The sequence below is a fragment of the Sciurus carolinensis genome, chromosome 8 (genome assembly GCF_902686445.1).
Source record: "Sciurus carolinensis chromosome 8, mSciCar1.2, whole genome shotgun sequence".
NCBI lineage: Eukaryota > Metazoa > Chordata > Mammalia > Rodentia > Sciuridae > Sciurus > Sciurus carolinensis.
In genome coordinates this window covers 112,107,208-112,179,296 of record NC_062220.1, presented here as the reverse complement: position 1 = coordinate 112,179,296, position 72,089 = coordinate 112,107,208, and the positions used below count along the sequence as shown (strand labels likewise).

Sequence of the window (72,089 nt, the reverse complement as noted above, 5' to 3'; positions counted from 1 at the left end):
AAGTGTGACCTTTTCCTATTATATCAGCTAAGCAGTTGAATGAACAGGGATGTGGTAGGTGATCTAGGCATTTGCCTCTGTATCGAGGTGGTATTTAATTTTGGTTTACTCTCTTAGTGAAATTAGTGTTCAGGGATTTCCATCTGGCCTTTTCTGCTATGATAGTCATTATTCCACTAGCCAAGAAATACATAATGAAATTCTTTCAGAGACTGAGTACAGTTAACTTCATTTTCTGGGACTGGAGAACCATCATATGATGGATTCACAACTCTAATAACTTGTGAGAGGAACTCAGATCACAACTTCTTTGGTTTCCTGGTCTTCACTTGGCCATTCTGGCTAGCAACACTCTGTATTTTGATCTTGGAAAACAAAACCACAAAAAAACAAAACCAAGTAAACCAATCTAGAAATAGGCTAAGGAACTGAACAGACACTTCATGGAAGAAGAAATACAATCCATCAACAAATATATGAAAAAAATGTTCAACATCTCTAGCAATTAAATAAATGAAAATCAAAACTACTCTAAGATTTCATCTCACTCCAGTAAGAATGGCAATTATCAAGAATACAAGCAACAAACAGAGAAACAACATGTATCCCATTTGTTTACAATAAAAAAAAGAATACAAGCAACATTAGTGTTGGTGAGGATGTGGGGGAAAATGTATACTCATACATTGCTGATGGAACTGCAAATTGGTGCAACCATTATGGAAAGTGGTATGGAAATTCCTCAGAAAACTTGGAATAGAATTACCATTTGACCCAGTGATCCCACTCCTTGGTTTATACCTAAAGGACTTAAAATCAGCATACTACAGGGATGCAGTCACATCAATGTTTATAGCAGCTCAACTCACAATAACTAAACTATGGAACCAAACTAGGTGTCCTTCAACAGATGAATGGATAAAGAAAATATATGTATGCACAATAGAATATTACTCGTACTCAAGAATGAAATTACGGCATTTGCAGGTAAGTGGATGGAGCTGGAGACTATCATGCCAAGTGAAATAAGCCAAACCCAAAAAGTCAAAGACCAAATGTTTTCTCTGATTTGTGGGTGCTAATTAACAATAATGTGGGAAGCTAGGGAAGAATAGATTTACTTTGAATTAGGCCGAAGGGAGTAGAGGGTGGGGAGGGGGTTTGGGGATAGGAAGGATAGTAGGATGAATCGGACATTATTACCCTATGTGCATTTATGACTATATGACTTGTGTGATTCTACATCATGTACAACCAGAAGAATGAAAAATGATACTCAATTTATGTATGATGTATCAAAGTGCATTTTACTATCATGTATGACTAATTAGAACAAATTAAAAAAAAAAAAACACATACTAAAAGCTCCGGTGACTAGTGCCACCCCTAGAAATTCTGATTTAATTAGTTTGGGATGTGACCTAGGCTTTGTTAAATTTAAATCTCCCCAAGTGTGTCTGATGTGATGTTTGAGGAACACTGCTATAGACCAGTGTGGTAGGTATTAGCAGAGTAGGCTTTTGTATTTTTAGCAACCTCCCTGGTGATTCTGAGAGAGAGATCAGGGAATCTCTGCTAGAAAGTTGCAGTGTTTACACTTCACATACCTAAACCACTGTGAGTTCTAGCTCCACTGGCCAACCTAGCAGATGATTTACACTATCCTCAGGGGCTCCAGGCATCACATGAAATCCAAATTATGCAATGAATACTTTTGGATCTAGTCTCCTTATATCTTGTGCTTAATCCTCCTGAGTGTGATACAGTCTCCTGCTAATAGAGCTTAACTTGATTCCTTAATTTTTTGGGGGTGTTTGTTTTATTTCCAGAGCAGACATGCTATATTTTTGCTCTGGTTATGTTGAGATCTATTGACATAGAGTAGAGGGTGTGTTCTGAGGAGAACTAGCATTAGCTTGTAGGATGTCTGATTTAAATGAAGTCATTTATAAACTTTTATAAACTGTTTCTACTTGCAAGAGTTTTAAAAAGATTTGTGAGTTTGACACTCTGATCTTTTGTCTTTTTTTGGCTCAAATATCTCAGGGCCTTATGCCTCTTCACAGAACCCCTTACACTGGCATGAGTGAGACCTGTCAAGGTTAAGTATCTGTCTGCAATATTTAGGTTTAGATCACTGGCTTGGTTTATAGATCTACTTGACCCATGACTCCAGGAGATGAGGAACTCTTTTAAATCTATTGCTAGGACTTTCTGATTTCTACTTATGTTTTCGATTTTATATTTACTGCTTTCTAGGACAGGGATTCTTAACTTCATTACTGTCAACATGTTGGACTGGATAATTGTGGGGATTTTATAGCGTTGAACTGCCTCCTTGGCATGTATCCATTAGATGCCAATAGTAACCTCCCATCCTCAAGTGGTGACTACTTAAAAGTGAGTTCAGATGTTTCTAAAAGTCTCCTAGAGGCAAAAGTTGCCACCAGTTGAGAACCACTACTCTAAAGTTGTCAGAAAAAGCCATTCTGTGCTGTAATCTCTGAATCCACAGTATCATTATGGGGGCTTATTGCTATAGCAAAATGACTTTCCAACAACTTGCCCTGGACTTGCCCTTCTTTCTATTCCACTTTAATTTGAATAATCTTGATCTCCTACTTGAGTTAGCTGCTCAAGTCTCCTTTGCCTGTGGCAAGGAGAGGATTCTCTTCCAGATGCTCATGTATAGAGGGGTCTGTTTCCTAGAGCTATTTCTAGTTCCACAACGTCTTCATCAGTTAACATCCCAGTAGGAAACAGATGTTACCCTTAACGTGTGCATTTTGACAACAGTTTAATCAAGGGATTGGTTACATAGATGTGGATGGAATGTAGGAAACCCAGAAAGAATAGCACAGTACTCCTGAATTAGTAATGGGAGAGTCCATTCCCACCTCCAGACCTAAGAATAAGTGGGGGAAGAAGGAGAGGGAGAATTTCCAGAACCCCAGAACCAACACAGGGCGACAGAACAAGAGAGTGAATTTACATATTGACTGAGGCTCCTGGCCAGTAGCTGTAGTGAGGGAGGCAGATAACCATTGCAACTTTGCTGTCTCCTCTCCTTTCCTCTGATGGTCCCCACAGACAGGGCCCAACTACAAGGTAGGGTAAAAGGAAGGCCCTTGACCAAGGAATGATAAATTGATCAGCCCTCTGGGACATATAAAGGGTGAAGAAAGGGAAAGACTAGATCAAGCGGAGTGCAAGAAGGACATCCTGCCCAGGAGTTCTGTTTCCCACACTGGGAGGATATTACAAGGGGAGATTATAAAAAGTATTTCAACACACATCATATATAACATATATATATGCATATAGATAGCACTGTATATAAATATTACATATATGTACATGTGCACTCACATGTATGTACTTCTCTTTCCTTTCTTATAGACTAAGTCATCAGTGCAAAATTTCCACTTTGGTCAAGGTATAATTTTAGGGGCTGGGGAGATAGCTCAGTCGGTAGAATGCTTGCCTTGTAAGCACAAGGCCCTGGGTTCGATCCCCAGAACCCCCCCCCCCCCAAAAAAAAAGATATAATTTTAGGGCTTAAGTTTCCCTTAGTATTAAAATTTACTCACCATCCAATTGATTCTGCCTCTGAAATGGTCCTTGAATCCATTCCCTTTATTTCATATGACTTCGTTCACCAAGTTCTTTCTTCTAGATAATTATGAAGACCTGATACTTCATGTTCAGATTTTCCTCTTTTTTAAAAAGTTAATTTTTATTAATTATTACCATAATCATATGTATTTTGGGGTAAAGTGTGATCATTTAATATGTGCATATAATGTGTAATGAGCAAATCCAGGTAGTTAGCATTTTCATCTCCTTAAACTCAACAATTTTTTTAATCAATATGTAATAATTGTACATATTTATGGGATATTTCAATAATGTATACAATATGTCCTGATAAAATCAGGGTAATTTACTTTTTCATCTCTTATCATTACTATGTGTTTAGAGCTTTGAGCTTTTCTCTTCTCGTTATTCATAAAATATGGAATATGTAATTGTGGACCATAGTCACCCAATTGTGCTGTAGAGCACTAGGACTTACTAATTCTATTGTGTTTGGGTACTTATTATCCAGCCTTCTGTCTACCTCACCCCCATCCTTCCCAGCTAAACTTCCTTCTTTCTAACTTATTCTCTTTATCACCAACAGTTTTTATTCTAAAACAAAATCCGATAATACAAATTAGTTGGATAAATGATTTTTGGTGGTCTCTGTTACCTATAAACCAAGGTTATAACACCTACTACAGCTTTGAAAAGATTCTGCTTTCAATCTGTTTAGCTCTTATGATCTCCTGAAATTTTGCCCAGAAATCCCTTGGGGTACATTTAACAGATCATCATCTTCCTGATCATTTCACACTTTATACTTGTGTGTGCATGTCATTTTATCTAGAATAAACTCTGCCCCACTCCACAACTACTTCTTGTGCTTCTCATGAAAAAATAAGTACAATTTACTTTTCAGAAGTCAACTCAAATCAATCTTCAGTGAAAGCCTTACCAAGGCATTTGGGCAGATTTAGTGCTAGGAAATAAAGTTCTTACAAGCACTAAAAGGACTCAGTGCTGTTTTTAAGATATTTTATTGTAGTAACAGCACTTAGCATGAAATCTACCCTATTAACAAATCATTAAGCATTTTTTTACTATGGGTAAATCCTGCTACCATACAAAAGAATTAAAACAATGTGATTTTATTGCTTATTAGATGGTCACAGCAGATGTGCCATGCTGGCAGGGATGTGACACGAAGGTCATTCTCATAAATTCATGGTTAAATATTAAATGAATAAAACATTTGTAGAAGGGAAAACAGAAGACAAAGAATCCAAACTGTTGACTCTGTAAATTTGGTTTTCAGAATTTATAGGACCCAATGATATATGATTACTACTCCTGATGTTACCATTGTTCCTACTGCAGCTTTGCTTTTGTTAGGCAATAGCTCTTGATAGGTACTGTTCTAAGTACTTTATGTGTATTACATTGCTCAGTTCTTGCAAGGATTTCATATGAAGAATGTTAATACTTGCATTTTACGGATGAGGAAACTGAAACTCTAAGAGGTGAATTAGCATGCAGAAATCTATGGCACTGACTAAATGGCACCTCTTAGAGTCACACCCAGCTCTTTCTGCCCACAAGGACTTCACTTAGAATGATGACAAAGAGCTATAATAAAATTTGTTGCAACAATAATTATCCTTTCAAAAAATTAGGAAAAATATTGATATTAGCGCATTTTACTAAATCATACTACCACTATATCATGAAATAGTAAGAGTGTTTTGGAAGATATTTCAATAATATGAGAAATACTCATTATACAAATTTGAATGAAAACATTTAAAAAGTTTTTACCAGAAGTGAAATAAACCAGGCATAGAAAGATAAATACCATATGATTTTGCTCTGATTTAGAATATATGCTGTCTCATAGAAGAAGGTTAGGGAGTGGTCAGTCAGCAGGTACAAGTTGTAGTTCAATAGGAGGTATTTTGTCACACAGCAGGGTGACTATGGTTAATAATATTGTACTGAATATTTTTAAAAAGCAAGAAGATTTTGAATATCCTTATCCAAAGAGATGATAAATATATGAGGCAATGGATATATAAAGTGCCCTGTTTTGAGTATTACATATAGTGTATATGTATCAAAACATCACACTATACTCCATAAATATCTACAATTATTATATGTATTACACATAGTGTATATGTATCAAAACATTACACTATACTCCATAAATATCTACAATTATTATGTGTGAATTAAAAAATAAAGTATATACCACGTTGTCTATATATCTATCTTAAATAAGCATATATATAGTACTTTTTTTTCTGGATTGTGGAATCATGGAGAATTTTTCATTCTTATTTATTCTTTTCTATATTTTACAAGACACCAATAAAGGTCATGTGTTATTTAAATAATAAGAATAAAATTCATTAAAAAGTAAAGATTGAAGTCTGAAACCTATATTAGAATGTAGGGAAACAGTTATGACATAAAAGACAGCTATTAGGGCACACCAGTGGTCCTCACCCTTGCATTGCATCAGAAGCACTAAAGGCTAAATAAAAGACAGATTGCTGGATTCCCAAATGCAGATTTTGATATAGTAGTTCTTAGAAAAAATCCGGAGAATTAACATTTCTTTTTTTTTTTTTTCATACCAGGGATTGAATCTAGGAATGCCTAACTACTAAGCCACAGGCCTAGCCCTTTGAAATTAAAAAATTTTTTTTTTTTTTTTTTGTCTTGAGGCACAGTCTTGCTAAGTTGCTTAGGGCCTCACTAAGTTGCTGAGGCTGGCAGGGAACTTGCAATCCTCCTGCCTCAGCCTCCTGAACTGCTGGGATTACAGGTTTGTGCCATACTGCCCAACTAAGAATTTCCTTTTTTTTTTTTTTTTTTTTTTTTAACAAGTTCCCTTGTGAATTCGGGGATACTCTTTAAGAGCTATTATTAATTTAGACAAAATGCTTTCTTGGCAGCAAAACTTATGGTACATACCATAGGTGCCTTCCTAAGATTTTCATTCGTTTCTTTCCACACAAATCCCATAGCTTTAAATTTCTTGGTCTATTTCCTACTTTTCTCCAATGAAATACAGTCTCTTCTAACTTTCTAAGAAGGAGTAGATAGGAGGGTTAGAATGTCTTCTTTTTCCTCTCTTCTAGACTTTTTCTTTTCTCCTGTTTGTATTTTTTAGTTATATTTGTATTTATTTACTTTTTTGCAATTTTTAACTTTGAACTGCATTGGCTTTTGGATTCCGAAATGATGCTGAAAAGTCAAATGTCCTACCGATTTCCAGTACTTTGCAAGGCAATATCATTTCCTTTCTGGAAGCTTTAAGATTTATACTTTAAACTTCATGTTCTGATATTCTACAACCATGATCTTTCATGTGGGTCTGTTTTCATTCTTTATTCTATCTGGTGAAATTCTTGAATAATTCTTGAGTTTTTAAATGATACTTATATTGAATTTATAAATTAATCTGGGAAGTATTGTCATCTTTACAATATTTAGTTTAATAATAATAAACATGAAATAATTCTCTTCAGTGTTTAGATCTTACTTTAGGTTTTGCAATAAAATATTTCATAGTTTCCTCTTGAACAGCTTTAGCACATATTCCTGAGTGTTTACCTTTTTTTCCCTCTATTGGAAATGTAGCTTAAGAGTAAATATTAGAATTATTTATTGCTGATTCATAAATAAATTTTTAAATTTTGTGTATTGATCTTTATATTGCCTGTTATTGGTTACTGGTCAGTTCTATTATTTTTTTTTCCTTTGGAATCTCTTGGACCTTATTTGGAATCAACCATATTATCAGTTATTATCTATGAAGAGGAATTTTGTTTCTTCCTTTAAAATTATAAACTTGTTTGTATTCATTTTCATACATTTTTTATCCATAACTAAGTTCTGATAGCAGGTGTCCTAGTTTTGTTCTTGACTGTAAGCAAATGCTTCAACCATGGGAATATTTACTACTTAATTGCCAGGAGTCTTTGCTAGATTCATTGTCAGATTCAAAACATTCCCTTTATTTCTAGTTTGCTAAGGATTTTATTTTTTATCACATATGAGTGTATCACATCATGTAATTGTCATATTATTCAATGCTTTTGCCGCATCTGTTATACTGAAATATAGTTTTTCCTTATAGCATCTGTTAACGTGATGGGTTGTTGTTTTTCTAATGTAGACTCTCCTGGCAATGTTGGGATCAATCCTCGTTGGTCAGTGTGCCTTAAATGTTCTTTGTCCACCATCCCCTTGAGGACTCAGCTTTTATATCATTTGGATCAACCCTTAATGGGCTTCCATGGCTTTTGACAAAACCTCTTCCTTTTTCCCTGTCAGCATTTGACACTTACAGAATTCTGATCTTCCCTATGTGTTTGAATATACCTGTGGCCAGAGAAGTCTAAATCTTCTATACTCCATCATCACCCATACTCTTCCATACTCTTCCATGGTCTAGAGTAAACAAAATCCTCCACAGCCTCACCTTCCTCTTCCAACTTCTTGATGTAACTGCATGTTATTCTCCCCCCAAACCCTCTTAAATGATAGATGTTTTCTTTCTATACTCCTACAGTCGATCCTGTAGTTAAGGGAGTTGACTGTGGCAGATTGTGTTTTCTGGAGATGACCACATGGTGATGCATCCCATCCATATGCTCTTCTTACAATAAGACATCGGTATTCCTTCATTGGAAGTATGGGTTCTGTGTTTCTTTCCCTTAAAATTAGATGGAACATTGTAACTGCTCAATCACCACAGTGTGGCACTGGTATTGCCACATGACTTGCAAGGTTGGGCAATAAAAGGCAACACAACTTTCACCTAACTTTCTTTAATTTAGGTTTCTTTCCCTTGGAACCCAGCTATCATATTGTGAGGCAGCTCAGGCCACATGTGGGTACTGAATTTGGCTCATTGCTGATCTCACATAATAGCCAGTGCCCGAAAGTGAATGTAACTTTGGATTGTTCCTGTCCTGTGGGGTTTGTGTTTTCTAGATAGGGCTCCAACCCTAGGGATAAGCTGTCCCTGCTGTGCCTTATATGAATTCCTGATGCACAGAAACTGTGAGAGAAAATGAATGATTATTGCTGTTTTATGTTTTGAGTTCATTTGTTATGCAACAATAAATAACTAATAGAAGTCTTTATGCCCTTCAGTTGATGAATGGATAAAGAAACTGTGGCATATATATACAATGGAATATTACTCAGCCATAAAGAATGATAAAATTATGGCATTTGCAAGCAAATGGACGAAATTGGAGAATATCATGCTAAGTGAGATAAGCCAATCTCAAAAAACCAAAGGAAGAATGATCTCGCTGATAAGTGGATGATGATACATAATGGGGTGTGGGAGGGGTTAGTTTTAGGGTTAGAGTGAGGGTTAGGGAGGGGGGCAAGAATGGGGGAAGGAAGGACTGTATAGAGGGAAAAGAGGGATGGGAGGGGTGGGGGGAAGGGGAAAAAAATAACAGAATGAATCAACCAACATCACCCTATGTAAACGTATGATTACACAAATGGTATGCCTTTACTCTATGTACAAACAGAGAAAGAACATGTATCCCATTTGTTCACAATAAAAAAAAAAAAAAGTCTTTGATGTTTCCCATTACTGTTTCCAAATCATTATCCCTACCTCCTCCAACACCAAGTTCTTTGCAACTCATATTCTGAGACTGTGTCATGCGTTACTTTTCATTCTTGCTTCTCCTCATTGTTTGGATATTTTAGCTCTGTATTTGTCACTTTCTGTTTTAACACTTCATGATGCATACATTTTGGAAATGTCAATATAAATTAATAGGAAATGTTTCCAATACCCTGATGACTCCTCTTTTCTCAGACTTGCCACATCCAATGATCATGCCCACCATGACTTTCAGCCACCTAGGTTTTTACCCTCAGTGTTGTCTTTGAAACCTCTTTGTAATCTCAATTTCAAATATTCCATTCTCTGGCCACTGCTTAAAGTCATCCCAATTTGCTGTCTATATTCCAAGTTCATTCATTCCATAGACCGTTGATAAATTGCCCTGCAACCCTGTCTTTGTCCTTCAAACCCAGTTCAAACCTCACTCCTTTTTTTTTGCCTGGATTATAGTTCCTGGTCCTTCCCTGCACCCACTGTCATATTCCTTGCCACTTTTTTTCTTTATTCCAGGCAGAGTGCTTCACTTGGTTAATTCCAGTTCTCCATGTACTTTCCACCTGTACTCAAGAACAGAACAACCCACCGTGATACTTCAATATTTAGAAGAGTTTGGGTGACAGTAATGTCACATGTTCCTAATTTTTTTCAGACTCCCAAAGTCCTGAAGTCTCCTTCTTATCTCCAAAAACTTCATCTTGTTTTTCATTTTTAAGTAATGCCTTTTAAAATGTCCATTTCTATGAGAAAATGTAAATATTAAATGAAAATTTTCACAGCTCTCACCATTCTACCTGTGCGTGCCCACATGTGCTGCCTTGCCTTCTTTATGTTGATTATCTTTGGCCCTAAAGTCAGCTTCTCTACTCATATAGAGATTTATTCTCTTGCTGACTCAAGTACACACCTGAATCATCTCTTTTTTGTATCACTACATTTCCTTTTCTATTCAACCATTTCCATCATCATATATTTGTATGTAAAAAAGAAAACCTTAAAAAAGCCTCTCTTGACTCTATATTCCCCTCCAGGTGCTCTATTTTTCAGTCCATGCTTTAGAAAAATTTCCTGAAAATGTTTCCTGTACTTCTCTCTATTTTCCATCCTCTCATTTCTTCTTGAGCCCACAGTGGTAAGCAATCACTGCTGTCACTCTCCCGTGACCTCTCTCAGCAAGGTCATCTGTGATCTCCATGTGGCTAAGTCCAGTAAAGTTATGCACATGTGTGACAACTCATTCTCCTGACCTTGTTTAAACAAGTTTCTTTCTTTGGCTTCTGGGAATTATTTAATTCCAGATAATCATCCACGTCAAGGTATTTCTGCTACTGTAGAATCTCATGGAAGAAAGGGATGTCAGTACCTCTAGGCAATTATTGATGAGAAGTCATTCTTCATGAATAAAATTTACCTTTATTCATGTAAATGGAAGAGGTGAAGAGGTATCACTTATTTTTCCTGCCTCTAATGATACTTTTCTCCCATTTTCCCATTTTCTTTAGGAATTCTTCATTTGTATTTAAATTCTCCCATTTATTTTAGTACTAAGGAATTCTGTGGTCAGCAAGGTTTCTTTTTGCTTTATCTATGCAATTTTTGTTTTGTTTAATAAGAATTTAAAGTGTGTAAGTGACAGATGGTGGTTTCTATTTGGATAGATGGATGTGACCTTAAAGTGTGGTGGACAGGGTGATCTTTTGGACAGCAGTAACTTGGCCCTGGCCTTTATTTACACATGCCACATCTCTTTTCATGAAAGATTTATGGCAGTTTATAGAGAAAACTAAAATTCAAGAAGATAATAAATGTTAAAAGTGAAAGTGACATAAAAGATAACATACCAAAGATAGGGACATAAAATGGCACCAGAAATGAGCCAAGGTTGAATGAACTGGGTCAGCCACTAACTTTTTAGCAGACAAAGCAAAATGAAAAACCTGTCTTATGTAATTCAGAGTCCATGAGCGAAAAGTAAACTGAATTTTCAGAAGGTGTACAACTAATTTTTTAAGAGCACCAAAGAGGACTTCCTCTCTGGAGTAATCACTGCATGCTGAATATAAAATTATTGTTGACAGCATCATTTACGTAAGCTCCATTAATGTGTTCACAACATCTTTATTTTTTTCATACTGATTAAATGTATGTGCTGCACACTAAAGTGAACTAGGATAAGCATAAGAATTCTTGTGGGCAGTGTGACATGGCCCAGGAACCCAGTTCTCTGATTTTCTGTTACTTGAAGATGAAAAGTTATCTTCAGGGGAAGTTATCAATCCTTCCTCTGATGTGTAGGTTATCCCCACAAAGTTTTTGATGAGTATTAGGCATCAATGAGCTCAAGATAGTGTGTCCTGAGTTATGACTGGGAAGGACCTAGTCTGTGTCTCTCAATGTTCCAGTCTATGTGATACAGCAGATAATGGCTTGTAAGTAGAGTTGACATCCTTTTTGGAAAACTTGAGATTTTAAGGTTTCTGCCTAAAAGGTAATATATACCTTAAAGCATTTCAAAATGTCTGCCCTGTACAGGTGTATGTAGTGCTTAGCAAGGTCATCTGTGATCTCCAGGTGGTCAACTCCAGTGAGGACTATTTCACAAGGAGCCTGGCTCATTGAGTAAGAGCAGAAAATTACAGGTGTGTTAAGATACTGGGCTTATGGCAAGGAATCTAATATCCAGTAATGTTCATATAGAATATTAGGTTCATAGCAAGTTAAATATTTACTAAACAAGTGCAATATTCTAATATTGTGAAAGCTTAGGATGTTTTAGGGCATTCAAGATGACTCCAAATTAAAACTGGGTGCCTTTTTTGTTTGTGAGCTTATAAGTACCCCAAATGTTTCCATCATCTCATGTTCCATTTCTATTTTCAGATACATGTAAAGCAATTGTTGCTGATGTGTATTTGTAATACTTGAGTCTTTTAGATCCTTGTTCAATTAAACAAATCACCAGTGCATAACAAACAGCCTCCAATCACATAAAATCACTCCTGCCTTGTTAAAATCTCATTTGTTATAGGAACTCTTAAAAACATAAGGTGCCTCCAAGGAAAAATTATTACTACTCATATTGCAACAGGAAATAATGCTCCCTATAAATCAATACTAGGAGGGATGGTTCTTATTAAAAAGGGATTCACAGGTCAATTGCTAATTTCCAGTTGACATCATAATTTAGTAAGACATACCATGCTTTTATTGTGGCTAGTGATCACATTTAGAAAGAGTAGGGGTTATTTTTGTCAGGGTCTGTTAGAAGTCATTTGCAATAGAAATAAAATAGAAAAAGCTTTCAGATGGGAACGTGTGTGCAATTGGATTTGAAATGGAACTATGGGAGAATTAGTGACAGGTCAGAAAGCATATTTCTGTAAAGAAAACTGGGCCTTCTGAGCTCAGTAAAATCTAGTGAGGAATGCAAAGAGGGCTGAAGCATGTGGTTCAAGTTTCTGACCTTAGGAACTTAGGATGAGTGACATAATAGCCCACCACTTTTGTGCTCTAGACCGTTGTTTCACAGACTAATGCATAGTCAATATTCTGGGAGGTCTGGTTAAAATGCAGATTTTAATTCAGGGATGTTGTGATTCTGCTTTTCTAACAAACTCCCAGATGACAAATATGCTACTAATCTAAGGAACACATTTGGAGTAGAAAGGTTCTTGTCTGTTCATCTCATTTTCATTCAAGACAGCTATATTCTTTGTCCACAGGAGTTACCACTGTGTAAAAGAACATCATTAGGAGGGTATGGTGCTGCTTATTTTTTTTTTTTTTCTTATTGTCTCCTGCTTTATTTCCTAAATGAGAACACTAGTTAACAACTCTGGAAAACTTACTATATAACAAGTGCTATTCTAATAACTTCACACCAACATTACATTTTATTTAAAAAATATTTTCTTAATTCTTCACAACAATCCTATGATGCATGTCCTATTATATCCCCAGTTTATGGAAAAAGAAACTATAAAACTTCCTTAGTCCAGATGGTCAATGGTGGGATCTGGGCTGATTCCAAAGTATGGCTGCCTGGGTCTATATAGGCTCATGGCATGTGTTCTCGGTGAAAACTGCCTCAGAGATGGGTAATCCAGACTCACATTCATTGCATGATCTTGAAAGCATCATGTGTTGTTTATGGTCTTGCAGGGTTGAATATCTGTCCTACTTATCTTAATTATTGCTTGTTTACCTTTTTACCACTGTCTACTATTAGCTCCCTGATATTTAAACACGTCTAAATATATATATTTATATTAGGCAATTTAGAAAATGCAACTAAAGGAACACAGAAGGCCTCAATAAAAATAATGCATATGTGTTGGGTTGTTAATATGATAAAATCATTGATAAGTGTCTACTTCATATGTTTATGAGAATCAGATGAATTTATATATGTAAATATCTAGTAAATGTGCCTGAGACATTGCATTTAACAGTAGCTATCATTATCATATTTTACTTACAATTTTATGTCTTAATAATTTTCCAAATGTTTTTCTATGATGTTACAAATTCAGTCCTCTTATACATCTAAATAATGTTTTGATTATATAACCATTAAACTGAACTGTGGGTTGTGTTCTCCATTTTTGGATTTGGTTGTCTTGAAGTAGACTACCAGAAGTGGTCACAAATTATTTTTGTCTTTATATATTATTAAACTTATTTTAAAAGTACCAATGACATATATATCTAATTGATTTTTATGAACCACATGAACCTTCTTTATTAAATTCCACTATTTTTGGTTCATTTATTTTTTATTTTATGCATGAGTTTTTTTTTTTTTTTCTCAAAATCTGAACTAATAGAGATGTATTAAGACTGACTATTTGCTATCAGGATATATGAATTGGTTTTTGCCCTTTTAACATTCACTCTGGACTTCAGTGAATTCCCATCTCCAAATCTACAATCTGTAGCTGCTGTACAAGCAAAACCTCTAATGTCCACAGGTTAATCTGTGAGGTTCTGCTGAATTGAAATGCGATCATCTCTCAATGCCATCTGGCTTGTTTATCAACACTGAAAAGGTGGTGGCATAGACCTCTTCCTGTATTTACTGACCTAGACTCTGATTGAAGTGTATATTTCTCTGCTACTTCACAAGCAGCCACAACTCAGGGAAGGCCTGGTTTCTCTTTCCTGGAAAACACAACTGTTATAATCTATGAGCTGCAACTGAGAGGACTGGAGGGTTGCTCTGTTCAGAGTGTGGGAGACCGCAGAGAACAATTCTAAATCCAGCTTCTCTGAGGTTGTAATTAACATAAAATCCTTGCAAATTCTGGCAATACACTAGCTGTCAATCTTAGCTTTTAAAACAGGCAGAAATTCTATCATTCTTCATAGGTGTTATTTTGGAATTTTCTAATGAGACTTCAGTTTAATCTAGGCTCTCACTCAAAACCCTAGGCATTGTACTTTTAGGAAAAACATTCCTAAGAATTCTTAAATACTCTAATCATTTGCAAATTTGCTACTTTTTTGGGTGTCAAAAAGACTATTTTAATTGGAAATTGAGTAGGCTTAAATTAGCATCGGTTTAACACAAACCTTGACTAGGTCTCTTAGGGACTGTGTGATCATGTTGTTCATAGTTTGGGAAAACATTAGGTCTCAAAGAACTTTCATTATTTGCCATGGTAACACAGGTAGTAAGAGGTTAAATTTGATATTTCTCATCCTAGTGCTTTTTAGCTGTCTTCCATGTGAAGATAATAAAATGACACATTTAATTTTTTATTAGACTTCTGAAACTTCTTTACATACATTACCTTATTTGCTTCTTATAGTCACCACACGGGATAGGCAAGGCAGCACTATGATTTCCACTGACAGACGAGGAAGTTGGGGGCCAGGGAGGTTAAGTGGCTCATTGCAGCCATGCTCCTGTGGTGCAAGGTGTCATTTTTGTGGAAAGAAGCATGGGATAGGGGAATGACACCTGCTTAGGAAGCAGCATCTTAGTCCTGTCTTCTCCTATCTTCTCTACTGTCTTGGCCATGTCAGTTAAATTCCCTGAGGTCTGTGTCATTAAATGAGACACCTAAAATGAAACACACCAAGTCACAGTAATCCCACAAGTACAAACTCATAAGAATCATGTGAAGCTTAAGATAATGAATGGAATGAGAGGAGAGTGGGTAAGGCAGATGAGGGTTGTACCAGGTCAACAAAGAATGATCAAAGTGAAACAGAAAGGCTACTTTCATTATTATTTGTATTTATTTGCTTTGTTGAAATATTTATCTGCATATATAATTGCTCAAAGACCTAAGACACCTATTGGTGAAGAACATGTGGAACTTATTGTCTTGGGCATGATGACCTTTTCCCATAGTATCCGCCACTTCTTTGAAAAGATTTGGCTAAGCAGAGGGCAGGGAAAAGACACTAAAAATAGACTGAGGGGTGAGCCCTGAGGTTTGAGTGATGTGTTTCTGGGTTGTATCACTGATGGCAACTTGTAGTATATTGGGGTGTGATCACTAGAGTCTTATTTAGACCAGAGGATATTTGGGAAGAAGCAGTGTGGGATGGAGCTGAGATAATAGTGTGGGGCCAGGAATGGGAGACTACCTGTTTATGTAATTTATACTCCTTAGATAAATGAGAGACACTGAAAAGTGCTGAGCAGAATTATTCTTTGCATTCATTGTGTGCATTCACAGGTTTTCAAATAGATTCAACAAGCTAAGTGACTTTTTAAAAACTGAAACTTCTTGTATTATGTGGTTGTAAGTGGTTATAATTGTGTACATACCACTTAATAGGTGCTTATAGTAACTGTAGATATTACAAAGGACATGTAGGCTAATACCTTGTGACTGTAGTTCATGAAACTTTTCAGTCCCATATTCTCTGCTGTGTATTCTGGGGAGAAATGCACTCGATCTGAAATAAGTAGAATCATTTCCAATTCTGATTTTTCTGAGAATTTAGCAGTGACATCAATAATGTTATCTCCTTCTCTTACTAGCAACATAATTAGCATTAGAGATTAAATTAGTAGTTAAAGATTTTTGAAAGAATTCTTTCCTGTAGTGCTTTATGATTGGTCTCTCACAGCTGACTGTTGCTGTCCATAGCCAAGAGCACATGCCTATCCTTGCCATTTTCTTTTTTTCCCAATGTCATTGCACACATTCTTCTCAAATTTATGAAAGTCTCATATTTTCACCCTTCCACTCCCTGAAAGAGGATGAAAGAGGAAGAAAAAGGATGATCAAATTAATATGTAACAAAATGATGAATCACTGCTTCTATAGTTAGGTATAATTTTTGAAACTTGTATAAATCATTTTCATTCGCTACCCCAATCACAGATAATAAAATGCAAGGATGCAGCACAATAGACATATAAAATGATGTGACAATGCTGTCTATTCCAACTATGCTGTTCTTATGAAAAAGGGAACAGGTATGTGTTAGTGCTGAGGATTATGCACAGCTGCTGCCAATTTAAAAATGAACTAAGGTTCTTATTAAAATTTTTAGGCGTTCTTGTCTTAGTACATTGAAATATGCTAGGCATAGTAGTCTAACCTGTAAGTATCATTGAAGCAAATGCATATATGAAATAGATTCCTTAAGGAAAACCTGTATGAGGTACTAGAAAAACAATGAACTGAGTTTCAAGACAACTCATGTTGCATCTAAAATTTTCTGATTTTTTTCGAAAATTTAAAATCAGATAAGAGGAGTCAGACTATATTCATGATTTCACAAAGACTGTAGGATGACAAAAGGTTGATGATGTGTGCAAACAATCAGAATACTGAGAAATCCCTCCAAACTTAGATGTTAAGTTTAGGTATTTTCACACATGCAATCAATAAATCTTAATTCTTTCTTCTTATTTCCTTCTTCACTTTTATTTTCTCTTTCTTTATTTACATGCAAGCATTATGTTTCTACTTCAGCCAAGATCCTATATTGCTAGAGATGCATAGCTATACCTTATAGGGTCTTATGAAAGATAATACTGGTTTCTACCCACAAGCCTATGATTCATATTTTCAAACTTTGAATTTGAGATACAAGTAGAGCAAAATCTTGTAGCAAACGAAATCCTAAGTATGCATGGGGTAGAAAATACCTACAATGTTGGGTTTTAAAGGCTTGTTGATTCCATTATAATTTATTTGTATAGTCATCATAATTATAACATTTTAATAGTATAGGTTTTAATATATTTTTTGCACCTTGGTGTGTGAACACTTAATTATTGTTTGTCTTGAATTTTAGTCATTATATTGATCTTTTGACAACTTTGTAACATTGACATTTGATATTAAAGACATGCTGATAGCAAAGTGATTGCTATAGCCCTACCCACACCTGGACCATAATCAAGCTAAGTGGTTAGTTTCTCAAATTTTTTCTTAAAGCACAGAGAATTGTGTTGATGTATTTAAAAGCATTTGAGTCATCTTTAAAAATTCATACTTTATTCTTTAGAGCAGTTTAGTTTACAGAGTATTGAGCATACAATACAGTGAGCTGATACACCTTTTTCTCCTACTTAGCTTTCTCCTGTAGTGTACAATTGCAACAATTGATGAATATGTTTTACATTGCTCTGTCTTGTACAGCTCTGTGTATTTTGCAATATGCACAATGTCCTGTATTCTACTGTTACAATGTCATACAGCATAGTTACACTGCATTAACATTCTACTGTATTTTCACCCGTTCTTCTTTTTCCCATTCTCATGAATCCCTGGCAACCACAAAGCCTTCTATTGTCTCTATGGTTTTATTTTTCCAGAATATCTTATGGTTGAAATTATAAAGTTTGTATCCTGTTTGCACTTACTTCTTTTACTGAGCAATATGCATTTTTAAGTTTCCTCAATCTTTTTGTGTGTTGATAACTCATTTCTTTTTAAAATAGGTTTTATCTTTTAGAGAAGTTTAGGTGTACAGAAAATATGAGCCAGAGTACAGAGTTTCCATACATTCATTGCCTGAACACATGCCTAGCCTCCCCTACTATCAACATCCCCCACTGAAGTAGTACATGTGTCATTATCACCCAAAGTTCCTACTTTACATTTGGGTTCCTTCTTGGTGCTGTAAATTTTTTTGGGTTTTGCAAACATATAATGATATGTACTCACCAGTATAGAGTCTTTTAGAGTAGTTCTACTATGCTAATCCTGTGTGTTCCACTTATTTATCCCTCTCTTATCCTTGGTAAGTTCTGACCCTTTCTTTTCTTTTCTTTTTTTCCTGGAGTACTGGGGAATGAACCCAGGGGTGCTCCTCTATTGAGTTACACCCCAATCATTTTACATTTTATTTTGGATAGGGTCTTGCTAAGTTGCCCATGCTGTCCTTGAACTTGTGGTTCTCCTGCCTCAGCCTCCTGAGTCACTGTGACTATAGGCATGTGGCAAGAAGCATTGGAATTACTGATCTTTTTATTGTCTCCATAGTTCTGCTTTTTTCAGAATGCCATGCAGTTTGAATTATACATTATGTGGTATTTTCAAATTGGTATCCTTAATTTAGTAATATGTATTTAAATTTCTTCCATAGTTTCTTATGGTTTGATAGCTCATTTCTTTTTAGTGCTGCATAATATTCCATTGTCTGAATGTATTATCTATGCACCTGCTGTTTATTTCTTCACCTATTAATGGATGTCATGTTTCCAATTTCAACAATTATGAGTAAAACTGCTATGAACATCTCTGTGCATGGTTTTGAGTGAATGAAGATTTTTAGCACATCATACCAGAGGACACTATTACTAGATCATATGAGTACACTTATCTTTGTAAAATTTTATATTAATAAACTTTCTTCCGAAGGGATGTCATACCATTTTGCTTTCCACCAGCAATGAATGAGAGTTCCTGTTGCTCCACATCCTCCTAAACACTAGGTGCTATTGGTATTTTCAGTTTAGATATTCTTATAGGTGTGTGGTGGTTTCAATTTGGAATTAACTAAATGGTGAATTTCTGTCATGCAGCAATGTGAGAAAAAATGTCTGAATATGGTTTGAATTTATCTCTGGATTGGTCAGTTGTTTTGTTTTTGTTTTGTAGAATTTTTGGGAATTTAAAAAAGTTCCTTAAAGTTAAAAATAGTGAAGATATCTTTCACTTGAATTATCTGTTCAATTATTGTCTAAATATTAGCATACTCTGCCAATTTTTTTGTTGTGATATACAATGGTACTTTTGTAACCTTTTGGCAATGCTGTAGTTTGAAAGCATTCCCAAATTTCATGAAGTCATGAAGTTCCTGCCCTCAGGAATGGAATAATCCACTCAGGGATTAATGTTTCTATGGGTTATCAAGGAAACGTGTTGCTGTGTTATAAGTGAGTGCTTTGCTAAAATTAATAACAAAGGCAATTATTGTGTTTGGAAATGCATGATTTGGGGAAGGATTGTTATCTTTATAAAGACTCTGGAACACAGAATGGTTTTCCAATTTTTTCAAAGACTAATCTTTTCTTTCAGTAGATTTTGTTTGTTTTCTTCGTTCAGATCTAGTATATATCTTGATATTGTTATTGTTATTTAAATTTTGTGTGTGGAATCTTATTGTGAATGAATTGTCATTTACATTACACTTTTCTAATTAACATTGAGAAAAGTGTTGCTTTTATATGTTATTTTACCTTTCACCTTCTAGTGAATTAATAGTCCTAAAATACATCAGTTTATCTTGTTATGCTTTTCACAACTATATTACTTTGAAATTATGATAATAAAATATTCTTTCTAGTTTTTGTTTATTTCTGTCTTTTATACTGGCTAGATGATCAGATAAGTATTAAATAACAATAACTGAGATTGTGGACCTATTTCTAACCATCATAAAAGTGTTTAAGGGTTTAACTATTAACAGTGTGGTTTGTTGTTAGTTTATGATGGATTTCATTTGCCTTATTGAGAAATTATTTTTCAAATTCAGGTTTACAAAGGTGTGAGTCCTTAAAAAATTATAAACTTTATCAAATAGCATTTGTTATCTACAGAATTGGTCACTATTGTTTAGCTATATAACAACTTTGAATTATCTTATTTCATCTTTTCTTAAAATAATACATAGGCTTGAGCTCAGCATTGGGGGCTTTGTTTCCTAGGGAGGTATGCCTTCTCCAAGTGAAAAAAAAGTTTCATTGAATTGGAATTTGAGATTTTTATCTGCCATTTTGAGGTTTTCATGCCACTGAGTCTATTGTAGATTATTAAGACACATACATTATATTCCTTTTATGTTATAACTTACAAAATTGTTTTCTTCTACTTACTTTTTGAGTCCATCAGTCAGAGCTTTGTCTATTTTATTTTTAGTTTTTCAAACTACTTTCTCTTATCTTTGCTTTTTAAAGTTTTTCTACTATATAATTTATTATTTTGTCTTTATAATTTCTTCTTATCTTCTAAAAGCTAATTTTTACTTTTTTGGGTTAAAATGTGTTTTTATGATTCCTTTCATTTGCTATTAAGACACTTCAGAAAATCCATTTTTCTAAAATTTAGATATAGATATATGCAAAGCATTAATTTTTGTCTTGTCCAATAAACTTCTAAACATACCACAGACTTAATGACTCAATAAATAAGCATTGATTTCTCACAGTTTTGTATGGCTGGGATGTCCCATATTTGTGAGGACTTGCTTCCTGATTTACAGATGGTGGTCTCGTTGTGTCCTCAAATGTTGAAAATGGAAGAAAAAGTTCTCTGAAGTCTTCTGAATAAGGTCAGTCATCCAATTGATGAGGGTTCCACCCTCATATCTAGTCACTACCAATTGTATCACCTTTAAATACTATCACATTGGAGTTAGAATGTCAACATATGAGTTTGGGGGTAACAGAATTATGCAATCCACCATGGTCTGGTTGTAATTGCTCTTATTTTTAGTGAGGTTGAATATTTTCATGTTGGCTATTATATTTCTTCTTTTAAAACTATATTTTCTCAGTGTTTATATAACCAATATTGTTTTTTGCCTACTAAGTTTTTTATAAATATGTTAGATACCCATTTTAGACTATCACATATGCTAAAATTATTGTTTCTCTTTGGTTTATCTTTTGATATTGAATATTTACCTACATAAAATTTAAGCTCTGTATTCTCCTTTACTCTTTTCTCATGGAGATTTTACTTTGCTTGATTCCCACCCCCATATAGTCAATAAGTTATCCCAAGGATGTTTATAGAACAATTTTTCCCAGACATTTAAAATAATGTTCATTTTCTACCATCTATATACATGTATGTAGAATGAATGTGTTTATATACAATTTTGATTTTTGAGGGCCTATTAACTATTTCAGGTCACATTTTGTATGTCCTCTACATATCTTAAAAAAAGGAATTTTTTGGCTGCACTATGATTCATAGGTCAATTTAAAACACATTTCTTATAAAGAACATATTGCCGATGATACTAAGGGGACTGACTGAAGACTGACTGTACCAGGAATAGGAAATCAGAGTGTGATCTGTTTGTGGAAATATTTGTACCTTCAGAGTCATCTTAACTACTTTTTGGCTTGTACTTGAGAGAGGACTGTTGTAGCATACCTGAATTTATGGATTACACTAAGTCTCAACAGGTTGCATGATTGCCTATTGTCCCATCTTTATTTACATTACACCAAGGGGCAATGGTAAGCTGCTTATTAAATCATATGACTTACTTTCTGAAAGGCATAGTTTTCCTACAAAGTTCAGATAACTTCATAGCAAATTTCCTATCAAGATTTTCAATAGACCCCATCGAAAATTCTTAAATGAGCAAGATATTCTGAACTCTTTTGGAACTGCAAGGTTATGCTGGTCAAAATGAAAAACTACTTTTATCATGGCTTGGGCCAGATAAAAGGTCTCTTTCCCCCTGGTCTGCACTGAAGCTTAGCAAACTTTCAGACCATCAATAAATAAATCAGAAAGCATACCTGAAAGCATACCTGACTATGGTACATGTTGTTTCCAGAATAAAGACAGGTCCATAAAACAAGTGTCTCTTTTAAAGGTAAATGGGATAAGGTATCACATTTTAACCCTTTTAGAAGGACTCTTCTAGCATACTTCAGACACTGATTCAATTTTTATCTTTATTGAATTTTCTTATAAAGGGAATCCTGTATGCATTCCCTAATGGATTTCATCAATCAGGACTTTAAGATTCACCCATAATGCTGTAAATAGCCCCAGATTGTTATTTTTATTGCTTTCCATTCTTCTCATTTGTGAATACACCATTTGCTTATATATTCTCCTATAAATGATTAATTGTTCTTTCTAATTATGAATTATGAAATGCTTATAAGAACATTTTTATGTGGGAAATAGATATTGGTATCATTGTCCTGTTCCTCACTTCTCATTATAAAAGGAAAATATCTAATCATAGGTAGATATTGAATTTCATCAATGTCTGTCTTTCATCCACTGAGACGTATGTATACTTTTCTTCTCTGTAAACAGTTATTTCATCAGGAACTATCCCAGCCCATATCTACCTTAACACTTCAATATGTTCAAGCACATTTCCAGCTGTCAACATCTGCAGTATTTTCCCTGAAGACTGTCTTGGAAGCTGCGGAAGGCAACTCTGTACTTGTACAAGGCAGACTTAAAGTACCCAGGAATGAAACTCCAAAGGTCAGATACTCTCAACCAATGACTGACAGGAACTTGTATTTCAATATTCCAGATTCTCCTTCAGTTGGGGATAAGTCTGATGTGTCTGTTTTATACTATTTGCAGGCAGTATATCATAATTTTCTTTTTCACTGACAGTTTGTAGAAGATTGGAATTAGTATACCTTGAATGTATAAATACATGTTTGAAGTCATCAGAGGCCCATATCTATAGTTTTTCTTCTGTCCCATAGAATTTGAGACCCCAAAGTGATATTTTTTTTCTGATCTCTAGCTTCTGTTAGTAGGTTTTTCTGGGATTTGGCCAGACCTATGGAGTCACTGCCTTGTGGCTCAGACCTACGGAATCACTGCAAATTTGAAGTAAGATGATAAAGAGGTACTTTTATCCCTGCCATGTGTAGAAAAAAAAATCCTCTTTAAAAATTCTAATTGCAATAAGTATAAAGTTACCCAATTATTATCTGCATGACAGGTGCTGGGAACTCAGATAATTTGCTCCAATAAGTAACCCACATCTGGACCAGCAGCTACAAATGTACACAGCACATAATTATGCTTATGATTTTCAACCTCAAAACTCAGCTGCCTTCTGTACCATCAAAGGAAGAGGTAAATGACTCATCCATGTCTCTGATAATATCATTATTTCTCCATTTCCTCCAGGGATAAGGCATTGCTTTTTATTGACTATTTTTGTGAAGAGGAGAAAATTCAAGGCCCTTCACAGAACTATAGCTATTACCTCACAGGGCAGAGAATCAACAGTGAATTCCTTCCATCTCTAAAGTTGTACATTTCAACTTTTTTAAGAGTTGGAGAATAATTGAAAGTGTGTATGGTGGTTTCATTGGACCTACTCCTAAACAATCCACTGGTCACCTGTCACCTAGGCTGGGCATTTCTCTTTCTCTGATATTCTCTAAAAGGCTTCATTTATGGGGAGAATAAGAGTAATATTCCTAGTATGCCTGTGAAATACAGTTGTTGGGACCAGTTAACTCCTCCATGAGGAGTTCTAAGCCCATGAATTGGTTCAGCTGCTAGGCATGAATGAGATGTGCAACTTTATTAGGGTGGCTCAAAACTCTGCTTTCAAGCAATGGAGGATTTTTCTTATAAGATTATACAAATCAAATGTAAATTCAAGATTGCCCTTCTATTTCCTTCCTAAAGACTCCATGATCAATCCATCATTAATCTGGGTCAGAGAAGTGATTAAACACAATGAGTTCAATGAATTCTGGTACTTCTCTGGGTACTGGGGACAGCTGTGGAAGTGGACTTACATGCTGGTGTTCCACTTACTCTCCAATGTATTTCTCAAAGTTTTGAAGAAGAAAATGCTGCCTCATCAGTTGTAACTAAGAGTTGGAGATTTCACAAAACAGGAAGGAGGTTCAGATAAGGATAAACCAGAAAAGAAAGATACAAACCTAAAACAAATCACAAAGACCACAGACATAAAAAATAGCTTCATTGTTTCCTCAAACCCCACAATGAATTGGAGCCCACTTTAGTAAAGGACAAAGGATACATTTTTTTTCTTCTTTGGTTCACCCTTGACTTTCATTTCTAATAACACAGAGTTTACAACTGACATTATTGTGTGATGTTACATATTTTCTTTTAATTATGTTTCTCATTTGTTTTATACTTTGGAATAAAATACACCTGTAATATTTTCTTCAAACTATGTGTTGTAAAATTATTTTACTGTTTTGTGACATGCATGAACAGAAAAATAAAAGAAAAACAAAAAACAATGAAATTGAAAATAATCGAATGCATTGCATGCAAAATATAAGTATTTCTTGTGATGTTTTTGTTTCTTTTCATATACAGTAAACTACAATAAAGCACTCCACCATTCTTTAGATTTAGCACAATTTCAAATCTTATTTGGTAGTTTATAGTATGTACATTTACTAATAACCTCATACTTGATTTATGTCTCAGTTGGGTCATATAGGTAAATATAATTTTTAAGAAGAGTACATACATGCTATTTTTTTTCTGAATTTGTCCACCTCAGAATGATTTTAGTTCTTTAACAATGGAAATGTAACTTTTGTCACAACCTTTACCCTTGAAGACACAATGCCCTTTCATCCATTGACTTCTGGGATTTGTACTGTGGCTAACTCTAAGCTCATATTTTCTGATTTTAAAAATAATGTGTGTGTGTGTGTGTGTTCATGCTGTAGACTTTTTCCTTTTCTTTCTTTTAAAATATTTAATTATTTTATTTTATTTTTTATTTTTAATATTTTAATATTAATCTTTTTGATTAATTTTTAAAAGATGTTTAGGAGTGAGCATTTTTTTCTTTTACTCTGCCAGCCTTTTTTTGTTTATATAAAGAGGGATTTTTTTCCAAGAACTCCAATGGATGCTTGAAACAATGGATAGTACCAAACCTATATATGATGCTTTTTCCCAGCACATACATTCCTATGATAATGTTGAAAATGCTCATCTTCTTACTTAAAGAAGTATTTTTATGCTGGCCAAGGTGATGCATGCCTGTAATGCCAGCCACTCAGGAGGCTGAGGCCTGAGGACTGCACTTCAAAGCCAACCTCAGCAATTTTAGTGACCTAAGTCACTTTAGCAAGACCCTGTTTCAAAACAGAAACTTAAAAGATCTGGCAATGTGGCTCAGTGGTTTAGCACCCCTGGCTTCAATTCCCAGTCAAAAAAAAAAAAAAAAAAAAAAACACAGAAAACTAAAACAAAAACAAAAAACCCAAACAAGCATTTTATGTATGTGCATTTCCAGCATGATTTTTCATTCTTGTGGCTTTGGGGGAACTATTAAGTAAAATACAGATTATTTGAGCACAGTACTGTGATACCATGGCAGTTCACCTGATAACAGATTGCTGCTAAGTGACTAATAGGAAAGCAGCATACACAGAGTGGATACATTAGAAAAAGGGATGATTTACATTCCAGGGGAGGGTAAAGCAGGACCTTGTACGATTCATCATACTAATCTCAACTAATCTCAACACCCTTCAATGTAAAATTTATGAATTATTTTTGGAATTTTCCATTTAATATTTTAGATGGTAGTTGAAACCAGAGGAAAGCAGAACCATGAATAAGGGGGAACTACTGTACTCATGCTTTTATTTCAAATTACATTTGCAATTAGTTCATTACCACACTCAAATTATCCATCCATCCTTTCAATTTCTCCCTTTGTTCCTCAACATATCGATTGTAAATTAGCATTAAGACGTTTAATTGGTCTCTCATGCCTCCTGTGTCCATGCAGTATCAATTCAACAGTATGACCTATCAGTAAGACTCAGTGCTATTTGCAAAGGAGTCTGGTTAACAAGTTGAACTACATGAGAGGTCAAATTCCAGAAAGAGGCAGTGAACTGATTTCAGAATAGTAGTTCACACTATAAGTTCACAAACTCTTCCTGGATCCTCTTTGCTCTCCTTGGCTCAGTATTGACTGGTGTTTTCTTGCCCAAACTTATCTCAGGTCACTCTTCCCTGACTTTTATGCTCTTGTCCTCAGTCCAGTCCCAGAACAAGTCTGGGTGGACTCTGCTTCAAGGAGTTTGACCCAAGCTGCTCTCTCTTCCTGAAACCTCTTCTTCCAGATTCTCTCTGGACTGGATTTTTATTAAAATATGCTTAAATGCCACCTCTACAGAGAAATCTCTGACCTCCTAGTCACACACCTTTACACCATCCTCAGATGCTTTCTTAGATTTTCTTGCTTTTGAGTGTTTTCTGTATGACTCTCCCTAGATACAGGAAAGACCTGTATGCAATGACTGAAGCCCTTAAGCATCCATGCTTCCTGAATGACTGAATGTCCCCTTAATTATGAGCAGGTCTAAAACTAAAATTATTTGGACTTAACACTTGGAATTATGTGTACATATATTTTATAGTTATATAGTCTTAATTCTAAGATATAATCATCAGAGTTTGCATATTATCTCAGAAAGATTATATTTATCTCCTGCAATATTATTTTCTTACACAAACTAAAACTAAGCTATATTTAATATTTCATTTTTTATACAGGGTCAATACTAGGACCACTTATTTGAATAGTATCTGTGAAACTTTTGCAAAATTACATTAGCATCTGTTACAAAAATTCAACAAATATCACCACATATCTTTTACTCCATCTGTAACAAATCTAAAGAATTTTTTTTGGATTTAAAAATATATGTTTTCTTTGCCAAATGTGTGTGTGTGTGTGTGTGTGTGTGTGTGCACGCATGTGTGTCCTAATATATCTCCCTGAACATGTCTTGCTTCCAAGAGTTTTAAGGCAAACCAATTAAAACATATTGAACCAGGTCCCCTTCTGTTCTTAAAATCATCTAATTATTAAGTTTTAGGCCAGCAAATAATAACTAAATTACTTTCAGAATCAATGAATGTGAAGGACCATCTCCATAAAACAAAAATATGTGCAAAAATATACATATATAGCCATCCCTAGCATCTGCAGGGGATCAATTCTATGAACTCGCTGGAATACTAAAATCTGCAGATATTCAATTCTTTTATATAAAATGACATAGTATTTACATATAAAATAAACATATCCTCCTTTATACTCTAAATCATCTTTAGACTACTCAATATGCCTAATACAAAGTAAACATCATGTATATATTTGTTACACCATATAGTTTAAGTGTGGGTGGGGCAACTAATTTCAATAGATTCATAGATTCCAAGTTTATTTACCAACTGAGATTCAGAGCATCTGCTTTAAAGAATTTTGTTATTTTATCTTCAAGTGTTTTCATTTGTATAATTTGTAAGCAGTCTGTAAGTTTTTAAGTAATAAAGGTTCTGATGTGAATTCAAGTAAGTGATTTCCGCTTTCTATGATTCTGTCTTATGAAAGATATCACATAACCTTGGAAACAAGGTTGAGAAGGACAGATAACTTGTTTTTCAATCTTTATTCATTTTTAGAGTCATGGTTACACACAAAGTTATAGCCCCAAATGCATATAAAATAAGATGAAAACCACTAGAAGTTATCTGCCGTGTACTGCAGTTTCTTTCCTAATATTTAAGATTCCACACTAATTTTCTTAGTTTGGAGCAGATAATATGCTATGCTCTTTCTCAAAGTGACCAGTGAATTGGACTATTGCTAACCCAAAGACAAGTAGGTTTTCTCTAATTTGGACACTGGTATTAGAGTCTCATGAGTATTCTAATCCCAAACTAGCACATGCCCTTTATTATGAACATGGTCAACATTGTTGATATAAGTGCAAATCTGTCTTTCTTTAGAATTGACTAATCTCATTACCTGCATTTTGAGAAAACAAATATTACATTGTGGATTTTCCCAGCGTGACTAAATTTGAATCTGTATACAAACTTACACTTTTCTGTATGCAGTCCTTAAGCCTCAGATAAACTTAACAGATGATATTTACCATTATTTTATGCATTTTAAAATATTAAACTTGAAATAAAATACATTTCTAAGTTAATAAAATAGTGCAATCAAAACCTTTATTTTTCTTATTAGACTGAAATAATAAACCAAATGAACAAGAAGAATGTCAAGAAAAGATTTAGAATGAAACATTATTTTTCAGAAGATAAGGTCTAGAATGTTATGAAAATATGCACCTTGCTTAAAACTAAATAGCAGAGTCAATGCATTTACCTTTGAAAAGCAGAGATATTCATTGTCTTCAGCCTTCCACTTAGGACCTTAGACTGGGAGTGCATGGTCCCCACATGGATGATCTTCTGGTTTTGTAATGAAAGAAAATGGAAGAATCTCTCTGGAAGGAAAACTTAGGTCATTTCTTTCTCAAGCCATATTGATTCCACAGTGTATGTAAGAGCACATTAAGAGTTCTATCTTTTTTTTTTTTTTTGCAAAAGTTTAAACAAGTTCCAAGTAAATAGTTTGAATTATCATAAAACCAAAAATAAGAATGGAATATTTAAAATCATAACTCACTTGAACAGTGAAAACTGAACACATATCTTCTTTAGTCAGGGATTTGCAGCCATCGTTTGCATATTGTATTTAGCCAACAACCAAATTTTAATTTTTTAAGTAGGAGACATTAAAATATAATTAGCAGCAAATAACAGAATGACAAGAGCTCAAGGGAAGCAGCATCCTTTAGCCATACCAAGAAGTGCTCTCCCAAGAACACAGGGAAGGAAGAGGGGTCTGTTTCATGAAACTTCCCCATGCTCACCTCCAAGGCAGAATTTCTAGAAACAACATTCCTTTCTGATGATAGAATAATGATGACAGGGATAGATGTTAAAACCAAAGTGTGCATTCTTCAGAGTCAAGAGACTCTCAAACCTCAATAAACACCATATTTAAAGGAACATAGCAAATTCCAACATAGCATACACACAACAAAGCTCATTTATCAGAGACAGATACAATTTTGAATATGCATTTTCCAGAAGGAAGCAGAGGACAACAGAGACCATCTGCAGCTGTCAAACTTGTGGAAGTGAAACAATGTACTGTGGAATTTATACAATATATGAATTATAAATGAAAAACAAACACTATCAAAAGAAGTTGATTGGTGGCTCAACATATAGACATTCATATGTATATATTTATATATAGCATGATAAAAATCAGCTTGCATGAAGGTTGTAGTATATCTATTTTGAAGTTATATCACACATACTATAAGCAATTTACAGAATTTGTTGGGTTTGCATATACAGGAATTGCAAAATGAATTAAAATACATTGAAATATTGAACACTGAAAATGTATTTATATAAACCTCCCAGGATTGACAGGGATTGGCCATTATCAGCACTTGCCACCATTGAACAAGAACTATACTCAAGAAAAAGAAGAAAAAAATCCAAGAAAAAAGAAGTTTAAAAAAAAACTTTCTTTAATTATTCCTTATTTAAAATAATGTTCTCCTTGTTGCCTCGAAGTGTTGATAGTTTTGACCATGAAAGGGGTTTTTGTTTGGTGATAGTTTATGTTTTGTAGACTTCTGATCTCTGTTTGCTTCCTGCAGATAGTGGGTCCTTTATTAGGAAATCAGTGGTATCCATAGTAAATATTTACCATACCGATGACTTTCAGGCCAACCCCTGAGCAGTCAGTGAGATGATGATTTTTTTATTTTATGTTTTTTGCCGAAAGAAAAGGAAAAAAATAGATCTTGCTATTAGAAAATGTTCTATCACTTCACACTAATTGTCTTGAAAGAAAAGATCAGTGATTTGCCAAAGAAAATATTATCAACAAAGCGTGTGATAGCCTCTTCATTTATGGTTCCGGAAGCAGGCGCTCCTTGTGTAGGTAATTAGAGTACAGAGGGTGCGGAATGATGCTTGGAGTTTAGGGTCAACTTTGCTGTCCGCTCCGTAGATTTTACAGGCGATTTGCTCTTTGCTTTAAGAAGAGAAAGTGATATTGGAAAAAAGTCAGCACTTTAGATTAAAGCAAAGCACCCTTCACAAAGCCACAAACAAGAAGCAGGACAGAAAGTCCATGGCTTGTAGCTATCCTCGCACCTGCGGAAGAAGTTATAAGATATTCGCTCATCTTGAAGATTTCCAATGCTCCTTATTAGGCTGTTTTAAACACATACATATATATATTTAATTAGCTCGCCAGCTTGGCTCTGGTGCTCATGAATGTCTTGGCATGCACTGCAAATAACAACACATACAAAGTATTTCAGTCCCGGGCGTTTGTTTTGTCTGTTTTCAAACAATGCCATCTCATGGTTGGGAAGTCTGAGAGGAATCCAAATACTTTTCCCTCAAGGAATTCCTTGAGGATCATTCCCTATAGTCATTTACTTGTTCCTATCTTGGTATCTAAAAACACATCCCCCTTTGTCCTAGAATTAGCATAAAACCACAGGAGAAACAGAAACACTGACAGAAGCAGGCTTCTCAACTGGGAGAGGGGGATGCATTGGAGGCTGTGCGTCTGAACTTTACTTTTAGGGTAAGATCTTTAAGTTACCTATCCTTTAAATTGGAGGAGGTGTTAGTGCTGTCAAGAACTAAAAATTCTTAAAAGAGTTCCATGACTATCAAAGGGGAAGAATTAAATTTACTTTTGCATTTTTCTTCACATATTCTCTCCAATGAACTACTAGTTATGAATGATATATGGAACAAAATATTTTATTAGTGAAAACCAGAAATGCAATGGGGCACAGAGCTTTTCTTTTCTGTCTTGTTGGGAAATGGTTATTAAAAATTTGAAGGGGGAATAAGAATGGGGAAGTTCAATTTTTTAAATATTTCAGTTAAATCATCTTTGACTTCACAGTGGCAGTGATAAAAACTGTGGCACAGTCCTTTGCCACTCAAAATGTCACAGTAGAATTAGCATTTGGTGCTTTAAAATGGACATTTAGTGACTCACATTACTGTTTTTCTGTTAGGTTACTTAAGTGTTGTCATTGATTTACTTTTGGGGAGGTGGGCTGTGTATGTAACATATCTCCTCCAGAAACCTAACAACTGAAGACCCAGAAGTTGGTGGTGGGACTCTGGAGAGTACTCCCATATTCAAGCTGGGTGACAAGGTTCAGAAATACAAAAGTGATAGTTCAGTCCATATGTAGTTCTAAATACAAAGACCATTCAAAGAAAATATACACAATCTGTGTAGAATCACTAGCATCAGAGCTTTCCAAAATTAAGCATGTATTCCTGTGAGCTTTGGATGAAATTCTTTGAGGATTCATTTGATGAAAAAGAAAAGAAAGAAAAAAGACAAAGAAATTATTACATGGCTTTCTAAATAGCCATTGGCACTTGATTTTACACAAAATACGTCTGGTACTGAAGGAAAGGTTTAAAACAGTTGAAAAGAATGTAACTGGGTAAAATGACACACTCTTTAAAAAAATATTTTGTCAAATAGTAGTTTCCTCTTCAACTTGTACATTGCAGATTAGCTCAAATTTGCTAAAATTGCACCATGTTTTATGTTGCTTCTTTCTTAACTCATCAACTTTTCATAGAACATGCCTGACCCCATGTCTGAGAAGCTGCTTCATTTTGACCCAACATTTCCTATCATGTGTCCAGCAAGTGCAAGTTAAAGCATTGTTTACATGAGCATTTTGATGGGAAAGAAATCCTGTTTTTTACTGTAAAGAATTTAAGGCTACTAAAATTCTGAATTGCCTTCAGCTATGCAATCAACCATTGCAACATAGTTCCTTTTTTTTTTAAGATTGTGTATAGTCACTCTGGGCATATTTTTAAGTGGATAATTTATTTCTGTTATGACATTATAAAATGTTTTTCTGACATAGTAGATTCTAAGGCAAATCTGTATTATCATCAAATCACTGATTAGTTTTTTTCTTTTTCTCTGATTTTACATTTGTGTCTTGAATGAAGAGAGATGTACTTCTTTCCCTTTGCAATCCCCACGACTTTTAGATAGTGAAATCTGAGAACCTAAAATTCTGATGTTGGTCCTGTGTAATTTTTTAAATTAATCATTATAATTTTCATTTATGTGTATACTATTTGCATTTAAAACTATTGTTTATCAAACATACTATGGTCTAAATCTATTGAAATATGAAATATAAGATTTTGTCAGGAATCAACTTTGGCCACTCATCATGCTCTAATCTCATTTTTACATATAGAAACATTTCATTTTTGTGAAATAATGAGAGCCAGGCTTGCTGTCAGAAGCCCTGAGTTCTACCTTCTTTTGGCTGCCAGCCACTTCTGAGATCTCAAATAAGATACTTACTTCTATGTTTTCTGAAATGAGCATAACAATTGTGTATTACTGGATTTTGTTTCATATTGGGAAGCCAGAACATTGTATCAAAATAGGTTCACCTATTTTGTTTTATTTGGTTTCTTTTGTTCTATGCCAAGGCCAGGTAGATAATCTATTATCTCCTTAAGATCATACATTTGAACAACTATTGACCTCAGATAACCTGACCTCCATTGTATCTATTCTCACCAGCTTGTGGGATCTCTCTTTCCTTCACATCTCAGCAGTATTTTGGGTTTTCCTCTCCTGTGACCTTCACCTGGACTATGTTGCTTGTAATTCATTATAGTCATGTCTTATCCCTTGGATCACACACACAAAGCTCATTAAAAGAAAGGACTGAAATGTTTAACAATTTTTCAAATTATTCTTTGTATCTACAAGACTTTGAGAGTTTTTAAACTTGTGCCCCCAACATAAAATACCCTGAGAAAAAGAAGAGAAGATACTACTATCTAAATTATGTGAAAAAAAAATGTTCATAGAGCACACTGGGCCTAGAGATTTCTCTTGGACGCCTAATACCATTTCATTATGCTCCTCAACTAGATGCTCTATTCTGTTTTTATGCCTAAAGATTTTCACGGTGTGCTCTGAGGTGTGATTCCCCATGTCTTTATAAGAGGGAAGAGAAGTTTTCTTTCAAAGAAGTCGTAGTGCAGATACATAGCTTCCACCCCTCATAACTAGTATTATCACTGCCTTCACTGAGATGTACACAAGCTCTTCTCAAGAGTGAGATCAATATAGAAACAGCCTCAAAGATGCTATTTTCACTCTAATTGTTATTTCACAGAATAACAGAAATTTCTTCTATTTCCTTGGGAGAAAAAAAAAAAAAAGCAAAATTAAAAACAATCAAAGCACAGTAGTCAGGAGTTTGGATATCCTCAGCAAGCAAGCCAGAAATGGTGTTGCAGTTGAATGACCTCTGGATATTGCCTCTTGCAACAGCAGTTCTACTCTCCTCCAGTGTTGTCAGAGAGGATCATTTCATGGAGAGCTTAGTGCCCCATCTTCTCCACCTCATTCAACTGAGTGAGACTCCCCAGACTGGGTAGTCTGCAGCAGCATGCAACTGTTCTCCCTCTATCCCACTTGCTGCCCCTTTCATCTATCTGTCAGATGGAGAACTTAGTTCCCTTTCAGCACCTTCCTTTTTAGACTTCCATCTGTACTGCTATTTCTTCCTGTGTCTATGATCCACAGGCTGGAAGACACTGGACATATTCAACAATGCTGCTCCCTCATCTAGCTCATTTTAATCTCCACAGTGATTAAAATGTATTGGGGATTTGATGTGTATCAAGTAATATGCTATAGGCACTTTACATACATTGTTCTGGTTAATCCTCTCAATATTCCTGCACAGTAAATATACAGATCAGGAAAATGTATCTCAGCAACATGAAATAATTCACCCTTGGCTACCCAGACAATAGGGAGTAAAGCACAGACACAGAAATAAGACAACAGTGCAGTAGGGTCAGCACAGAGCTTGGATATGCTTCTTTCTGTAACTCCCTGAGGCAAGCAATGCTATGTCAATGTCCTTAAAAACCGGCTAAATCATTGTTATTGAAATGTACACCAATCTTTTCAGAAATAAATGTGTTAAACACAACACATTTTAGAGAAAACCTTTTTGCTCATAAAATATAACTTGTCCTTACCTCTGAACTGACAAATATTGGATATGAATACATTTTCAGTGTCTTAGTTTTCCAACTGTTAATAACAAGTAAGGTTTGTTTTGCTCTTTATCATGTACCAAATGTCTGATAACAATATTTTAAAATTTTCCAACTACAGACTTTTAGAACCTGGAGATTGCTCTGAATTCACTTGAATGGTTGAGTGAGATGTGATTTCCCCATTAATGTGACATGTCCCTCTTCTTTCTAAGAACCCCCCCACACACACTCACACACTTTTGACTCAAGTTTAATAGCCTGGGACCCAGAAAGCCTAAGCTAATTGTTCAAAATACTACCACTAGTTAGTGAGAGGAAGAGAATGAAACACAGAGCTCTTGGTTCCAGGAAAAATTACCACAAAAGGAATATTTACTTCAAATAATCAAGCAGAGGGTTTAGACAACTACTTAAACAATTTGTCTCATAAATTTCACCAGCTCTTCAAACATCCACTTTCTCTTGGTTTTGAATATTTTCTGAAGCATTAGTTTTCTATGTGAACAGAACTTTTAGTTGGCTTCGACATAGGGAACACTCCCCATTCAGAGCATCTGCCTGCAACTTCAGGCATGATCCTCGAAAAACTTTTCTCTTCTTTTTTCTTGATTATCTAGTGGAATCAAAAGAAGCAAGAAGAAAGAAAGAACACAAATTCTGTCCACCTGTGGCTCCGTAGTCTGACTCCAGAATCTTTATTTCATAAAAGTGAATATTAGAGATGCTCATATGGTCAAACCTAAAGATGAAATCCCTCCAATGCAAAAGGAGCGATAGTCTAATTTTTTTGTCTGAGAAGAGGTTCAGCTTAAAAAGAACTGAGTGTCCATTACAGCTCCCAGAACAGGCAGGCCCTTTTGACACACTTTTCTTTTATTACAGATGTCAGCCTTAAGAAATGAAAATAGCTGTGTGAGAAAATTTGAGCTAACTTTTAATGCAATTTTTATTCGGGTTTGCACATACTAAATTACTATTGAAGGGGAAAGGTCAAATAATAGGATGATTTTATCCTATAATTTTTTGAGAAGAATATCTTTTTATTAGAATTCTTAAAGGTCCAGTGCCAATTTCTTCCAGAAATCCATTTTTTAAAAGAAATGTGCTTCTTTCTGACCTAATACATAAATCGCTGATTTTATTGTGCCCCGGCTTGTTGGCAGGAGCTGCTTAAATTTCCTTTCTTGCTTTCCTTTAGTCAGCAAATTTACAGCTCCATTCTAGTTATAAGGCCTCTTAGTGTAGCCGAGGGAAAAAGAGCGGTTAGTTGCCCATGAACACAAGGTCTACATGGCAAGGCACAGGGGTAATACCCCATTCACCACAGAATTTTCCAGATTTTCCTCTTGCCTACAACCAGTCACTGCAACCTTTCAGGATGTCTATCTTCCCTGGTTACTGAAGAATGGACACATAAAAGTAATTCTGCCATCCTCTGTCAAATACTACAGTGCATCTTAAAATAGCATGTTTTCATGGTAACTCCCCCATCGGAGTAAAAACTGATTTTGTGCAGATAGGATGATCATTGTGATAGAAGCAGCTAATATTTTTTGATCACTTATTATCTTTACCTTTGACTATGAACCCACAGGTTGTAATAATCATTTTCTGGTAGGGAATTGAGGTTAAGAGAGTTTATGCATTTTGTTTGAGTTTACTCAGAAAGTAGGGAGTATAGCTGAGGTTCCAATTCAGTTTGTTTGATGCTAGAACTAAGATATTACAAATTAATTTGGGTCTCAATATTTCATGTGGCAATTCTTCATACCCCAAACTCTATACTTTCTCAATGCTGCTTGATTAAAATACAGGAAAATATAAGAAGTTTTGACAAAATGGAAAACAATATGATTTGGTGGGAAAACAAAATGTTTTCAAATAAGGAAGTTTTAGTACCACATATATTTAATAACTGCTTTAGAGCATAAATATTAATGATTTATAATTAGCATTACAAATAAATGCTGGTGACTTGCTTGAAATTATTTATTCATAGGGTTTAAATATGCTTTCTGCTTGTAAGCTTTCATTGTTAATTAACAAACTTGTTTATAATGTAAAGGTAGATATTAATCCAGACTTTGAATAATCACACAATATATATTAGGGATTTCACACATGTGATTTTTGCACTGATAATGTTCAATAATGTTGAGTTTGATTAAGGGCTTACATATGTGCATTTAATATGGGGAATGAAATAGAGAAAATTAGGAAGACAATTGACATCTATGTGGGATGACCTCCTTACAAAGATTATGAACCCAGTCCACTCACCCAAAGCAGTAAGGATACTTGCTTGCATGAGGAAACTGATAGAAAGTATACCACAGCTAATATCATTGAACACCAAGAGGCTGGAGATGTTATTAAATGTATTTTAATAATTTCTGCCTTGAGGAAATAGGGGTCAGTCTGGCTGAATATATAAGCAATTGCTTACTAATTGGTGAAATAAAGAATATCTTCTCTTAACCACACTCCTTTTCCATATTATAGACCCCTATCTTCAATGCCATCAGAAGGAAAACTATTTCATATTCTTAAAGAATTATTAACTGAGGAATTCAGAGTGAAAAAAATAGAATGAAAAGAGAAGAAAGTAAACTTAGCTGTGAATATGAGATTTTAATTTCCATGATTTATATAAATCAAAAAGTAAAGTTAGTAATTTGCCTAAATAAAATAGTTAGCTTTGTTGTTCAGCAATGTTTGATTTCAAGGAAGAAATTATTTGAGGACTAAATGTCTACAGGACACACAATCAGGAAAAATCTGCATATGTATTTTTCAAGTTCGAACTACTGGCTTTACCCTTTTCCTTAAAATAGTTACTTAGAGATATTCCGAGTTATAATGTTAAGCAAGTCATCTTCACATCAGAAATTCTCTTCTCAGCTTTGAGGATTTAATAATCAGAGATATTTGAAGCAGTTTTACTTTTCAAACACATAATAATCAAGACATGCAAATCAAAGGACAGAAGTGAACAGCTGCCAAGGACTTTTCATCCACCCTCCTAGACATAATTGACTGTTAAATGTCATTTTAAATAAATTTATATTATTGTTATCATTCAGTATGTAAGGAAGAATGATCCAAGAAATTTTTTCCAATCTCCTTTGATCATTCCTACATTAATGGTCCACGGTTGTTTTCGTGAAGATGGACCAAATTTATATGTATTCTTAGCTTTATCCTCATAAGTGTTTTCACTACATGTAAACCAAAACATAAATTTTTCAACATTTACTTAACCCTCATTACAGATTAAGCACAATTCTAGGAGCTGAAATAACACCAAAAGCATTGAGAAACAATTCATATCTCCAGATCTCTAATGATATTTTCATATAGTTTGAAATAGAATCAGTTTTTAAATTCTGAAGGGTTTTTTTTTATTTAGTGGTTGTGATTCTGTTGCTTGCTCTCTAAACATAGCATTTTCCAAATTAATTATTTACAATGCTTATAGTGAGAGAACTGTCTTCTTAGCATATGATGTTGTTTCATCAAAAAATTAAAAAGAAAGTATGGTACAAATGGCTAAAGAAGACATTGCAAAGGATGTCTGTAATGTAGAACATTTAAGTAAAGCTAGAAACACATTGATTTCATAATAGTTCCCATCATTGCACAGTGGTTGATACTTTTTATTTTGAAATTTGGAGTATCTGAATGCATTATTTAATCATTATTAAAATGTTTGTAACTGTGAAGTTAAAGTTGTTTAATTTAATTTCATCTTTATTTTTCTCAATAGCTCTATAGTTGTCAGCTTCACATAATGAGAAATCATAACTTCTAGCTTTTGCGATTTGCTTTAGTTCAAACACTGAGTTACACCTATAATCGAGTCGGTTTTATACATAAAGGATTCTTAACTCATGCAAAAGTGTTCTCTCATACTTTTTTGAAGCAACCACATTAAATAAAGATACTTGTTATTTATAACTCTTCCCATGTATTGATTTCCCTTGACATTCCCAATGATGATGCATTGCTCATCACTTTAATCTCCTTTTGAATTGGGGGCTGAATGAATCATGACAAATAATTGCAAGATATTTTATTTATAGATGGTATGTGTGCTTTGCTTATTTAACCAATATAAATGCATCGTGATCACACCTGTTTAGAAAAACAAAAAGAATAACTTAATGGTGTGATTCTCTGCCCAGCACCCAGAAAAATATGATATCATATATGTGCAAATATGCATGTATATGAAATTCCTTATGTTAATACTACAAGCAATTTCTGAATATACCACTTTCATACCAGTGCTTTAGCTACACACATTGGTACATTTACGTGAACATGAATATTCATGTTATATTATGTATTGGGTATTTTCTAACATCAGTAAACATTCTTTCAAAACATGATTCTAGCAACTGCATAATATTCATTTTATGTTTTAATGCATGAATTAGGTGATTTCTCTACTCTTGGTCATTTGCAAATTTCCACATATATAAAAAATTCTGTGACAAATGTCAGTGTTCAGAAGTTCACATCTGATACACTACTGATCTGCTTGCAATGTCCTTCTAGAGTATAATTTCAGGAACATGGGGGCTATACACTAGAAAACCATGTGGCTGATCCTTCTTACCAAATTTTCCTTGAGAAGGGAAGTTTCAACTCAGTATTGGGGTTGTGGATTACATAATCATAGCATATGTAACTACTGATAGGTAAACAAAACATTTGCTTAACACAATTGTTTTGAATTATATTAAAATGTTATTTTCTTTTGTAAATTGTTTTGTAACTTTAAATTTTCAAAGCCTTAGGCCTTTGATTTTATGCTAATTTTCTTGTATTGAATTTTTCTTTTCCGCTTAGGTCTTTAATCAGAGTTCACTTGGTTGTATACACATATATGTTGTGGTAACATTTTCCCTTGACTTCTTTTAAATGAATAAATTGTTCTCTAATTGTAATATTTTAAATCCATCAACTGTTATTTTATATACTTTTAGAACTTTCTAATCCTTTTTATTTTCATATTTATTTTTATTATTCTCTTAAATCATAGTATTTAATAATATATTTTCATATTTAATAGGTAAAGAGGAAGATAATGAAGAATTGCTAAGCTCCTTCACATGCTAGGTTTATTTACTCTGCTAGATGTTTAAAATTCATGATTTCACTTAAGACTGAAAATGACCTTGGGAGATAAATATTACCATATCAGTTTTGTAAATAAAGACTTTCTTAAGGGTCAGAGGGATTTTGTTGACAGCACAAAGTAACAAAGGTTTGTAGTCAAACTGGGAATCAAATATGTGTATATACATGGTATCACAAACTGAATTTTTATGTTTGGTTTCTGCATTCATTTTATTTTCTTTTTTAAAGGCTTTGAAAAATATTCTCACTGCAGTGTTTTCAGGTGTATTTCTAATTACTTTGTGACTTAAATAATTCACAGGGTCTCTTTTGGAAGTTTATATTTAAGTAATCAAGCAGAGAATTCACATAATTATAGCATTCAAATACATGTCGTTTAATCTGGTCAAGTTCATAAAAATCCTTTGGAATTTTTTTGTGCTCTTCCATAAGGATCTAGTTACAGTCTTGGGCAAGACAGCTGGTGAGTAATATGTTATGGTTGTATAGAGGAAAATTTCTCATCAATTAATGATATGACAGAAGGAAAAAAGGAATAACTGAAATAATAAACAAGACATAGCCATGAATAAAGACTCAGTCTTACTTCTATAGCTCCTCACCTCTCCACACCAACAAGAAAATACTTGCTGAGTGGAATAGATCACTTAACAGTGTTTGCCTCCTTATGTACAGTTACTGAGAACAACTTCTGTCCAAAAAATTAATCTTTGTCTTGACTCTCAGGAGAGAAAGATCATGTTCACCTAACTTTTATTAAGTATAATTTTTCTAATCTTCTTACTAGTTTTTGTTGTTAACTTCTTCTGTACCCAATTCATAGAGTAAGCCTTATTATACAATGTGTGCTCAGAGGGAAAAAAAATAGCATCTGTAGGATTCAGACTATTTAGACACCCACTAGGGGTCTTGGAATGAATCACCTGAAGATTACGATAGATATCTTCACTCTCATCCTTTCATTGCTGATAGTCATAATAATATACAAGCATGCGCAATGATAGTCATATTAATACTCTAATTAGTTGTCTTTTGTTAAGAGATTATTAAGTGCCAAGTCTTAAATGTATAACATTCCATATGTAATTTTCATAGCTCTGATTGTACTATATTTTTCTTTAAAGAAATGAGGAAATAGACATACACAGTGATGAGTGAGGGAGCAGAGATGTGAACCGTCTGCCTCCCTAATTGCTGTGCACTATGGCTTCTACTGGTGCAGAGGCGGGAGGTCTGAGAAGCACCTCCTTGTTTATTTATGCCCTTTCATAGCTGTGATCAATGCACAGATACATGTTATCCAACTATCAGTGGCAGAAATGGTCCTCTAGAGTAGCCCCTGCCCTATCTTGCTCTTTTAGCATGTATGTTACTTTGATCCAAAGAGTGAAGTCTTCCAGTAGCCTTCTGACCCTTTGGTCATCTTATCCAGGAAGCTACTCCTATTGTACTTTCCGGAAATCACAAGGACCGTGAAATCATTTGAGACAAATCATTTGGCAAATTCTGCTCAATGTATCCTCAATAACCTTCACACAACTGGTCATGTATGGAAAAGCCCATCCAGTCAACCAAAGGACCTTGGTTTTGTAGGCCCAGACAGTGACTGGATTTCAGTGAATAAATAAATATGGTTTGCCAGAAAATTTAACCACTATGGACACTTAATCTACATAATTCTGGTTCAAACAACTCTAGCAGATAGATTCCTTGGCCTGTGTTACCCAAATTATTGCCTCAAATCTACTTTTCTTCTTATTCATAGACACTTGATTTACATAGTGGTCATTTAACTGATAGAATTACAATGATCAAATTAATTTAACCTGTATAAGCAGCCAAGTTGGATCATTTCAGCCAAAATCAACATAAAGTTTTTAATTCTACAATTGGCTTTCTCCCTCAAAGCTATACACCATTTATTTACAATATTAGATCAAGAAAACAATCTTTGTTGTGAGACCCGCAGAATCTTCTCTCTCTCTCCCCAACAGCTTTGAAATTCTGTACTAAGATCATTTCTGCTAAATCTGGCTACTTTTGGAAACATGCCATGTTTATTAGCAGCAGAGGAGCTCTGGTGAGATCTTGGCTTCTGGCAGCTGTAACAGCAGCTGCCTCTCAACACTCAGGTTTGCATCGTGGTGAAAACACAATAATCATATTTTGGAGTTCAGAGAATCAGCATTCCTGCTGAGCGATGACAGACTCCACACGTGGAAACATAACTACTACCTTAAGCATGGCCAGTTTTCTTACAAATGCCAGCTGTTCATCACAGGAGTGAAGAGAAGACCTTTGCAAAAGTCAATTTCAACATTGAAAAAAGTATTCGCCAAAGAAAAGAGTCTCTGAAAACATATTTGAGGCATCACACACAAACTGAGGGTTACCTGGCCTGGTTCACCTGAGACAGAAAATTCCTGGAATGTAGGGTCTAGAACACAAAAAATGAGGCAATATTACAATACAGGGCACGAAAATAAGGGTTTCAAAGGAAGGAAGTGAGCACAAATTGCTGCAGGAGGCTGGATGAGGAAACAAACAATTATGACTAAGGGGGAACTGGAGAAAGCTTTATAAAGGAATTTGCATTTGAGTAGGAACTCAGCACATGGGGAAAGACTCACACAAAGAAAACAGCATTTGCAGAGTCACAGAGAAAGGAAGTGTCTGAAAACACTGGGGAAATACCAAGTAGCAAGAGTAAGTGTAAGGATTAGGAACTCCCCAAAACAGGATTGGAAATTAGACTATGAAAATTAGAGATGGTGCTCTGGAAATAGTAATACATGTGCTGTTGTGATATGTTCCTTGGTTTGGAATTGAAACAGGGAAGCTGTTAGGAGCTGCTGGAATAAAGAAAGTGAGGAGGGCTTATGTTGAAATGAAACCAGTGTTAGCAGAACAGAAAAGCAAAACAAAACAGTTTTTCAAGGACGTTTGGGAAGAAAATCACTAGGACTGAATGACTAATTTGGCATGGCAACTGACAGAGGAAGACATAAGAACATTTTCAAGGTTTCTGCAAGATCTGTGATTGTGATGATGTTATTAAAAGTTTGGGAAAACAGGAGGAAGGTCATTTGTTTTTGGCGACAAAGTTAGGAGAATAAATTCGGTTCTGAATATTTGAGTTGTAGGCGTCAGATTTGGTTATCTATTGCTGTGAAACAAACTACTGTAATATCCAAGAGCCTTAAAAAGACAATTGACTGTGATCTTGCAACTGCTCTGTGTGTTGCCTGGGCTCAGCTGGAGTGACTGCAAAGAGACTCATCTGGGGCTGAGTTGGATGAAGGCGGGCAAAGCTGAATGTCCCAGGCAGAGTCCTCACTCCCATGTATAGTGCCTATACTGGAGCTTCATTCAGGAAGGTGGACTTAAGCTTGCTGTGCTTCTTATATGGTGGTTAGCTTTCAAGAGGTTTCCAGTCTCCTTAAAGACAGGTGTGGAATTGGCATAGCATCACTGCATCATATTGGTCAAACTGGTCACAGGCAAACTGAAGCTCCCGGTAGGGTTGAGGACAAAAAGCTCCGCCTCTCAATGGGTAGAATGCACACTTTAACTCTTCCAGGACACATAGGTTGAAAATGTGGAGATGTTTATGGGACAATCACAAGCCTTTTCTGGATCTCCAGAGAGAAGTTAGAAGTAGAAATATGAATGGAAAATTTTTATCAAAACCAGGGGAATGGGTAAGATAAAGAAGGAGAGAATGGGAAAAGAATGATATCAAAAGAATTGAGGAGGGGAAGCCAGCAATGGAGAGAGTAGATTGATAAAGTCAGTGAAGCAAATCAACCTGAGGAGACAAGAGGGGCAAGAGTATTAGGAGTGATCAGGGTATAAATGCTGCCTGAAAATTGGGAAGGATCTTATCAGAAGATGTAGTAATTGGGAGTTTAGGAAGATGCCAGTGACTTAAATGAACATTTGCAGTCAGATTGGCCAAGGAGAGAAAGATTTCATGGTACTGAGATAAAAGAAAACAGGAGAAAGCATACAGTGCCCCTGTTGGAGGGTGGCAAGCATCAGTTGGGTGTGCACCTGTGAAAGGTCTGACTTTGCCAGTATAGAGAAGGGAGGGGCAGCGAGCTGTTTTCCCAGTTTTCCTTGCCTCTTTGAAAGGGTAGGTTGGAAGGATCAGTAGAAGAGAAGGAAAACAGAACAAAAGAAGGACGAGTAGAAGAGATGTATAGAAAAGATATTTAGCTTCAGAAAGGACGGGGTACCCTGGATGAGACAGGAAGAAGCGTGGAGAATGATATTTGGTGATGCAGTGGAGGGGAACTAAAGGAAATCTCTAAGCTCTCTGTGAAGAGGGAATTAGACCACTTCACCCTGGTAGAGGTTTTGAGACTTTCCACATCCAGCCCACTAGATGCCACTGTCTCTGAAAAACCTTCTCCATCTTTGCTTGTATACATTGTCCTTATAATTTGAGCCCTTTCTCCCAGGTTACCCTCCCTGATTCAACCAGCTAGAATCAGGGAATCTTTCTCCTCAGAAAATCTGTAGAATATTCCTTGAAGTTCTAATTCCATGTATTGATTTCCATACATTATATTGTATTTACTGGCATTTTCTCTTTCTTTCTAAGCTTTGTGTAAATATATAAAAAAATAAAAGAAGAAAAAGGAGGAGTAGGTAAGGGATATGGAGGTTTGATATGAAGAACATTTGTCATCGGTTATGAATAAATAAAACTGAGAAGGTCAGATAGAACTAGAGATGATAAAGTTATAAAAAATTGCAGAAGACAAATTTTGTCTAGCTTTACCATTTTCTTCATTATTTTGGTTCTAATTGTTGATTAAGAAATTGAAGTAGAATTAAGATAATTTAAGAATTTATAATTCACTTGTTTATGAAAAATTAAAAATATGAACAGTTTCAAGCAGGACAGGACTGTCACATGCTCACTAACTTCTGAAAAAATATCTAGTCATATTAAATGATATTTAATTCTCCATCTTTTTTACTCATTTTTACTCATGAACTATCCTTTCTATCTTCTTTTTTTCATATAAATCTCTGCTTTAGGGAAACTGGTTTTATTATCTTACAAATTGAAGATGTTATATAACATTATTTTTAATTAATATTTCCCTTTCATAGACACAAAAATTACTGCAGAAAAATAGTTTGAATTCAGTAGTCAACTAAGTCAAAGACAATTATGGAATAAAAGGTGAAATATACCAGCTTTTTTTGACACAGGCTACTATTATAGTGTTATGTATACTGAACATGAATCATGCCTTCTTGCATCAAATCATAAAATATAAAAGTCTGCTACAGTCATTGGCCTGTAAAAATAAGATTTTAACTGTTGTGTCTTCTCCATGTCCTGCTTTTAATAGAAAACAAAAGATGCACACTAAATGGAATTCACATGTATTTTGTTTTCTCACAAACTAAAATATAAATTCCTTGAGGAAAGGGAGGATATCTTTCAAAAGTCCCTGTGCCTGGCATAAGAGTTCCCTGAAGTGATGGGAGGTGAATGAATAGATGAAGCATGGGTATTGAAATAAGCTTTATTTGAATATAATCTGAAAAATTCTAAAGCAAAATTATAAACCAGGATGTGAGTAATATAGTGAATATAATATATAAATATCCATCCCAGGTTCTATATTATACACAATAATTGTGTGCAAGCATAAAGCTTACACATGAATGGAATGGGCAGCTAGGACACTCAGTACTGAAATAGAGAATGTTGATAAAATTATGCAAGACACTTTCCAGTGTGGAAGAAAAATAGAAATTAAATATTTTGAGATACTTCAGATTAATCTTTGCCAGAAGCAGGTAAGTTTTTGTGAAAAAAAGTTTTTAATGAATATAGGCTTCCATAGACAGCATTTCTTCTCTCCTTTTACCCTTAACTTGAGAAAACAATTTTGCACCTAAAAGCAAGTCTGGTGGATATAGAGAAAATGGGCAATAATTTTTATTTGAAAATTATTTTAAGATTTCTAAAGCTTATAATTTAGCTCCAAAAACAGTAAGAGAAAGATATTAAAATATATATTTTAGAGTACATTATTAATACCACAAAGACAGTATCTTAGAAATAGAACATTTCATTCTATGCTCAGAATCTTTCATTTGGAATAGGTAATCTGTTTGATTTTATTCCATAGAACAGATTTATGATATCTGGCTTGGAATATTCTATGTAGGCTAATAATTTCACTTCCATGATTGGGAGTTCTAATTAGATCATAAATTGTCTGCTGAGGCTACTCTGATAAGTAGAGTCTAGCTGCTTCTTTTGATAGTCTGAAGGAAGAGGAGGACAAGTCCTCCAAAGACATTAAATCTTTGTCAAATAGTGGTTACAAAATTGTAACTGAGATGTAAATATGTGTGCCATAACCTTATATAAAATAACACCATTATTAGCTCTGTTGATAAAAACCATTATTAGCTCTGTCGGTTTTGTCCTTTAATTTGAGAAACAAAGGCAATTATAAAGAGGAAAATAAGACAAAGCCAAACAAATTGGACTTTAGAGAGGCTAAGCCATCTGTTCATCAGATTAATAAATTACTATGACCAAGGCACCACGGGACAACTGTTCATTAACATTTAAAGGCAGTGCTAACTCACAGGGACCCTAAGCCAAGTGCCCTGCAAATCTACAAATCACATCCATTAGGACAGACAGCATAAAGAAGAAATCTATACTGGCATACATTGATTGATTGACTGCAGTGCTGGGGATTGAACCCAAGATATTATGCAAACTAGGCAAGTGATTTACCACTGAGCTACATCCCAGCTCTAGCATATATTATTTTAAAGCATTTTCACAAGCAAGTATTTAAAGATATTTATATATTATACATACATATATATACATATAATATATATACACATCTTCATATACATATATTCCTTTAAAGATATATATATATGTTCATATATGTATATATATACCTTTCATATATCTATCATATATATACACACATATATTTGATCAGGATGATTTTTAAGATGTGTGCATATATCTCCAAGTATACATATCTATCTACATATATGTGTGTGTATATATATATATATATATGAACATATACACAAGATGAGGTGATCAGAGTTTTTAATTTAACAACTGAAGAGACCTTAAATATTAGCAACATAACTTTCTATTACCATTAATAGTATCAATTAGTTTTCAGTAAAGGGAAAACCTTTAATGATCATAAATTTTTATGCTGTCTTCATCCTATAATATTACATCAGTATTTGAGAAAATCAGGACAGCCATGGGTCCTGTAGGAGACTGCTCATTCCAAAAAGCTTCTATTTCATATCAAGGTTAAAACTTCAATGAGTTTCCATTGGCTGAATGATTGCATAAATTAATGCCATTCAGAACAGCTTTAACTTGCACAGCTGACTTAGGAAATGTGTGACTAAGCTTCTAAATTGGCATCCGAGGCGCATTTACAGGAGTTGCCTTATCTCTGCACCACTTATTGCCTTTCATCCCCCCCTCACTTCCTCCCATTATCATCATCACTTTCATCACAGGCAGCTGAAGTTTCTCCTTCAAAATCAAAAGCCCTTGGAGACTAGTCCTGCTTAAAGTTATGGGTTGCTAAAAATGCGGATGATGTGGTGTGTCTCTTTCATTTCCATTTTGATTAAGTGAAAGCCTCTTAATTTGGGTCATTATTGATACATAAATCTGTAGAGAAAATGAACATGCATTTATAATGTGACCAACATTACATGATTTACTGTTCTTACAACATGTAAATACAGAAATAAAAAAGAGAGTCCAGCTCTTTGATTCCCTGGATATGAAGCCCTGACAGGGACTAATGGGGCAAATGCACATCCTCTAAGCAGGTCAGTCCCTGCTCTCAATGGCTCATGTCTCATTAATTCAACTGAACTAGGTCTCCCATTTAAAACACACACACACACACACACACACACACACACACACACACATCTCATATCAATCTGTCTACTCAATTTGACTGAACTTTCTGTGGAGGGTTTGTGAGTGGTAAATGAAAGGCTCAAAATGGGTTTCCATACCTGATTGTGGACTTTGTTTGGGAATTTTGGCTACCGCTTGAGGGCTGGAGGTGGAGTGCGTCCGTTGGTTGGCTGAGCTGTGGATACTGCTGGGAACCGCAGCTGAGATGTTCTTGCGGGGCTTCATGTCTTGCAGCCACATAGGTGAGGCTTCAAAGGCCTGCATCCTCCGAGCATGGCTGTTGGCGTTGACTTTCAGGTAGGCCTGGGCCTTGTGTTCTTGGAGCTCTCCATAATTGGCGTCAGTCACCCTGCACTCATATAAACCTTCATCCTTTTTCCTCACTTTGGAAATCTGAAGCTTGTGGGAGATGTCATTGCCTTGAACTTTCACTGTCTGAAAAATTGCAGGTAAAAAAATAAAGTGCTGCATGAAATGATTTTGTTCTCATTCTTTATCCTAAACTTGCTAATGTTGGAAAACTAAAGGGCCTTAATGACTTCCTAGCTATAGTCAAGGGGCTTTTTATTTCCTTAACATATGATCTTAAGGTCTTATTTATTCTATTCCACTAACAACGGCATTCACAGACTTGGGATATGAGGTCAATCCAAACAGAGCTGTATTAGCAGTGTGGTCCATACTCATCAGGTTCTGATAGATAAAATGTCAGCATTTTCTCAAGATGGGACTGGATTCTGCCTGGTTAACTCAGATGAATGAAGTATAAACCAATGAGGTCAACTCTGTAGTTAATACAGACTCTTTTCTTTACTGTGGGTATAGAAAATCTGGGAGATCACAGAAATATTTTGTTAGTCATAAGAGCTGAGGTGAGAACATACTTTTATCCCAACATCTGGGTGATTACTAAAGGTACTGTTACAATAGGTTTAGATATTACTATTTTTTTTTCTCAAAATTTTGATGTAGTCTTGGCTATAGTTATTGAGTGGCAGGGCTCAGGTATGTATTAATTCACCTGAAGTTTTATGGCTCAGACTATATACCAGATGTCTTTATAGGAAATTGGAATGTGATCAATTGAACATTGATTTCATTTTCAAAATTGGAAATTCTTTTTTATTTCTTCTAATAATTTTGTTCCAATTTTTAATATATCAGATATATAAAAGATATGATACATAATATATGTGATATGTTTAAATACTAGTTATATTTAATATATATCATATGTTATCCATGATTGACAGAATGAGATTTCATAAGACCTTCAGGATTTAAGGGTTTAGTTAATTTTGAAAGACAGATAAAAGTAGTGGAGACAAGAAGATATTTATTCTGCTAATGGTTTTTGCATTTTCAAACAATTATAAATAAGAAAATTTGAGAAGCATTATTCTATATTTTACATATAACAAGTAGTATAACAACTAGTTTCCAACAATTGGACCATAACCATAAGTATAAATTTATGTGTATGCAAACTTACATATAAAATAATGGATGTCAATTGTACATATATTCTTGACTACGTCTCCTAACATTTGGAGGTAGTTATTTATATCATTATTATCCCATTTTACTATGGAGTAAACTGAGGTTTAAGAATTTTGTGTTAGTGATTCTCAACACCGATTGTACGTTAGAGTCAATCAGTTTTGCTTAATTTCATGCAGTTCTATGTAGTCTGCATCTCTAGAGGTTGGGGCTTTATCAATGTTATAAATTTTTCCCAGAAAATCTAAGTTAATAAATGCTGGTTTAGTACATATGTTAAGGTCACACAGAGTGTACACTGGAAACAAATTATGTTCTGCCTCAGTTTGTATCTAGAACTCTTTTCAACTCAGTAGATTTTATAATCTATTCACATGGCTAATACTTTTAGCAGTTTCATATGTGATTATGTCTTTGTATGTTTCTGAAGACTTTTTTGGTTACTGTTGTTTAGATGGTATGGTACAGTCATGAAGGGTCAGCTATTAATATTCAACTGATGTTATCTAATTTTATGTGTATGTGAAAAGTGAAATGCTTATGATAAACACTATTGATTTTACCAGTCACACTTTTCCTAGCATTGTATGAAAACAATGACTTCTGTGTCATAAAAAAAAAAAAAATTGGAACAGAGATATTCTAAAGAGTTGGTGATTTTGTGAGTTATTAAGTTGTTTGATATTTCTTCCATGTTGAGTTACACAATTAGATGATAGATTTAAGTTCTGTGTACAAGATAATTTTATGCTTATAATGTAACTCCAATCTTATGCCACATTATGTTATTGTCAGAGCTTCGATATAAATGTCTTTCTAAAATGTAGATCATTGGATTTTTAGATTTCTAAAAACAGTATATTCATCCTCAGTAGATTTCTTCCTTTCGTATTATATAACTGTTTCATTTCTAGTAGTGAAAAATTGTTAAAGCTATTTTTCAAGGTAAGTAAGATTATTAACACGAATTTACTCTGCATGACTTCATTTAAGGTATAGCAAAAGGATGATTTTCACTTTCTTCTCAACATATAATTATTAAAACTAATAACCAATAGAGTAGAACAATATTTTTATAGTTTCAATTGGTCAAACATCTCTAATAATGGTTGCAGATTTATATTTAATTTCAGTCTTCTATTTTTATGATTTTGAACACCAGCATTAGAAATACATTAGATGCGTTATGAATGACATTCAAATTTGAATTGTTTTATCTCATTGCAATTTCAAAATATTCTTGGATGCTTTAATTTTTTTCTCACTCTCTAGGAAGAAGTTTGCATATTACTATTTTATTTTCTATTAAAGGAAAATCATTTCTGTAATTTAAAATGCATATTAGCATTGCAGCCCTTCACTCTTATGTAACTGTTACACAGAACAAGCAAAAAAGTCACACAACCTTTTTGGATACCAAAATGATTCTCTAGTTAATGTCTAGGTATTTACACGATTAACATATAATTTTATTTATGGACTCTCCAGTTGCTTCAATTTTTATGTACCTAATGAGGTAAAGAGGAGATAATTGGCTCTCATCCTGTGTTCGCAAAATTGCCTTTTTCAGGGACAACAAATTAAAAGGTTTTAAAATCTAAAATCCATTTACTGCTAGTGTTCACCTTGGGCCTGCCTAGCAACTAAGGCATGCGCCCCCTGTCGCCTGTCCCTGTGACACTCACACTGATCTTGGTCCCATCGTTGTCCGGCTCTCTGTCGGGCAAGAGCTCCACCTGCGGGACAAGGATGCAAATGCTCAAATTCCCACCGAGGTCCTCTGACTTCCTCGTCCGCAGCACGGTGGTGAGGAGCCTTTCAGGGTAGACCCCAGTCTTTGTAGTTGTGTTGCTACATTTTAGTTAGGACTGGGAAGGAAAGGAACGTGGCCCGGTCTGAGTCTGGTCCCCTGCCCACCCTAGATCATCCCGCCTCCCGGAGGTTCGCTGGCCAGCCGCCAAAGCCGCGCGGGTAGACCCGGCAGCCTCCCTAGCGCGCCTCTCGCCGCCGGGCTGGGTCCCTGCGCCACCAGCTGCGCCGAGGCTGAGCTCCAGGAGGCGGGGCCGGTGCCGGCTGGGCCCTCTTCCTTGCAGGGCCAGTGTTCTGTCTGGGGTTGCGGGTTCCGGGAAGGGTAGGGACAGACACAAAGGTGGGTGGGGATGTGAGTGTGGGTGGAAGTTTTCTGGGACAAATTTAAAATGCATCTTTTTCCGGGCTGCTGTCCCATCCCCGGGATCATTTTTTACAGACTTTCTTTTTCGCTCTCTGACACGTCGGAGTCTCCTTTTGGTCAAGTGCTCTGACACTCTTCTGTCTCCCTTTCTCCTTACTAAAATTCTTCTTCCCCTCCTTTCCTCACCCCTTGCCCCTTTCCTCTTCTCCTCCTTTCCTCACTCCTCCTCCTTTTCTCTCTTCCTCTTCTACTGCCTCCACCTTCCTCTCCTAACCACCGGCTTCTCTCTTCTCAAGTCACCCCTCTGGTGGGCTCCTTCATTCTCTCCTCTCTTTCCACTCCTTCCTCTTTCCCCTCCGCATTCAGTTCAGCCTCTTCCTCTCCCCTACCTCTTTTCTTCCCCATCCCCCGCCCCACCTTCAACTGTCTTGGTTAAAGGCAAAGACGAGAGAAATGGGACTAGAAGGGAAAGAGTTGCGGATGTCCTAGGATGTAGCAGCACTGTAGTGTCATGATGGGCATCTTAATAAGTAATACTAAGATAGGAGGTTATTCTCAATTTCATTCAGGAAAGGCTCCATAGTATGACTTCCTTGGTTGTTTTAACTTATGTCACCCAGTACAAATTAAGGCTTGTTTCCTGTATCGCTGGGCATCTTTCACCACCAAAGGGACGGGAGAGTCCCCAGGGACACGTAGGCAGCATCTTGGACCCTGGTCCCCCATTGGATACCCAGTGAAATAAAAGAGTGGGACAGACTCGGGAGCTTTGCGGACTACGTGACTGCACTACCTGCGCTCCAGTCACCTCGGACCCGGGCTCCAGGTCCTCGGGTCCCCGCAGGAACCACCACTGGATCTCCAGGTACACCGAAGCGGAGCCGCTCTGGAAAGCGCAGGACATCTCCACATTCTGCCCCTCGGTCGCTGTCACGTTCCGCGGAAACTCGGTAAATTTTGCTGTAAAACAGGAGCACATCCTTTTGGCATATGTACACCACTCCCTCCAACGTTTCTTTCCTTGAGAGCTCACATTTTTCTTGGACTTAAAAAACAGCAACAACAACCCCTCTAAGACATCCCTGACTTTGCCTGCTTACATCCCCCAGTCCCTGCCTCTCTTTGCCTCTTGACTGTCTTATTTTTGGTATCATGACAGAATCACTTTGTTGTTGATCAAGTCCAGATAATGGAATGGTTAACAAGCTTGCCAATAACTCTCTGTTAGCCAAGCTGCCCAGAGTTTGATCCAAATACCTTTTGTCAGATTGCAGTATTCCACAAAACTTACTAAGAGATTCAGTGAGGTATAATTTAGATATGTCGTTATTATTATGAGAAAAACCTCTTCTCTCTAAGTTTCTAAACAGTCTACATTAACTTAATATTTCATCTTGCAGACTGGATCATGACTATCTATCAAAATGAACATTGCTGATATATCAAAAAGAGTTATTAGCAATTGTGATCTTATGCCTACAGTAGTGATACAAGTTGCACACTTTCTAAGCTGTTTATATTTCATTCTCCACAAATTAATCCTCACATTCGTTCCTATCAAGCTATTGTTTAGCTAATTGTTATGTCTCTTGGGATCTAACAATTATACATCCAAGCTTAGTTTGAAAATGATTTTGAAGTCACTAGAGAGAATTTTTAAAGCCTTTTCATTACCAACCATAACACTCAGTTTGTAAGATTCATAGATTTATGATGAAACCCACAAAAATAAAATGTCCCTTTCTCCTTAAAGGCATGTTTTTGAACATGGGATGCTCTTGTTAACATGGTTGTTCTTGTCTTGTCTAAAGAACACTTCGCAAAGAGCTGATGGCTCCCTAAAAGTAGTCTTAGATTTGTGGTTGATGGAAGTGTATAGCTACAATGCACACTTAATGGAAAGGAGGGCTGAGGGAACTGCAGGAATGATTTAGGGTGGATACCCCCACTTTTAAAAGATAGATATTCATTTCAAAATTTTATGAAACCCCAAATTGATCTCTAGTGAAATGGAACTGTGTTTATACTTAAAGGAAATGGGAACTATTAAGAAGGCAGTCTGTTCTGAAAAGGACTTTTCTGTTCAAACTGGAAGGAGGAGTACATGGCATTTCTGCTTGCAGAAGTGATGCAGTCTTCTGGCAGCAGAGATGTGATCTGTTCGTGGTGCTGAAACGACCACTGCAGCCTGCAAAGTCCTGAACAACTGGATTCAGCAGGCTGCTGCTGCTTGTAATGCAAGTCGTGCCTTTTTTATGGGTCCTCAGAGGAGTCTGTTCTTTGATAAACACACATGCAAACGAAGTCACACAGACTCAGAAAAGGAAAACTCTAAACCCTTTCTGCCTGCAAGGGAAAGCAGGACTGATGATGGAAAGTCCCCCATACCTAGTTCTGGGTTTGTGATGATTATGTATGCATGAGTGGTTATCCTGTGCATGCACATAGAAAGTACACACACACACACACACACACACACACACAGAGCCCTGTGTTTGTGTTCATAGAGGACTCACCTCATTGCCAGACACCAACTAGATTTTCTCCGAAACCTAGCTTGCCTATGATTTAATAAACTTTAAAGAAAAATATCAAACAATACTATTCATACAACCTTCACCCACTGTTACTTGCTAAGAATTTCACTATATCTGCCTGTCTATGCTTTGAGTATAAGAAAACACACACACACACACACACACACACACACACACACACACACACCAGATGTATATTTGCCATTGAGCACAGACTTACCTTGAGAAGAAAGCCCTTGTTGTACGTATAAAACGGAAAAGAAAACAATTCCAACATATGCCAAAAAGATCCCCATCATTCCAAAGGGAGGGGGGGGGTCACATCAGTGTAGCCAACAGCCAAAAAGCCCTAAAAGAAGAGAATGCAAGCGTATCAGAAGGCTCTGTTTCAGAGCCCTGGGCGCGACACTGCAAACATCCTATCCTGCTGCTCGCTCAGCGGGTGAAGACTGGCTTTGGGGAGAGGGGACTGCAATTCACGAAGGTTAAAACCAGCTGGCTAGGATTCCTGAGGCTTCTAGTGCAGACCCAGGCTTCAAATGCTGGGAAGTGTCTCTGCTGCTGGCTGACTGCTTTCAGCTACCTGGCAGCTCGTTCAACGTCAGCCCGCTGCTCCGGCTTGCGTGATCACTGCCCTCCCTAAACACCGAGCCAGCTCGGGAAGCGGGGAGTGGGCAAGGGGGGCGGGCTGGAGGACTTCGCTGGGCTCGCGGCGCCGCAACTTTTCCCTCTAATGGCTGCGATGATGCCTTTAACTCTCTGAGCGCTGGACTGCTCCGCACCTGTGAGGAGCTGGGACCGGGCAGCCCGCAGAAGGCAGAGGGATGGGCGGCTCCATCTGTGTTTCCCTTCTATAGAGCAGGAACATTTAATTTTTTCCAATTTGCTTTTTCTCCCCATTAGTTGAATATTTTTGTCTGGATCTGATGGTTTAGTGCTGAAGAAGACAATAGAGTTGTAGGATTGCGATGCTTGTTTGGGGCTAGGAGCGAGAGATTGGAGGAGGAAGTTGAAGCATTGTTGAGGAAGAGGGAGGAATGGGATGGGGTGGAAGAGACTGCTTTGGGGTGATGAAAACAGCCATTTGAGGGAAATGTCGCTTAACCAGTTATTAACTGCTCTAACTAGAATGATCACATGCTATTATTTCACACGAATTTATTGCTGCACAGCCTCCAGTGGAAGAGAAGCCTTTCATGCAGGCACCATATCACTCCAGCTGGCAAATAGAAGAGAAGAAAAGTACAAAAAGTCACGTATTGAGAGAATTTTCAAGAAGAAAAAGCCCACCACTCTATGTTTATTATTTTTTATTCATATACCCTCTGCCTTCTCTTCCTCTATCCCACAGTTTCTTGGAGTGGGGGAGGGGTTTTAAATATCATTAAGGTTTTCATGACATGAGTCATTTCTATTTTGTTCACTTGCTTCTCTTTGTATAACAATAATTTTGTAAGGTTCCTCATGATTATGTGAATACGAAATATTATTTTAGGCACAAAAACAATGAGTTTTTGAATTTGTATCAAATCTAGTTTTCTGCTCTAATAAAGTTTGAGAAGTATATTCTATTTTTAAAATGAAGAATCTGAATGACAGTATATATCCTATTAGAGATTCTATTTGTCCTTGTGAAATCTAGCCATTATTGAATTTGAATCTTAAACAAAATTGAAATCATGTGCTATCAAACAGACTGTAATTTTTAAAATTCCAATTATTATTTATGTGTAACTATATGCCCATTCTTTAGTATTAGTTGGAAATATAAGTTAATCTTTACAATGCTGTCCAGAAACCAATGCAGCATATGTGTTTTAATTTTACAGATAAAGAATTTGCAGTTGGCTAATGCCTTTACTGGCCAGAAACAAACATTAACCTTAACATAGCTGTTGGGTTTTTAAACCACTGCTACTACCAAATGCAGCAGCAACTTAAATATCAGAAAACTAAGACTTGATGACTTTGAAACAATATCATTTCTTTTCTGAAGTTATATTTATTTTCCACCATAGGTAGAGGCAGAACAGGAGACTTAGAGACAGTTATGGGGATATTGTATATCCGTTCATGTTTAGGCCAACCAGACTCTACATCCTCATATTTTATTTAGCAAAAATGATTTTGAAGTTTGTCATTCTCAGAAAATAAGTCTCTTTATGTTCAAACACTCCCTTGGAGAATGTGTTCAGTATATAGAAACACAATTAAAATTAAGATACCTACCCCATACCAAACATTATTTGGAAAGCAAACAACAAAACATTGCAGGTATTAGCTATTTAGAGGTTGATTATCTTCAGTTTTGAATATGCATAACAGGGTATGTACAAAGTGACAACAAGATCCAAAGCTTTCTTTCGACATTTATCATAAACACGAGTTTAGTATGTCATGAAAATGACCTGATTTCAAGGTTATCTGCTGTTTGAATAGTTTTCAATATGAAGAAAAGGGCATCCATTTTAAGTAAGAGAAGTTCTAAATTATTTTAGCAAAGCGCTTCAACTGCTTTATGGGGAATTTGATCACTGAAATTGTAAATGCATAATAAAAATAAGTTTGAAATGTAAAAGAGAAAGTGTGAGAAATGCTATTAAAGGGAAGAAAAATCATTAAAGTGTTTTAAATAGAAAGTTTAAGCATTCAAGCTATGAAAAAAGAAAGGGAAGAAAGGAGTATGAGAGGGAGGGAGAGAGGGAGGAAGGAAGGAAGGAATTGGAAAAAATTTTGTTATTTTTATGAAAATTGCCTGATAGGTATTTTAGTTTTATTTTTGCCATTGTAGACCAAAACTATTTTCTTAAATATTTATAACATATTCTCAAAAACTTTAAATAGTGCTACTAAACACATCTACATTAACTTCTACAGAACAATTGCCTTACTAAGGACAAAATATCTCTATATTGGCAGCTTGAAATGACAAAATATTAATGAAAAAATAAATATATACAGTATATCAAATGATAATGAGACAAAGTCCCATAACTTTAAAGAGTTCATATAAGACATTATATTTTTCTATAAGTTTAGAAGTAAATTGTCATTACTTTTCTGTATCCACCCATTTATTCTCCCCCAAATGGTTTCTGATGCCTGATACTATTTAAATGCCCCAAAATCTCTCTCTTGCTCTCTCTCTCTTTTTTTTTAATAAAAAAACACATTCATGAACTAGTGTTTCAAAAATAAAAATCTATCATCTCAACTTTTGATGGTTTTCTTGCTCTTTGGTTTAGTTTTCATCCATTATTTGGCTTTTTAAAAATGTAAAAATCTATATCCTCACAGTTTTTTTTTTCTCCTAAATCTTACGATAGTCATGGTCATCTGATATGTTCCTTTCTCAGACATAATTCAATTTGTTTGAGTCTTTCTATTGTTTTCCATTGGTATGTTATTTGGATTTCATTTATTTATTTTTCATATACTCAAATTTGCTTAACATTTTTTTTTTTTCAAACACTGTTCCTTTGTGATGTCTGTAGTTTTCACATCTTGTAAGCTTTCAGAACTCTTGGTCCATCTAGATCTCAGCTGGAGAGGAAGGTCTTTAAGTTCTGTGCCTCTTGACAATATAATCTTTCTCCTAAGAGGGATTTGGGGAATATTTTTCCATTTTGAACTTGAGAGAAATCACCATATTTCACTCCCATTTGCTCTCAATAGGTTTACTTTCCATATCACATGTTCAAATATTTTCCCTAAGTTGAGACTTATGTGCCAAAAGTAAACTTTAAAAAGAAATTGGAATAACTGGAAGACATAAAAATAAGATTTTTCTTTTACAAACAACCTTTAAAGTGTTTAAAATATTTACTTATAGAATTGAAAAACAATCTGTGTGGATCCAGAAAGGTAAACTTGCTTCTTTACTTCTCTCGCAGGTATCTCGCTGGCTCAGATGAACTGTGTATGTGGTTCTACCATGCCCCTGGAGGTACATCCTACTGTTTTCTCGAACAATTTCTGTGGAGATAATCAAAACTGCATAAGAAAGAATAGTTCAAGGTATTGAGAAAATTTTTCACTTACAATCTCATGCTTGGATTAATATTACAAAGTCTAAATGTTGAAGTGATATAAAAAATTGACAGAGAAATTTTATTTCAACTGAAGAAAATAAGAATCTGGGAGAAAGTCACTAATTCATGCTAATCCAAAATAAGCTTTTAAAATATGTATTCTGCTGACCTTCCAAGCTAAGGTAGTCAAATTTATGTCTCCTCTACCTTCTGCAATTTCAAAGATATGATAAAATCAAGGACACATAAAAATAACAGATGAAACAACATGAATAATTCTTCCATACATGTGCAGAACGTATCTTCACAAAATGAGTCATTTCAGAACCGCAGTGGATTTTAGCAAACAATGAACCCTAACTCTTCATGCTACAGTATGCGGGACAGTCATAGCCAAAGCAAACCAGTACTTTATTTCTTCAAGATCCTAAGATCTAAAATGCAAGTTAAGATGAGCATAGGAAAGTTGTTCGTACTCACAGTTCTACAAATTATACTAAGAAAATGAGCACATAAATCAAAATTAATTAATTCTTTCCTAGATACTGGTAAACAAGACATTTAAAATTCTAGACTCTGAAGTAGTTATCAAATCTTCTCAATACAACCTCATGTTGTCTTATATCTTGTGTTTTATAAAGTAGACAGTTTATGTAGAGAGAATAACTGGTGGTCTCTGGAAGTGATCAAACATTTTAAAGAGGCAGGTAGCCTATATGAACACTGCCCATTACATGGCTACTGTTCATTTTAATCTTCCAGATGGCATTTATCCTTTTGTCTTTTTCTTTTATACATGACTGAAATGTAAATTACTTAGATCTGGCTTTTATGCTGTGGAACTCTGTGTAACTTTGTAATTGAAGTTCACAAAGTTAGGACTCAAATTATTCATGAGGTCATGTTATGTCATTTTAAAACTGTAATGTCTGGCCTAGAGGCGACCTCTGGAAAAAGCAAAGAGAAGCTTCACATTTTCTGCAAAAGTTAATATCACAATCTGCTTAGATGCCCTCTACAAAACTCATGGATCCTGATATTCATTTTCTTCTCTTATGAGAAATTAAAATGGGCTCATGATCAAATATAGGTTGTGTTCGTTAATTTCTTTATTAGCAAAAAGTTCATATCTCCCAGTTTAAAAAAAAAATAGACAGAAGCTAGGCACTACCAAGTAAGACAAACTGAGATTGTTGTAGTTGACTCTACTATCTCAGGTACGTTTCTTCTTGTTTCAAAATTATGCTGCAGTTAAATCTTAGGATTTGTGATACTTATTAGCTTCACTATATGCTTTTTTCGTTAAAAATCCTGTGGGTTTGATTAGATATGAACAACTACTTTCTACATATATTTTTGTGCAAGAGATAATTATTTGGGGAAAGAAAGCAAAAATACAAGAAAAGTAGCAATTTTTGGTAGAGTTTGTAATTTCCAAGCCGTCCGTGGTTCTAGGCCTATATTTACAATTTGAATGAAAGTAAATATTAACTTTTAAGAATGCTTTTGAAAAATATTTCAAGAAACAAAACAAGTTATAAACATGTAGCTAGCTTTACATTTTTAAGTATGTGTGCTCCCCAATTAAACGTGGATGTTGAGTACCGTAGACCTGGGTTCAAATATCCTCTCAGTGTTTATTTTCTCTATGTCTTTATGCAAGTGATTTAAGCTCCCTAGCACCAAATTTTTCTGAAAATAATAGTTCCCATTTCATATTTTGTGTGGATATAATGAAATAATGCATGTACCTGCCTTATCACAGTATCAAGCACACAAGTACTCAATTAAAGGTAATGTATTTTATTGTCATTTATCCCTGTATTTGAATTAGAAATCTGAAGTTCTATAAAGATGGAATGAAAAGGGAAGTCTCATTACACCTTATAGTGATCATTTTAGGAAGAATGTATGGAAATTCTAGGCATCTCCAAAGGCAAATTGTGCTACATTATAGTCTATTAGTACTAGACAATTAAGAACTGATATTTGAGAGAAAAATTGGGATTAGTTCAAATAAGAAAGTAAACAAACCAAAAAGATCTAGTGTACTAATACTACAATCATGAGATGTGAATGAAAAGGAGGCTCAGGCAACTCTCTGAATTCTATATTTGATTTAACCATAGCAGAGAATTATATTGGAAAAAGGGTTTTGTGTGACTCCAGTATGCATGAAGGTTTCACTCATACCCAGGTAAACTAAGTAAACTAAGTCAGACATGTTGTTAAATCACTAAGTGATTCTATATGAATATATACTTTATTAAAGTTGATCTCAACATTATAGGAGTGGATCAATGACTCATGTAAGGATTCTAATGTTTACAGAATTAGCTGGAATTATCAAACTCCTAGCAACTCAAGATTTAAGGGAATATCATTGAAATCCTAGTCTGATTAAAAGTATGTTGTCCTCACTGGAATGCTGCTGGTTCTTGTCAGTTTTCCCCATAATTAATTAATAAATTGCACACACTTCTGCTTTCTAGCACTGCCCTCTTTGGATGATAAATGATACGACCACCCTAGATAAAGAAGAATAAGAAGCCTTGAGATCAAGTATCAAATTAAGAGTCTTGACTGGATAACTTGCAGGGTATAAGAGAAAAGATAGTTTAAGACTTCTTTAATTGGAAGGTAGTGAGGTTATTTGAGGTAGGATGAAAGAAAATTTTGATCCCAAGTTAGTGTTCTAAATTCAGAGAGTAGGAGTCAGCTCACATTCTCTTTGGAAAGACCCATGGGCCCTGTGGGACTAGCCCCTGATGACTGGGCTTAATCACCAATTAGTCTTGGTAATTGCTAAGAAGGAGCAAAAATGCTTTGGATTTAAGGAAACATGAATATAAGAAACTAAGCTTTGGAAAACTGTGTTGCAGTTTAAGGAGAACAGAAAAAGGTAAAATGAGGTCTTCAGAAGTCCCAGGGATTTGTTCTATATTTGGAGAACTTGATTACTGATTGTGAAAATTGTGTTCACCTCTACTCCATACTGAGAATAGAGGGTGTGTGTGTGTGTGTGAGGGTGTGTGTGTGTGTGTGTGTGTGTGTGTGTGTGTGCGTGAGCATGGTGTGCTGCAGCAGTGAAGTCACAGATGTGATGGGAGAGGGAAGTAAATACAGGACAAGGGGACATTTGTAACCGCTACTTATTCTTTTACAGCATTTTCAGCCAGATGAATTTTATAGATCACATGCTCTAGTTACACTTGCTTGCCATGCAAGATGTGCACCAGTCTCTGTACTGCATGGTATCTCATTCCCATACTGTTCCAGACATATTAACCAAATTTTCTACATCTTCATCCTTTTCACTAAATCTCTCTCTCTCTCTCTCTCTCTCTCTCTCTCTCTCTCTCTCTCTCTCTCTCTCTCTCCTCTCTCTCTCTCTCTTTCACACACACACGCACACACATGCACACATACTAGCACACACTAGGTACTTAATAGAAACCTATTTCTCTTCAGATGGTATCACATTTTCAACAAACTCCCTTCAATATCTCTTAACCTCTACTCTATGACCTGCCCTTATTCCTTGCTCACTTCAACCTTCAGATGAATGATCCTTTCAAAATCTGACAGTACAGATCTCTAGTTTTTATGTAAAATAAACATACTCTGATCACACATTTTCATTGTTCATTAGAGACTTTGTCATTTCTTAAAATGGTTGCATCTTGGAAATAATGAAGGTAGACACCCATTCTTACCAAATATTTTATTCTTTCAGACTTTTACTCCACCACTCCCAAAACATTAATTAGTTAACTATTTTACAAGTTTCATCAATGTTCTTTTTCTGACTTTTCCACATGTAGTGTTTTATTTATTTCTTATCATACCTCCTTCCCAAATTCAGATTCAATGTGTTACTCTTTCTACCTGTCCTGGCCTCACTCCTTATGTTAAAGAGCCAATATGAGGATTCTGCAAGTTTTTGAGCACTTGTATTTCACAATTCATTCATAAATAAGGAAAGTAACCACAGGATTGATTCATAAATCCATCAGATACAAAATTCTGCTATGCGTTGATTTCTATATGCCTCCAACCTGGTTAACTATGGTGGCATTTCAGGTTCCCAGACATTGGTGTGTTGCAGGACTTCTTCAAGGGGATCTCCTTAAGAGGTTTTGTGGTAAACTGAAATATGTTGATACTGGAGGAATTAAAATAAAAGATATTTGATAGATAAACCAATGTTAGTTCCAAGGAAGAAGACCAAATGAAAAATACAATAGGGTATTGAGATAGAATTCATAAGATATATATGAGAAGGGGGCCAAGGCCAAGTGTAGAGTTCTGTATTTGATTTAGCTGTGTTCTAGCACAGAGCTATATTGGGAAAAGGTCTTTGGTATTACTCCAGTATGTATGGAGTTCCATTTGTGACTTAACTTGGGTCTGAGAACGTGGCAGGAGGATTTTTTGTTTGTGCGTGCATAATGACCTGAGTTTGTTCACCAAAGCCAAAGTTTTCATTTTACTTTTTCACTTGGTTGGTTGTTTGTTTTCCTCACTGGCATAGAGTGGGTGGTACTTTGGAAGAATAGTTGTCTATTTAATTTCTAAGGTCAATGTAATAAATGTGCTACAGCAAGAAATCCCAGCATATTTAAAACCTCTGATTGCTGTGGCATTTCTTTGACTTATTATTGTCCTTTTGTGGTTAAGTGATAAAGTACTGTCACAAAATAATCACCCCATCAAAAAAAAGGAGCCCATTAACATGGAGCATGACAGAGATGATGCCATGGGGCTGGTTTTACAGAGTGGTAGCACTTCACTAAGACACTTCATGATGCCTTTGTGAGTGGGGTGTCCCTGTGCCCTCCCAGGAAAGGCAGTGTTAATGTATTTCATGTAACAAATATATACAACATTTCTTTCTTTCAGAATTGGGTATCTTCCTCCACAATATACTAGGAATTTCATCATTTTGATTTTATTGAATTTAAGCTATCTGTAAATCAAAGTTTCTGTCGCCTAACCAAGAAAAATCTGAGAGCCATTTTTAGTTTCTAATGTTAGTCTATATTAAATCCTAAATCTCATTTAGTGGCCCACTTTGAGAAATTCATAAAGTGCAACCAAATGAACTATTCATTTATAATTATTAAAAAAAATTATCCCTTAGTGTACATAAATATAAGAGAAAACTTTTACTATCTTAAAGGATACCTATTAAATATCAATGTCAAGTATCATATTTAATAGCACAATGCTGACATGTTGTTTTAGTCAGCTTTTTCATCACCATGACCAAAAGACCTGACAAGGGAACGAAAGAGGAGGGAAAGTTTGTTTGTAGCTCATGGTTTCTGAAGTCTTAGTTCATAGATGGCCTACTCCATTGCTCTGGGCTGAAGGTAAAGTACGTCATGGCAGAAAGGGCAGGGCAGAGGAAAGAAGCTCAGGACAATGCAGCAAAAAGCAAAGAGAGAGATAGTTCCACTCTCCAGGGACAGAATATATACCCCAAAGACATGCCCCAAATGACCCACCTCTTCCAGCCATACTTTGTCTGCCTAGGGTTACCACCCAGTTAATCCCTATCAGGGGATTAATGACTTGGTAAGACTCTGAAAACCCAACCATTTCATCTCTGAATTTTCTGGCACATGAGCTTTTGGGGGACATCAAATATCTAAACCATAACATATGTCTCTGACATTGAAGTTAGACAAAGATACCCATAATCCCCACTATCACTCAACATGGTACTGGAGGTACTAGCTAATGCATTAAATCAAGAAAAAGAAAGTATGTAAGGATCAAAAAAGATGAAATACAACTGTCAATATTTGCCCTTGGCATGATTATATATATATATATTATATATATAAAATACATGATTATATATAATATATAATAATTATATATTATATAATATATAACTATATATAATATTATATATAATATAATATATAACTATATATAATATAATTATATATATAATTATATAATAATATATAATATAATAAATGTATAATAAGTTGTATGTATAAATAATAAATATATAATAATATAATTATATATAATAATATAATTATATATATAATATAACACCTAAAGATAAATTTATAAGTCAGTTTTGAAAAATTGTAGGACATGAAGACAATGTAAAAAATCAACTGTATTTTCATATTTTAATTCACTTTTAAAATAGTTTTTAAGACATAATTTATAATAGAATAAAATTAGCAAGTACTCTGGAATAAATCTAATTAAAAATATATAGGACTTCTGCAGAGAAAACTACCATGTTGGGAGAGACAAAAGAATCTAAATAAAATGAGGACACTTCCTGCAAATTGAGACCACAAATGGGAGATCATCTCACCTCTGTTAGAATGACTATCATTAAAAAGACAAAAACAATAAATGCTAGCAAGGATGAAGGGCAAGGAGAACTCTTACACAATTTGATGGGAATGCAAATCAGCATAGCCATTACAGGACATAGTTTGGAAAATCTTCAGAACTCTAAAAACAGAACTACCATGTGATTGAATAGTTCCATTACTGAGTATGTGTGTGTATGTATCGCCAAAGTAGATGAAATTATTATACCAAAAAGATACTTGCACTCCCACATTTATTGCAGCACTATTCACCATAGCTAAAATATGGATTCAACCTAGATGCCCATCAGGGATGGATAAAGAAAATGTGAGATATATATATATATATATGTTGTATAATATATATATAATTGTCCTTATGTGTCATTTAGCCATATTATTTAGTATTATCCATAAAAAGAATTAAATCATCATCTGCAGCAACATATGTAGAACTGAAGGTCATTATGTTAAAGGATATAAACCAGACACAGAAAAACAAATGCCACATGCTCTCAGTCATTTTCGGAAACAGATAAGTCAATCTTGTGGAGGAATGGAATGGAATGGTGGTTACTGAAGACTGAGAAGTGTGGGGGGTAGGGAGGATGGGATGAAGGGCATTAGAACACAGGAGGAATCAACTCTGGTTTTTCTGTGACACATTAGGGTAACTATCTGTTAAAACAATCTATGATATATTTCAGAATGACGAGAAGAGTATGAGATTCATATACAGAAAAAGTAATGTTTGAAGTGATGAGAAAGCTTATTTTCCTGATTTTATTATTGCACATTACACATTGTGTATATGTATCAAATTAACATAATGTACCCCAGAAGATGTATAAACATTATGTCTCAATAAAAAAAAAAAAAGAGGAAAAAGAAAAAAAGTAAAATAAGGAGAGCATTTCCATGTTTTTGGACTAGAAGTCAAGTAAATGAAAAAATACATATATATACACACATATGTGTGCATATATACATGTGTCTCTATATATTTGATGCAATTCAATTAATACAAGAAATGATTTGTGGTAACAAATGATTATAAGTTTGTTTTGGAAAATTTTAAAGATAAAGACTTGCAAAGATTAAAAAGAAAAAGAAAAAAGATATTGTCTAAGTCCATTTGGCTACTTACAACAAAGTGTCACAGGCTGGATGGCTTATAAACCATAGAAATGCATTCCCCATGGTTCTGGAGGCTGTAAGTCCAAGATCATGGCTCTGGTAGATTTAGTGTCTGGTGAAAATTCACTTCCCAGTTTACAGATGCCTTATTCTCTCTGTGTCCTCATATGAAGGAAATGGCGAGAAAACTCTCTGGATCTTTTTAAAAGAATACTAGTCCCATTCATGAGGTCTCTACCTTTATAACCCAATCGCTTCCCTAAGACCCAACATTCAAATGCATTATATTGGGGATTATATTTCAGCATATGAATTTGGGGGACTGGGGGATGGGGTAGCAAAAATTCAATCTATAGCAGCTCTGAAGATTTGGTCTACTAGATAACATGGTTTAGTATAAAGAGTGTTTAAGACATTGTCATATTAACACAAGGTTTGACAAAGTGAAAAATGATATTAAAATAGGCAACCTGGAAATCTCTGTGTATGTAGGAAGTGTTTATGTGATTAAGTTGAAATTTGAAGTAAATGCTCAAAGGAAGATCTTTTCTATTAGTGATAGTTGAACAACAAAATGTGAGTGTGATTGCTGGTGAGGTTGCAAATTAGTGCAGCCACTCTGGAAAGCAGTATGGAGATTCCTCAGAAAGCTTGGAATGGAAACACCATTTGACCCAGCTATCCCACTCCTTGGCCTATACCCAAAGGACTTAAAATCAGCATACTACAGAGATACAGCCACATCAATGTTCATTGCTGCTCAATTCACCATAGCCAGATTGTGGAACCAACCTAGATGTCCTTCAGTTGATGAATGGATAAAGAAACTGTGGTGTGTATATATATATGTATGTGTTTATATATATATATATATATATATATATATATATATATATATACACAATGGAATATTACTCAGCCATAAAGAATGATAAAATTATGGCATTTGTAGGCAAATGGATGAAATTGGAGAATATCATGCTAAGTGAGATAAGTCAATCTCAAAAAAACCAAAGGACGAATGATCTCGCTGATAAGTGGATGATGACACATGATGGGGGGTAGGAGGGGTTAGCATTAGGGTTAGGGTTAGGGTTAGGGAGGGGGCAAGAATGGAGGAAGAAAGGACTGTATAGAGGGAAAAGAGGGGTGGGAGGGGTGGGGGGGAAGGGAAGAATAACATAATGAATCAAACAACATTACCCTATGTAAATTTATGATTACACAAATGGTATGCCTTTACGCCATGTACAAACAGAGAAACAACATGTATCCCATTGGTTTACAATAAAAAATAAATAAAATAAACCCTAACCCACACATTAAAAAAATGTGAATGTGAAATCAAAGAAAAATAATCCTTAATTTTTGATGTACAGAAAACGGTACAAGTTGATTATTATCTAAATGAGAATGCAAAGACATTAAAGTTTCTGCAGAGCAATATGGAAGAAAATACTCTTGATTTTAGGATGAGGAAGATTACTTATTTTTAATGGGTACAAAATACTACCTATAAAGAAAAGATTAATTAATTGCACTGCCTTAAAACTAAAAACCTCTGTTCACTAAAGGACGCCACTAAATTGAGTAAGAATGAAAGACAGTGGAATAAAGAAGTCTGACATATATAATCAATGAAAAACTTGTATCTAGAATATACAAAGAATTTCCATAGATCAATAAGAAAAGGCATATTATTTTTTAAAATAAGCAGAAGACTTCACAAACACTTTACAAAAGAGAATACCTCAAAGGTCAATAAATTCATGAAGAGAAGTTTAATCTCTTTATTAGTAACTTGCATGCCAAAGAAAAACAGATTATCAGTACATTCTCATTAGAATAGCTAAATTGAAAAGATTGGTATTTTTATTGTTGGCCAGAATAGGAAGCATATTAAGAAACCTCATGCAATTTGGGTTGAATACTACCAAATTAGTACGAACTCTTTTGAACAAAATTTGACATAACTGTTTCAGATGTGCTTATACTATGAACTCTAAATTCCTTCTTATAGTAAAAAATATATGCAATAGGAATTTTTGCTTATGTACACTAAAACTTGTACAAGAATATAACAATAATTACCTTTAATAATTCATAATAATTACTTTTAATAGCTCAAAATTGGAAATAAACTTTATGTTCACAGAATAACTGTGGTATATTCATATAGTGAAATGGCAAGCATTGAAGAAAATTAACAAATGTAACTAAACACAAGAAAATTCATAAATCACATGAATACATTGAGCACAGAAGTGAGACACAGAATACCTACTGAATGTTACTATGCAACAAAATCTCAGAAAGAAGAAAGTATACTATGTTTGTGTGGGATGAGGTTTAAAGGGGGCTGGTCATATTCTATTTCCTGATTTGAGAACTGGTTATCTGACTATTCTCTGGGTGATAATTTACTAACATAGATCTTAAATAAAAAGGTAAATGAAAAGAAATTCAAAGCCATTACTATTAAACTGTTATCATTAAACATTCATTCTTATCAGTCTCAAATTGTACCTCAATGGTGAACATTACTCTGTTATTTTCATAGTAATAATAATGTCTATTATTTTCCTAATTAGTTCACTCCACATTCTCCAGTTAGTATTTCAAACTTTTTCCAGCTTCCTCAAACCGACAACCTCAAAGGCCCTCTACTGGGCCTCAAATATTAAGCAGAAACCATTGGAGGAAAACACTCTCAACTCTTTAGTCACCAAAGACACAAACTTACTTATGGAAGTTAATTATTACTTGATGTTAATTATGTTCAGAAGGCAGATTTACTAGTAAGAATTAAATTCTACTTAGAGTGATGAAACCCCCAAATAACAATACCTCAAACAAGATTAAACTTCCTCTTTTTGTCTCACAAACAATATCCATTAATAAGGGCTCACAAGATGTTCTGCTCATTGAAACCACAAAGAGGCAGAAAGCGGCCCTTGTCCTCAGGCTTAATATGGTCAAATATTCATTTCAGACAGCAGAATAGGTGAAAGGAAAGGATGAAGGACAAACATAACAATAAGCAGAGGACCTTTCTTCTGATTTTCTAGAGTGCATGTCTGTGCTGTTGATATATTATTCATCCAGATTGTCCTCATGTGTCAATTTAGATTGATTTTAAGATCACTTTCTTTCTCATTTTAATATATCTTATATATGAGAACTTCTATGAAGTGCAGCCAGTTCCAATACAACCAAGTCATCCATTTCAGACCACTCTGTCTTTATTGTTCTCAAAAAAATTCACCTATCATATATTCACTCCTCCTCACTATTAATTCAGCATAATATGGCTTGGGTCAACAAAATTCACTAAAACTTGTTTCACTAAGGTGACTAAAAACTTAATTTTAAAATAAAATGAAGAGATTTTTCACACCTTATCTAACTTGATCTATTTCAATATAATTTAACTGTGATGGCCATCTCATTCTTCTCAAACTGTCTTTCTCTTCATCTCCAAATGTCATATTCTTCCAGTCATTTTCCCTCCATTTCTTTGGCTGTTCTCAGTATACTTTTTGAAATTCCCTCTTTTTATACACTCCATTCAGGGATAGTATACAGAAATCTCTCCTATGCAACTTTAGTGATTTGAATTTCTATTACATTGTTAGTAGCTTCCAGGTCCACATCTTTAATATAAACCTCTCTCCTGATTTCCAGGACCATTTGACCACTGACAATACCTACTTGAATATCTCCCAGGCACACCAAACTCAGCATATCCAGGATTTGTCTTGTGATCTTCTCCCCAAATTTGCATGTATTTAGTTTTTTTAAATTCAGCAATAACTGAGTTACTGTAAATTATTCCGCAATTAAGAGAGCTTTTTATCTCTGCAGCAATAAACTCAATAGTTAAACTATCATATTTTATAACTTTATCAACATTGTTATTAGAATAATTATTTTACTGGCTAATGGGTCTTTCATGACCAGATTCCTGCCTACCTCATTAACCTTATCTCTTGCATTGACACATTTAATTTTATAGTCCTTTTCTACGTTTGGCAAAACACTATGTTTTGTCACCACACTGGGTGTTTTCTCTCCCTGAAAAATAACTCCTTATTTCTCCCATTTCTAGTTTTCATCTAGATTACTTTGAATCAACATAAAGATAACACTTTAATATTTCTTCAAAAAACTCTCCCTGGCCCTGTAGAATAACTACACCCGTTCTATGATTCCAGTCACTCTGTATTTTTCTTATATAACAGAATATTTTGTCACTGCTGATTAATCTTCTGTTTTTCATGACATACCACTGGCTTTGGTAGTGTAAAATTTAACTTAGCTTGAGTTATCTTGCCCTCTCTATATTTTTTCAGTGCCTAGCTTTGTGTCTGTCAGTTTTAAAAAGTTGTCTCTGGGATGAGCTAGTGAATACAACTCAATAAAAAATGAATAATGAATATCTAGAAGGTGAATGTACTTTTACTCAATGTTTAGATTACTGTTGAGGTTTAAAAAACACTCTGTTTATTTAATATTGAAACTGGTCCAAATCTATTTTTCTTGTTTCAAGAGATTTTAATATATGTTCCATTCACAGGATCAAAATACATGAAGAGATTAAGGCACAAAGATCACTTAATCAAAAAAGGATACTATTTGCATCAAATGATTCTTTAACAATTGGATCTCCATATGTAAAGTAAGAAAACTAGACATACATATTACACCACTTACACAAATTTTCTCAAAAAACATTAGACATAAATTTCAAATGTAAAACTATGAAACTTAGAAGTAAACACAAGAAAAAAACTAACACAAATTTGGATTTTATGGTGAAATTACATGAAAAGCAGAATCCATGAAAGAAAAAAGTTCTTAGACATTATTAAAATTAACATTTCTTCCCTGTGAAAAACATGGGTAAAAGAGAGTATAGATAAACTGAACTGGAAGAAAATATTTGGATACACCTATTAAATAAAGAACTCATATCCAGAATATATAGAGAAGTTTTAAATTTCAATAATAAGGAAACAACAAAATTAGAATTTGCACAAGGATCTGAACAGAAATCTCATGCAAAAAAGGATATACCGATTATAAATAAGCAAGCATGTGATGAGATACTCAGCATCATTTGTCATGTGGGAAATGCAAATCAAAGCAGTAAAATGAGGCACCACTAAGTTTATTCGAATGACAAATTCCAAAAATAAACACAGAAAACTAACAATATCAATTGCTGGTGAGAAAGCAGGGTCATGGGAAATTTTATTCATTTGTTGCTTGTGGAAATACAATATGGTACAGACACTTTGAAAGATAGTATGGCAGCTTATTATGCACCTAAATATTGTCTTTATCCAACTGGAAACAATGAAGATGTCCTTCAATAGGTAAAGGACAAACAAAGTCATAAAATGGCCTACTCTTCAGCAGAAAGAATAGTCTATTAATCCACAAAACAATATGAATAAATCTAAAATGTATATTACAACAAGAAAAGTCAGTTTGAAACTCTACATAGTGTATAATTCCATTTATATGAATTCCTGTATATGAAAGAATGGCTGCCAGAAGTTCAAAGGGAGTAGAAGGGGTGAGTAAATGAACATAGAAATTTTTTTTTAGGGTGGTGAGACTATTCTGTACAACAATATAATGCTGGATAAATAACAATAATGTATTTTTGAAGACTTACAGGATTTTACTGCATAAAGATTGAAACTTAATGTTTATAAATTAAAAACTAACTTAAGATTTTGAGTATCTGAATATCCAAAGCAGAGTACAACAAAATGATGAGTATGTATGAAATAATTTTACTGAATAGAGTGAGGGAAAAGGTGTTGATAAGTAACTCTGGAAATCAGTGGAGTTTTTTGGATTAAAGAAAAGAGAAATACACATAAGCTTTGTAGTATAGTTGATAAAGTTGTTTCTATGGGATATGAATTCAAAATCCTGACAGCACTGCATGTTTACTGAAAGTGAACAATTAAATAAAAGGATGCAAAATAGTGGGGAGTTAAGTTTCTCCTTGTTGAAGTGGGGGAATTACAAAAATTAAGAAGAAAAAATAGGAATGGTCCATGTGTTAATAGATTGTAGTTGGAGATATCCAGTGAGTTTATTTTTAATGTGGTGTACATATAGCTGGTTACATAGAAATAAGTATTGACATCCATGTGTGCGTGGGTTAGTATATAATACTTGCTTTGCAACTGAGAAGGCCTACATGTAAAATTAACACAGTAGCATTAAGCATATCTGCTTCTCAAAACTTAGTTCCTAATGACATTTTCCAGTAAAGGAACCAGAGAGATTCTAGGATTAGAAAAGGAAATATACAAGATGAGCCTTGAGCATCTTTCAGTACCATAAAATAAAGAGATATTCAAACAATAACGAATAGTAATGGGCACCTGTCAAAGTGACACAGGAGCAAATTGAAAGAATCTCCATGGTCAAAGCTGGAACAATTTAACAAAAATTAAGTAGTATTGTATTATAAAACAAATCATAAAATAAATGTATTTAAATCCAAACTTATATGGACCCTTGACATGATGTAATGGGAATGACTTTTTACCTCTGAGAACTTCTTCCCTGAAACTCACAATCTGAGTCTATTCATGAGAAAACCATATGATAAACATCACTTTTGAGATATTTCACAGTTCCCAGGCAAATAGTACTCAAAATTATCAAGGTTCTCAAAAACAAGTAAAGTCAGAAATTGTCACAGTCAAGAGGAAGATAAGGAAATGTGATACTAAATATACTGTGGAAAATTAGAACAGAAACAAAAAATTAGGTAAAACCAGGGAAATCTGAATAAAATATAGATTTCAGAGCACCTGG

At 34.9% G+C, this 72,089-nt stretch overlaps 1 protein-coding gene across 4 annotated transcripts; it reads right to left on the bottom strand.

Moving 5' to 3' along the window:
* Positions 1 to 28,362: 28,362 nt before the first annotated feature.
* Positions 28,363 to 54,641, bottom strand: Vstm2a (V-set and transmembrane domain containing 2A). 4 transcript variants are annotated; one of them, XM_047561922.1, is made up of 6 exons: positions 54,508 to 54,641; positions 53,946 to 54,074; positions 51,982 to 52,148; positions 50,701 to 50,751; positions 47,614 to 47,950; positions 28,363 to 30,328 (listed from the first exon to the last, which is right to left on the bottom strand). In XM_047561922.1, exons 2-6 carry the CDS (start codon positions 54,022 to 54,024, stop codon positions 30,240 to 30,242), a joined length of 723 nt encoding a protein of 240 aa, XP_047417878.1. In that variant the 5' UTR covers positions 54,025 to 54,074; positions 54,508 to 54,641; the 3' UTR covers positions 28,363 to 30,239. The 4 variants fall into 4 exon arrangements, with proteins under 4 accessions (XP_047417878.1, XP_047417879.1, XP_047417877.1 ...); XM_047561923.1 differs by lacking the exon at positions 54,508 to 54,641 and having other exon boundaries at positions 28,363 to 30,450; positions 53,946 to 54,414; XM_047561921.1 differs by lacking the exon at positions 54,508 to 54,641 and having other exon boundaries at positions 53,946 to 54,414.
* Between the last annotated feature and the right edge of the window lie 17,448 nt (positions 54,642 to 72,089).

Coding starts and splice junctions, on each gene's coding strand:
- Vstm2a (XM_047561922.1), bottom strand. CDS start 54,024: ATGATGGGGATCTTTTTGGCATATGTTGGAATTGTTTTCTTTTCCGTT. Junction 52,149..53,945: donor ACAAGGGCTTTCTTCTCAAG/GTAAGTCTGTGC, acceptor CCTGTTTTACAG/CAAAATTTACCGAGTTTCCG. Junction 47,951..50,700: donor ACGATGGGACCAAGATCAGT/GTGAGTGTCACA, acceptor GCAATTTTTCAG/ACAGTGAAAGTTCAAGGCAA.